This window comes from Chiloscyllium plagiosum, unplaced genomic scaffold, assembly GCF_037043375.1.
Source record: "Chiloscyllium plagiosum isolate Xiang-an unplaced genomic scaffold, Cpla_swu_hap1 HiC_scaffold_14, whole genome shotgun sequence".
Classification (NCBI taxonomy): Eukaryota; Metazoa; Chordata; class Chondrichthyes; order Orectolobiformes; family Hemiscylliidae; genus Chiloscyllium; species Chiloscyllium plagiosum.
The window spans coordinates 119,526,780-119,598,868 of record NW_028270152.1 but is presented as its reverse complement, the minus strand read 5'-3'; the positions used below and the strand labels follow the sequence as shown (position 1 = coordinate 119,598,868).

The window sequence follows — 72,089 nt, the reverse complement described above, 5'->3', positions numbered from 1 at the left end:
TGGGTCTGGAGTCACCTTTACGCCAGACAAGGAACGAACGGGTGATTTCCTCAGTGAAAGTACGTTGGGGAAATAATATGGTGATTACAATCGACGTTGGCTTTAACGTCACTGTTGATTTTAGATCGCAATGTTTTATTAATTGTTTTAAACGTCCATCAGTTGCCAGTGCATTAGCCTGATGTGGCTTAGTCACCCATTGATATTTCCAAAACAACATCGCCTCCACATGGAGACATGTCAGAAATTACCCGGAGCATGTTATTTCTGTGCTGCTTGACAGCTCTGTCAAAAAGAATACCCACAAATTTGACTGTGGTGATGAGACTGAGGGGGTGGTAATTAATCATGTTGTATTCATTCTTATAGCGGATGGGACAGAGTTGAGTCATTTGCCACATTGTCGGAGAGATGTCAGAGTTGGAGCGAGAGTAAATTAGACACGTGAGGACATAACCTGTTGCGCAGACAAGTCGTCATTCTTATTGCAGGAATGGTGTCGGGCCCAATTCCTTTTTCGTATCTATTGTGTTCAGCTGTTTAATTCTTGTCACGTGCAGCGAATCGATTGGTTGAAGCCTGGCATCTGTGATTCTGTGGGCATCATGACGAGGGTGAAGTTGATCATCGACTGAACATTACTGGCTGAGGATGGTGCAGTTGCTACATCCTTGTCTGTTATACTGATGTACAGGGATTTTCCTTTATTGAGCATGGGCGTATTTGTGGGGCATTTCTCCAGTGAGTTTTTTAACCGTCCATTACCATTTATGACTGGATGTGACAGGACTCTTGGTCTGTTAGTGTTGGGATTCTTATGCCCTCAAATTAGATGTTAGTTCTGCTGTTTGGAATGTAACCAGTCAAGTCTGATAGCATTAACGAGTGGTCATCAGGTTGAGGCATACATATTTCTGACCCGGCTATGTTCAGTAACACTATTATTGAATCATAGATCGGCTTGATCATAATTGTAGACCGACGGAATATCCCGAATAAAAAGTGACAGAGTGTGCTTGAGTATAATCCTGCTGCTGTTGTGGTCTTCATTACCAGATCAATGTCAGGAATTCTCTATTTAATAAAGTTCGGAGAGGTAAATCTTTGAAGGCATTTACAGGGGATTTTTGACCTGTAAATGAGGTGAGTGCATTTAAAATTTAGTGATGAAAGAGGAGTTATACAGTCACAGACTCACAGCATCATGCAATATGCAAATACACCCTCCAGCTCAAACCATCCATGCGCACCAGGTTTGCTAAAAAGCACTGCATCTATTTTTTTCTTTTTTTGGCAAGTAACCCTCCTATCCATGTCCCAATCCAACTGTCATTTAAATGTCGTAATTGTAGTCCAAATACTACGTCCTCTGATAGCTCGCTACATATACACACCAACCTCTGTGAGGAACAGCTGCCCCTTACATCTCTTTTAAATTTCTTCCCTCTCACATTAAACCTATCCTCTCTGTGTTTGGACACCCCCCACCCTGGGAAAAAGCCCTTAGCTATTCATCCTACCAATGCCCCTCGTGATTTGATAACGCTTGACAAGGTCATGCTTCAGCATCTGAAGCAATGGGGACAAATTTACAGCCAATCAATATACGTAAAAACCTCCAGTCCACATCACGTGACTGAAGAAGAGCACAAAGTTTTGTTCGACATGGCAATACCAGGAGATATTCAACTATTTGAAAACCAAACCACAGCAAACTTCACAAAACCGTTTATAGTCGCAAACGATGCGAGTGACATAGGAGCAGAAGCTGTACTGCTATAGTAAGATGAGAATGGTGTTGAAATGTCATTGAGTTACGTTTCGAAGAAACTTAACATCCACCAGCGGAAATATCACGAAGAAGTTAAGGTGAATTAGATTGAAGTAATCTGCATGTCATGGCAATATGTTTGAAAAGTAGACAAAAATGTGAAGCCGCATTTTCATTATGATTTCTCCTTTTGTTTTTTTCAGGGTGTGTGTTGTGAAGTTCTAAATGAGTTGAAGGACTTAGCAAATACACCGAGTACTAGAAAATTTACAATGTAACATTTCGCCATGCAGTTGGCAGTGCCTTGGATGCTATGAGACAAAAAAAATTCGAATCCGTAAATCCGTATAAATTATGCCCCAAAAATACAAAACTCCAATCAAGTTTGAATTTAGGATTTAGACAATATTAACAGCACTGAAACGATCAGTTTTGGGTGTGAAATCGAAAAACAATGAACAGTTGAGCGGAGAACTGCCAAGCCACGAGCATGTGCAGACGGCCAGTAAAATTGTTGTCTTGAAGGTCCCTCTTTCTGTCAATGGCCTGTAAACCTGAAGACAGAGGAAGATGTAAAGTGAAGATTCGACAGCTGACTGGTTTTGAAATCTGAAGTTTTTGGTAAATCTGAATTGGGGTTTTGTGAGACCATGAAGACGGGGAAAGGAAGAAAAATGGGTTAGAGAAAGGAACAGTAAATAGTTATTACACAATTACTCTGTTAGTTTTTTAAAAGAATATATCAATTTTTAGTTTAAATAGTGATTTGGGGGAATAGTTCCTTATCTCTCGAGTTTTCCAAGATTACCAAACGGTTAAATCGTTTCAGGGTTGGACTTCCAAATTAGCAACTGGCTGGGGATTAATCCGTGTCATAACAGAGGTTTCCCCAATCAAAACTAACACCACTCCTCTCATTCCTTCCATTCTATCCTTCATGAAGCATTTGTACCTTGGAATAATGAACTGACAGTCCTGTCTCTCCCTCAGTTGTGTTTCTGTAATACCTGTGAAGTCCCAGTCCCATGTTCCCATCCATACTCTGAGTTCATCTGCCTTAGCTGTCAGGCCCCGTGCAGGTAAATGAATTCAGTTTAATTCATCATTTTTCCCTCGTTGTTTGCTTTATATTTGTCTGCATTGTTCATTGAAATTACTCACTTCAACGTCTGCAACAGCTTCAACCTTCTTACTGTCCTTACAACTGTTCAAGTTCCAACATCTCTGCCAGATTAGTTTAAATCCTCTCGGGTAGTTCCAGAATGTCCCCAGCTGGAGATGAAATCCCCTCCCACTTCCAGTTCAGGTGTCTTCCCCACCCTATCTAACGTTGCTGACAACTTCAGGGATCAATGGACTTGTTCATTGAAGTCCGTGTGTTCCTCAACACTCCCTAAGGATCCATCGTTCACCAGGTATGTGTTCTATTTATCATACCTCCCAAAATGTATTAAATCATACTGAGCAGGAATATACTACATTTTCCATTACTCTGCACTGTTTTGCATGGGATCGATATCAGAATGTCTCCAGAAACTATCCGCCTCACTGTGGACAGCACCCTGACATTTCATGTCATCTGCAAACCTGCTACTGATACCTTCTAGTCTGACATCCAAACTATTAATGTAGATAACAAACAGTTGTGGTACCGCCGCATGTCACCGTCGTACACCACTGGGCAAAGTCTGCTCATCACGAAAGGGACCGTCCACCAATTTTGGATCCAAATTGCCAATTTATCTTGAATTCCATAGGCTCTTCCCTTTAGTAGCAGCCTTCATTTGGAGCACTTCACCTGTGTCCAGCAAAGTATTAAATACATCCGCCAGTGCTCCTGCAATCTCCTCCCTTCCCTCCCATAGCATCCTGGAATACATTCTCTTTGAACCGGCATTTCTTCACCTTGATGCCCACGAAACATTTAATACCACAACCTTATTGATCTTAACATGTTCTGGTATCTCAACGTTCGAACTGAAATCTCTGGCTACAATGTCTTTCTCCAGTGTGAATACTGATGAGAAGTATTATTTTAAGACCTCACCTCCTTCATCCGGCTGCATACAGATTATCGCTTTGGTTTCTCAAACGTCTTATTCTTTCCCTGGTAATCATTATTACTCTAACTATCTTATAAAATACCTTTTGTCTTTTCCTTAACAGAACCTGCCAAGGATAGTTCATGGCCATTGTCTGCGCCTCATTTTTAAGAACGCCCCTGTCGTCTCCTTCAGCTGTTTTTATTGTACTGTAATTTATTGAACAAACTCACCAGTAATGATCAGTATTGACTGGAATTCCTGCCTTTGTCATTCACTTTTGATGAACAAACTGTCCCTGAATTCCCACTGTATTACTTTACATTACTACCACTTCCCGATTTTTGACTCAACTGCAAATAGTTCTTCCCAGACTATATTTGTCACATCCTGTCGAAAGGCGGTTAGAATGTCTAGTGATACCTAATGATAATTGGCCTTACCTAAATTTAGACTATTATCTTCTGCACAATCCTTATCTCTCTCCGTAATGACTTCGAAACTGACAAAATGCTGCTCACGATACCCAATAAATTACCAAATCCTTATCTCGGTCATCTTGCCAAGTAGCTCCAGCCCAAGTTACCTCTGTAACATCCTCCAGCCATTAGGAATCTCCCGATCTGAGCACCATCCTCATGACTCTACAGTCCACGATATTCCTGTAAACCTCTCCTTTCCCTGAAGCATTCCCCGATCCTGTCAGATTGCATCTCACTCCCTTTAATCTACTACCATACTTGTAAATCTCCTTAGCTGATTAAATCAATCCAGTTCCTACAGCATTTCAAGTCAATACTCCTTTTATGCGACATTATAAAACCTTTTGAACTTTCCTTGATCTGTAAACTTGCCCAATCTTTGAAATCTTCTCTGTCTCTGTGACAGCCTACCATTACTACTAGCCTTTCTAACGCTGTCACCTCCTGCAGTCACTGAAACATCAGTGAATGGATAACATCCAATTGATTACTGTCACGTCTTGTAGCGCAGACAATTCTCTCTCCCTGTAACCATGGCCAGTCCGAACAGTCCTTTGAAACTCTGCATCCCTCAGTATTTCTAACTTCATCCAGTCTTCACAACCGTCCTTGTCTCTGTAACTGACTACATCATCCACCACTGTCACAATTGCTGTAATCACCTCCAATCCATTGAATACACACTGTAGATGTAACCTCCTCTCGTCCCTATAGCATACCCTGAATGAATCCTCCTCCTGTTCCTATAATCCTTGTGAACGTTGTGAACTGTGCCATTCTTTGCAACTCTCTGTATCATCGCATCTTCCGCAGTCGACCATCCTTTTCTTAAGAATCTTGCCTGGATACCACTGTTCTCCTTAAATCTGTAAAGAGTCTGTTGTACACGTGTCGCCTATGTAAGCTTCTGCAGTCATCACAAAGTTCCATGATTGTCATTTTTTTCCTGTCGTTAGAATTCTTTTTGCTACTGCAAATTCCAAATAAATGAATCAATGAATTAGCTTTATTTCCACATGTACTCAAATGTATTCCACACTTGCTGCACCATCTGATTTGCACTCTTCAGTTACAGTATCAGGTACAATGCAACAATATCATCAACACACAGTTTCATCTGAGATACAGAGTACGTCGGCACAATCCATACAAACGGAATAGAGAAATGAAAAAAAAAAGTTATATTGTATTCCGAATCACTGGTACTGCCTGCAACTCTAAGAACATTTCACATGTCAGTGTAAACTGATCGAGATAGAAAAAACGTTCTTTTTGACTGTCACTTCCTCGGTCACCATCGCTCGCACTATATTACTTTATGTTTCCCCCATCCTGACACTGACCGTCTTCGGAAAGTTTTCCCAACTCTACAGACCTCCCTCTGGTTGTAATCTCCTCCAATTCCTATAATCCTTATTTTGAAATCTCCTCTAATCTATAGAATGCTCGCTATCTTGTCAGATTCTCTGATTCCTAACACTCTCTATGTCAGTGCAAACCTCTTCAGTAACTTCACCCTTCCGACTCCATGTATACTCCCGATAGCAGTCGCTATCACTGGAAGATTCTCTGACCAAAACAAGTGGCCATGTCTGTGTGTTTGCCCCAATTCCCCATGGTTCGCTACCTTTGTAATCTTATGCATAAAACATGAACCAACACCGAGCGTTATAAAAGACTCAGGCTAAGGTCAAAACATATTTGTTGGCCAGGAATGCACAAGGATGTGGTTAACTTAAACCATAAGTGTCATGCATGCCAAATAAGAGATAAGCCACAGGCGGTAATGAAACCAGCAGCTCTATTGCCAATGACCACATTTGAAGAACCTTTCACGTGGGTGAGAATTTATTGTGTAGGTCCACTCCAAATAAGTAAAACTGGGAAATAGTCCTTGTTAACCGTAATGGGTGTGACTACCAGATTTCCGGAAGCAATTCCATTCCAGAGTATTATGTGCAAAAACGGTCGTCGAGGAGTTAGCAGCTTTCATCACACGATATCGGCTGCCCAGGGAGATTCAGACGAACCAAGGGTCCAATTTTAATATGAGGCTGTTTGAGGAGGCCATTGATAGCTCAGGTATACAGCACTTTAAATCCAGTGTTATCATGTCAAGAGGATATGGTCAGGATTACTCGAATAATTGGGATAAAAGCATCCAATTCGTATTGTTTGCCATTCTAGATCTCACAAAAGAATCTACTCAGTTCACTCCGTTTGAGTTAATATTCGATCATAAAGTGAGAGACCCTTTGAAATTAAAGAATAATTGGTCGGACCAAAGTCAGAGATCCCAGAATTCGATTATATATCGGACGGGATGGAGAGATTAAATCGAGTAGTACAGTTCGTTGTACAGCATCGAAAGAGGGCACGGTGTTGATTGAAGCAGGTGGAAGTTTAAACCTTCTGAGACTTGGATGTTTCCTTAGGGGATAAATTGATAGTACTGTTTCTAATGATAGCAGATATCTTCAAAGCCACGTTTAGTGGTCCCTACCAAATTGAGAAAAAGTTGAGTCACGTGAATTATTTGGAAAAGATGCTGTCAATGAAAAGGAGCTATCAAGTATGTCATGTGAAGACGTTGAAAACAGAAAGCAGAGAAACAGAACTGAAGAAACAGGTGTTAGTTACTGCGCGCAAAATGAGGAATCAAATCCAGATGGTATGGATTTTGAAGTACCTCAGAATAGATTCAATATGAGGAAGTCCTTGAGGAGTGGGATAGATTGCTAAGCTACCTGTCTCAGGAGCGTACACGGTGTTAAAAGAGTTGGAACATAAGGAACGAAGTAACAATCAGATGAAGAGAACTAATGCTATTGTACATGAAGTAGATGAAGGGAATACTGTTCTATAAAATAATACCCCTATCGGCTTAAAGTTTTGAAAGCCAGACAGGTCAAAATGAAGGTGGAGGCCATGCTCGATGAGAACACCATTGAAGCAAGCCAGAGCGAGTGGAGTTTGCCGATCGTCTTAGTGCCCAAAACGGACGAGACACAACGATTCTATAGGGATTGTCGGAAGGTCAACGCCATTACAAAATTGGACTCATATCCAATTCCGAGGTTGGAGAACTGTATCGAGAATTTCAGACAAGCCGGTTACACTACCAAAATTGGAATTAATGCGTGGGTACTGGCATATACCTGTAGTAGAGACGGCAAAATAAATTTCTCCCATTGTAACACCAAATTTGCTACATTAGTTTAAAGTGATGCTGTTCGGAATGGAGAACGCTGCTGCCACATTCCAGTCTCATGACAAGCGCTTCGGTTAGTTTAACAAGCTGTGCAGTCTATTTGGACAATGTCGTGATCTTTTATGAGTTCTGGAAAGATCACTTGCTCCATTTGGCAGAGCTCATTGATGATAAAGCAAATAAAATGGAATTTAAGAAAACGGAGGTGATGATCTTGAACATAACATCCGTCATGGAAGGATTAGTTCCTTCACTCAGAACACATAACGATGGCTGTCGATACATTTCCACGACCAACCTCAAAGAAAGAGGTGCTTTGAATATTTCGGACTCAGCGAATTCTGTCGGAAGTTTGTTACAAACTTTAACAGTGTACTGGCAGCGTTAACAGATGTTCTGAAGAAGACCACAACGTTTCGGTGGACAGAACCATGCCAGAAGGCATTCAACCATTTGAAATCGATATTCACGACCAAACAAGTTTTAGCAACACCAAACGTTTCAAAAACATTAAAGTCGCCATCGATGCAATTGATATTGGAGTTGGAGCTGTACTCTTGCAGGAAGGTGAAGATGGAATTGAACTGCCAGCTGGTTATTTTTCGAAAAAAGACAAACATCTTGCAGTGGAAATGTTCCACAATCAAAAATGGACTATTGAATTTGGTACTGACCTGACAACATTTAAATGAGCATTTCATGAACAATATTTCTGAGACGATTTGTACGCGGATCACAATCCGCTCATATTGTTAGAATGGTTGAAAGTTGAGAATATGAGACTATTTCGTTGGAGTCTTATGTTAAAGACGTTTAATTAAAAAAAAAACATGTCCAGATCGGAAGACTGCAATCACAGATGCGTTATCACAAATATAACTGATAGATTTTAGATGACACACACACACAGGTGTTAGGGAAGGAGTTAAGGTGAACTAATACTAAAGTTATTTGTATGTTAGGATAACGAGTTTAAAAAATAGGTAAAGAAAATGTAGCAATCTTTTCATTGTGATAGTTCGTTTTTTTAAGGGGGGAGGTGTTATGAAGATGTGGGTGTACTTTCAGAGAGTTAAAAGCAGCGGAACTTCCAGACAACTGTTCTCAATAAGGCAACAATGTAAGTTACACTTGGCCAACCAAAATGATCAGCTCGTTGCCTGGAGCCAAAAAAAGAAAAGTTCTAATTCGGACAAATAGTTCAGATTATATCCCGAAAAATACCAAACTCCAATCCTGTTTGAATTAAATATATTGACAATCTTAAAAGCTAATGACATAATCTGATGCTTTGCTGATAGAAGACCAGGGAAAATTGAATAGTTGGGAGGAGAACAGCCAAGTCCCGCCATATAACAGACTGCTTGAAATGTTATCTTTCTTAAAAGTACCTTTTCGATCAGGAACCTGTGACGCAGAAATTCCAGACAAGGACACAAGAAGGCACAGGAAGATCCGAAGACAAGCACCTAAAGTTGCCTACTTTTGTGATAAGAAGTGCTAGAACATAGAACATAGAAAAAATACAGCGCAGTACATGCCCTTTGGCCCTCGATGTTGCGCCGATCCAAGCCCACACAACCTACACTAGCCCACTATCCTCCATATGCCTATCAAATGTCCGTTTAAATACCCATAAAGAGGGAGAGTCCACAACTGCTACTGGCAGGGCATTCCATGAACTCACTACTTGCTGAGTAAAGAATCTACACCTCACATCTGTCCTATACCTACCACCCATTAATTTAAAGCTATGTCCCCTTGTAATAGCTGACTCCATACGTGGAACCAGGTTCTCATGGTCAACCTTCTCTGAACCCCTAATCGCCTTGTACACCTCTATCAAGTCACCCCTAAACCTTCTTTTCTCCAATTAAAACAGCCCCAAGTGCCTCAGCCTTTCCTCATGTGATACTCCTACCATACTAGGCAACAATCTGGTAAACCTCCTCTGCACCCGTTCCAGTGCCTCCACATCCTTCCTATAGTACGGCGACCAAAACTGCACACAATACTCCAGATGCGGCCGCACCAGAGTCTTATAAAACTGCAACATGACCTCAGGATTCCGGAACTGAATTCCTCTACCAATAAAAGCCAGTACGCCATATGCCTTCTTCACCGCACTATTTACCTGGGTGGCAACTTTCAGAGATCTGTGTAAATGGACACCAAGATCCCTCTGCTCATCCACACTACCAAGTATCCGACCATTAGCCCAGTACCCCGTCTTTTTGTTACTCTTACCAAAGTGAATCACCTCACACTCACCTACATTGAACTCCATTTGCCATCTTTCTGCCCAGCTGTGCAATTTATCTATATCCTGCTGTAACCTGACACATCCTTCCTCACGGTCAATAACTCTACCGACTTGCGTATCATCCGCAAACTTGCTCACCCAACCTTCTAGCCCCTCCTCCAGGTCATTTATAAAAATGACAAACAGCAATGGTCCCAAAACAGATCCTTGCGGAACACAGCTAGTAACTGCACTCCAAGATGAACCTTTACCATCAACTACTACCCTCTGTCTTCTTCCAGCCAGCAAATTCCTAATCCAAACCTCCAATTCACCCTCAATGCCATACCTCCGTATTTTCTGCAGTAGCCTACCATGGGGAATCTTATCAAACGCCTTACTAAAATCCATATACACCACATCTACCGCTTTACCCTCGTCTAACTCCTTAGTCACCTTCTCAAAGAATTCAATAAGGTTTTTGAGGCACGACCTGCCCTTCACAAAACCATGCTGACTATCCTTGATCACATTATTCCTATCCAGATGTTCATAAATCCTATTCCTTACAATTCTCTCTAAGACTTTGCCCACAACAGAAGTGAGACTCACCGGCCTATAGTTACGAGGGTTATCCCTACTCCCCTTCTTGAACAAGGGAACCACATTTGCTATCCTCCAGTCTTCTGGCACTATTCCTGTAGACAACGAGGTCATTAAAATCAAGGACAATGGCTCTGCAATCTCCTCCCTTGCTTCCCAGAGAATCCTAGGATAAATGCCATCAGGCCCAGGGGACTTATCTATTTTCACCCTTTCCAGAATTTCCAACACCTCTTCCCTACATACCTAAAAGCCGGCATTCTAATAAATTGTGACTCAGTATTCACATCGGCAACAGTGTCCTGTTCCTGAGTGAATATTGACGAAAAGTATTCATTCAGTGTCTCCCCAAACTCTTCAGCCTCCACATGCAACGTCTCACTACTATCCTTGACTGGACCTATTCCTGGGTAAAAACAATGACTACACGTGCTGGAAACCAGATTCTGGATCAATGGTGCTGGAAGAGCACAGCAATTCAGGCAGTATCGAGGAGCTTCAGCGATGCTGCCTGAACTGCTGTGCTCTTCCTGCACCATTGATCCAGATTCTGGACCTATTCCTACCCTAGTCATTCTTTTATTCCTGACATATCTATAGAAAGCCTTCGGGTTTTCCCTAATCTTACCAACTATGGATTTTTCATGTCCCCTCCTTGCTGCTCTTAGCTCTCTCTTCAGGTCCTTCCTGGCTACCTTATAACTCTCAATCGCCCCAATTGAACCTTCACGCCTCATCTTTACATAGGCCGCCGTCTTCCATTTAACAAGGGATTCCAATTCCTTATTAAACCACGGCTCCCTCGCACGACCCTTTCCTCCCTGCCTGACAGTTACATACTTATCAAGGACACTCAATAGTTGCTCCTTGAACAAGCTCCACATATCAATTGTGCCCATGCCTTGAAGCCTACTTTTCCAAGCCACGCATCATAAGTCGTGCCTCACCACATCATAATTTCCCTGCCACCAGCTATAACTCTTGCCCTGTGTGCACACTTATCCCTCTCCATCACTACAGTAAAAGTCACTGAATTGTGGTCACTGTCCCCAAAGTGCTCACCTACCTCCAATTCTAACACCTGGTCTGGTTCGTTACCCAGAACCAATTCCAGTGTGGCCTCTCCTCTTGTTGGCTTGTCTACATATTGTGTCAGGAAACCCTCCTGCACACATTGGACAAACATATTGGATTTTGTTTTGTAAATCTTAATTGGGAGTTGTATCGGACTAGAATTACAGAAGGGAAGGGAAAAGATAGGTTTGAGAAACAAATTGCAAATAGTGGTTAGTTAATTATTCTCTGTTATACTTTATGAAATTATGTTGTTAAGTTTACTCAACACAGTTGTTGTCCACTCGAATATGTACAGCTGACTGCACGGGATAAACTTTTTCTGTGTGACTGGTTTTAAATTAAGCAGGAAATGTTTGCCTATGTCGTAATACTAAGCACAAAATGGCACGGGGACAGGCCCTCCTTCCCAACAAACCTGCACTGGCACATGTTGCCTTTCTAAATTTAAAAAGAACGCTCTTGCGTCAACACATCCTATGCCATTCTATTCCCCACCGACTCATCTCTGTGTTAAGATTCCTCTAAAATGTTGCTAATTTATTTTCTTCTCCTCTGTCAGTGTATTTCAGGCACTTCCACATTCTGTACAGAAAAGAAAAAAAAGCCTATCTCATCTCCGTCAAACTTCCCGCCTTTTTCTGAAACATATGTCCCCGAGCTATTGATACTTCTACTCCAGCTGAAAATAGCCTCCAACTCCCCTCCGCTCTATGCCTTTAACAATTTTGTAAATAACTATCAGGTTGCTCCTCAGCCATTGATGTCCACGTGAAAACAACCCATTTGGTACAATTTCTCTTTCAGAGTAATATCCTCCAAACCAGGCGATATTCTGGAAACGTTTTTCTACTTACTCTCCAGCACCTCGGTTCTGCTGCTGGGAAAACCAATACTGTACACAATATTCCAAATATGGCAACAGTAAAGTTTTATAACTCTGCAACATGATCCACCAATATTTATACTGTATACTCCCACAGATGTACCCAAGTCTTCTTAACCACTATGATTACCCATGTTGTCACTTTCAGGGAATTGTGGAGCTGTACTCTGACAACCGTTCCGATATCGATATGACTAATAGTTTTTTCTTCTCCTGGATACTTCTCTCCTGCAATTGGCCTTGTAAAATGAATCATCGCACAACTGTCCATACTAAATTGCAAGTGTTTTTTTTTCTCTCTTCCAAGTTTCCAGCGTCCTCTCGCAATCATTCCTCACTATCACGTGAGACAATCACCTGATGAAGGAGCGTCGCTACGAAAGCTAGTGTGCTTCCAATTCAACCTGTTGGACTATAACCTGGTGTTGTGTGATTTTTAGCTTTGTACACCCCAGTCCAACACCGGCATCTCCGAATCATAAAAAAAGAATGTGTACAATGCCCCAACATATTCTTCCCTCACCTCCATCAACACTCTGTGATTGATCCAATCATATCTAACAGACTTGTCTCACTGAATGCTTTAGAAAACGACCAGTATATCCTCCAATTTTTCGAAACTGAAGTACCCTGGAATATCACCACATCCTTCTCTCGACTGACCATCCATAATGTCCTTCTCGACTTACCATCCATACTGTCCTTCTCCTTTATGAATACGAATACATAATATTCGTTAAGGACTTAACCCACTTCCTGCACGCATTAATTCCCTCGTTTGTCCTGGCATGGACATACTCTTTCCTTGGCTACTGCCTTACTCCTGATAAACCAGCTTGGGTTTACCTTAATTCCGTACCCCAGGTACATTCCAGGATGTATCTTAACTCTCTGAACTCCGTGTTAACATTTTTATGTGTTTTAATGCAGGTTTCGAGGCCTGTCAGTGTCTTCAGTTTCCATGCACTTAAAAGTTCCTCCTTTTCGTTTTTTGAATGAGCTCGCCAGTCCTCTTGTCACCAAAGCTTCCCAAACCTTGTCATTCTGAGCACTCTGTGTCGATGATCGGATGTCATGTTCCTAAATGCAGGGACATTTAGACAGTTTACGAAAATGTTCGAAGAAATTTCTCATGAAATTCAATGTGAGCAAATGTGAAGACTTGCACATTGGAAAAGCGAACACGGCCATGTACTATTTTATAAATGTTGAAGAAATTCATATTGCTAACGCACAAACGGATCTGGGAGTGCTACTACAGGGTTCTCTAAGGTTGACTTGCAGATTGAATCCGTGATTTAAAAAGAAAATGTAATATTGTCATTTATTTCAAGAGGGTTGGAATGTAAAAGTAATGAAGTGCTACTGAGACTTTATAAAGATCTGGCTGGGCCCTGTTTAAAATACTGAGTCGAGCTTTGGGCCCCATACCTCAGGAAGGACATACGGGCACTGGAGCGTGTCCAGTGGAAATGCACATGAATGATCTCTGGAAGGTAAGCCTAACATGAGATGAACGGCTGAGGATCCTGGGATGGTATCCATTGGAGCTTAGAAGGTTGAGGGAAGATCCAGTAGAAATGTACAAGATATTGCATAGCTTGCAATGGGCGGACGCTGGAAAATAGCTTCCGTCAGGAGAGGATATTAGGACTTGTGGCCACACCCTTAGATGTAGTCGAGGTCAATTTAGAATTTGGGCAGCCACAGAGTGGTGGGCCTGGTTAATTCATTGTCACGGAGCGCATTGGATGCCGGGTTATGAAATATGTTCAAGGCACAGATTGATAAATTCTTAATCTCTCTAGGAAGTAAGGGTTATGGAGAAAGTGCAGTCAAACATCCATCAGTAATGATTGAATGTCGGAGCGGGCTCGATGGGCTGAATGTAGTCTTCTCAACCAATAATCCCAGATTCACCACTTTATCTCACATTGTTGAGATACTTTTACATTTAAATTCAACTTAAGTATCATATACAAACCTTGCACAGCTACAGGTTCTTTCTGTTGTTTGCCTTTTGCGTTCCTTACTTTATTTGTTTTCATTTTCTTTTTTGAAAACATGTCTCCTGAGTATTGCTTGCTCTATCTTGCTCTATCATTTCACAATTTCTTTTTTGGTCACACACCTCGACATTCCATTCTCCTCTGTAATACTGAGATTCGTCTAAATAACATTACGGAAGCCTTTTCTTGACAGTATGCTTGTTAACTTCCAGGGAACTCTGGATTTCGCAGACAGACTCATATCATTTTTGGGAAAACACTTTCTGAAAGCCACTTTTCTCTAACTGATATTGCTCTGATTCTAGGAGAAAATGAGGGCGGTAAATGCTGGAGATCAGAGTCGAGAGTTTGGTGCTGGAAAAGCACAGGCGATCAGACAGCATCCAAGGACCAAGAAAATCGACTTTTAGGATTTGAGGCATTCATCAAGTATGAGGCTGTGAGCCAACGGTTTGGCGAGATAAAGAGGAGGGGGATTGGGCTAAGGGGAGTTAGCTGAGAGTGTGATCGGTAGATGGATGCGGAGGTGATCGTGATAAATCAGAAAGGAGATTGGAGCAGAAAGGTGGGAAGGAATCTGGCCAGGTAGGACAGTTCACGAGTGTGGCACAATTTCCAAAGAAGAGTTCATGCCCGAAAAGTCGATTCTCCTGCTCCTCAGATTCTGCCTGACTGGATGTGCTTTGCCAGCATGACACTCTCGACAATGTTCTGATTCTGATTAATCTACTTGTTCTCGTTTCCTATTCACTTGAATGACATTTTTCCCAAGTTAATAAAATGAGCATCATTCACGCTAAGAAGCCAATTCTTAGTCTAGCTTTGCCATTTGAAATACTTACGTCAAAATCAAATGAATTATGATCACCATTCCTTAAATAAGGCCGCTTTCCTTCCAAATGGCAGTGGTCATGAGTGTGGAAAATGCTGTCTAAGGAATGCCACGGCACTCACACCTGCTGTTGTGCCTCAGTAGAGGAGGGTATGGATAGCATTCATGAGGACTGATTTTATCCATTGTTATTCTGGGACGTATCCATCATAGTCGTTGGGGCAGGCTTTCGGGCATCAGCCATTAAAATGCAGAATTGCTGGCCTCTGACCTGTTCCTGATGGCAGTGTCATTTATATGGCTAATCCATAACATGTCTGGTCAATGATAACAAATTTTATGCACAGAAGCACTATGTTGGGCACTCTGTGGCGGTAATGCTATTGAAAATCAAAGAAGGATGGTTTGATTACTTCTTGCTGTATTTTTCTAGCATTCATGTGGCATGAATATTATTTGCCATTTATGAGACTAAACGTGGGTATTTTCCAGGTCTCATTGCGGATGGACTGTTCAGCATCTGGGGAATGGTATAATCAGTGAATATTTCCACGTCTGAACTTATAATAAACAGAGAGTCATTGCAGCAACTGGAAGTGGCTAAGTCTTGCAAACTCGCCATCCTGAGGTATGGCTGCAGAGCTGTCCTGAAGTTCCAATTGCTGACACTCGCAACAAGCATTTTAGCGCTGGTGATTATTCCAAGCAGGAGTGTATTTTCCCCAGATTCCAGTTAACTATAATTTTATTCGGGTCCCTATCGTCACACACTTTTAAATGGCGCCTCGATGTGAAGAGTAATTGCTCTCACTGCCCTTTTGTAATTCCACTCCTTTAAACTGAGCTTGCAATGGAGACAGCAGCTCATTGAGCCAAACGACACACTAACTGAATGACACTGAGCAGGTTATTGCTGAATGATCGCATTTTTATTGCTGATTGCTTCCTTTATATTTACATGGTAGATCGTGCACCAATGGTTCAGTGACCAACAGCAATGCAAGTCCCTGCTTTTTGTTTACATGGCATACTGTGCAACTTATCACGTTGTGGGTAGATGTTAATGTTCTTGCTCAAATGGAACAGATTTTTTGGAGGTGTGGCAATCTCTGGAGGTAAGCCACAGTTTCTAGTGTCTCCAGCCATATCTTGACATTGTGTGGGGTAAAGCGAGTTGTCTGAACACTGGGGTCTGTGATGCTGTTTCCTCCTAAAGGAACCGAAATGGATCACCTGCTCAGCCCTTCTGGTTGATGGTTGTTACAAACGCAACAGCTTTAATTTCCCTTCTGACATGCTGCGCTCCCCCATAGCTGTGTATTTCATTGTTGGAGAGCAGTCTCCTCCTCTAATGGTCTCTTTCATTATCCACTATCATTTACACCAACATTAGGCAGGACAACAGAGGCAGATTTAAACCATACATTGTGGGACCACTGCGCTCGGTCCTTCACTTGCTGCGTCTGCTGTTGAACATGCAAGTTGGCATCTTTTTGTAGCTGACGGCAATAAAGGCTGCTCCAGGTTATTCTCAAATATCTAGCTCTGGCTGGTGCTGCTTCCGGCATGTCCTTCTGCACTCTTCGCTGAACCAGGCTGGAGCACTGGCTTCATATTTACTGCAGAGATGGAGGTATGCCGGGCCGTGAGGTTCGTGACCGTATGAGTTGTATAGCGCATGTTTCTGCTGCTGCCTGATGGCCTCTTACACGTTCGTTGCTCTATCTGTTTAAAGTCTGTCCTATTCAGCTCACAGATTGCCTCACAATATAATACAGGGTTACAAAATGTGAAAATGACCCTTCCTCCCCACAAGTTCTATGAAGTGGCAACACTTACTGATATATTAAATTCAGAGGTGTCTCTCTGAAGTATGATAAACGGTGATGATGTTGTCATCTGTATGCTTCTCATAACGTGCCTTTGAGCAACCTAGCAGCCACAGGATTCAGCATAAATGCTGAACGCAATGCTGATTATATACTAAGAAGCGATGTACCAACCCCCCTCAGCCCCTCCCCCCACCCCCCCCACCCCCCCCCCCCCCCCCGCTCCACCCCCCGCCTGGTTTGTCCTTTCAGGGCGACAGAACCTACAAAAGAAAATGGTGATGTTGACTGGGACATAGTCCTGTTCCCTGAATCCAGCTTTAAAGACAATGTCTGCCTGTTGCTTGATTAGTCTGTGTGAAATATATGGCAGGTTCCTTTTACATTTTGTGCCATGAAGATGTAATTTCACTTTATTTCTTACTTGTTTTAAAATGAACCGAAATTCATTGTTTTCAGTTGAACACAATTGAAGTGTGCAATAATTAAATTACCAGAGCGCACATATAAATTTTAAACAATCCAGTGACTGTAGTAAGCAGCTGATTCCTGTTCAGATCAGTGAACACACCATTTTGCAGTCAGCAAAGCTGTTGAAAATATCTTTTAAAAAAACTGAATTCAGACGCAGTGTTACTGGGCTTCACCACTACCTCCAAAACACTGGCCAGCTCCAAAATCTATCCAGAGTCCTTTCAAACTAGAGCTGGCCAGTTTTCGCACAATCCCTCACAACAGACCAAGTAGCGACAGATCTGAACAACAGGGAATTGCATGGCTAATTGACGAGCACAGTGCTTGGTGCTGGTCCAAACACAATTCAACATTTGTAAAAAAACATCTGACCACAAGCGTGTTTTATCTATTCTCGTATGCCACTGAAACTCTGTAAGTCTCCACCTTGGACGCGATCCAAAAAGAAATTGCCATAAAAATGATGGACTCCTGACGCACATGGCGTCTTGCAATGAATCCCTCATCAACCATGTTCAGTGTATGTCAGCTCCACAATGTCAGTATGTAAGCAGAATTGATGACCAGCATGTTCCCATACGAACTTCCAAGTTGACTCGAGATAGAAATTACTGTGTCGGTATTATCAGAATTGGTCAAACCATTAACAGCAAAGTCGCCTTATTGACAGTTCGACATCGTTAGGCAATATTGACTTTTCAATTGTCCGATAAGCACAAACCCACCTATTTGTTCTGTTCACTTTTATCATAACTATATGCTGAATGCAGTGCACAAATCACAGTAAGGGGCTTTGGAATGATGCATCTCATGACTACAACCAAAAGCAAATTATTATGAAGTGGAAGGACGCAATTACTTTCCCTTGTAATAACATTGTGAGCTAACATTCACACACAATCATGTTCATGGCAAATTTATCACTGTCTAACGTTCTACAGATAGATATGGGTACATTGTCAATTGCTTCTGTCCTTCTCATAGCGCAGGAATGTGATGTGTCAATATCAGTGTGTACCTGATGTTAGGTATGGAGGCCATGCTTTTGAAAGACTGACAATATGTTTCCAACAGCAAATCCTTTGAGCTGTTCACAGCCATCAAGGTACTGACTGTGCCCAACCAGCGTGCACTCACAAAACCAAAAACTCAGAGCCCAGCTTTGGGCATTGATTGGACAATATGTTTCATTCTAATTTATTCATGGGATGGGATTGAGCCAAAATATATTACCCTCCCATGTTGCCCTTAAGGAGGTGGTGGTAAGCTGCCACAAGAAACCACGACAAACCATGCGCTATAGGTACGTTTACAATACCCTCAGGGAGGGAACTTGAAACAGTGACACTGAGTAACAGCAATACATGTCCCAATCAGGATGGTGGGTGTCTTGGTATTGATCGTTCTGGTGTTCCCATGTATCTGCTGCGCATGTCCTTCTTGATTGTGGTTTTTCAGGTTACTTTGTAAGAGGCTTCGGTAAATTTCTGCAGAGAACTATGTAGAAGGCAGGCATTGTTGCTAGTAACTGTCAGTCGATGAGGAGTGAAGCTGCGCTCATATTGATACATGGGGTATATCTCATCACACGCATTTTTAACATGTGTCAAAATGATGGCGGATAGGCTTTCATAAATCTTGAGGAAATGTATTTTTACTGGATTCATAGCCTCTGACATACTCTTAAAGACAATGAATGTATTTCAGTTGGCAAGTGTGGTTCCGGAATAGCACAGGATGACAGACAACAACTGAGGCACAGAGAGTCAAAATGTTTCAGTTTAAGCCCCTCACTGGAACGGATAATGAATTTATTTGGTCCATCCAGTTCTAGTTAACAGTAATATCCAGTATATTCGTCCTTCGGAATTCTGTTGTGGCGATAGCATTGAATGTGTTGTTAGAGGTGATAGTTGTCTGACATGTATGTAAGGATGAGGTGAATATTATGCAATCATTGGAAAACACTCCCACTTGTGAGTTTACGGTGGAGAGATAGTTTTTCATTATGCAGCTGAAGATTGTTAGATCGAGAACAGACATCACTCTAAGAACTCATTGATAATGACACTCTCTCTGGAGCATGGAAGTTTGCTTCGACTTCCACCTACTCCAGAGGTGTGTAACAACATATCTGAACAGATTAATATTAAAACATCTTCCCTAAGGAGTCGATTGAGGACGTCGTTAGCTCAATCAGTTGGATGGCTAGTTGTAATGCAGATTCATGCCAACAGTGTTGGTTCAATTCCTGCACTGACTGTTTGTACTGTCCTGCACAGTACTGTTTCACTCAGCCACTCCTTTCTGTGTGGCACACTCATTGTCCAGTTAAAGTACTACTTATTGTCTCTGTCTAACAAGAGCGTAACCACATAATCTCTTCAGATTATGGAGCCTTACCTTTCCATTTCTGAACTACAGGCATACCCAGAAACACTTCCCCTAGTTAATCGCTTCAGCGCTGTTGTGGAGCTGAGATAGCTGCTTTCAACCATCTTCCTTTGTACCAGGTATAGCTTGAACCAGTACAGAAGTTTCTCTGATTCACATTTGCTACACTTTAGCAATTAATTCTTGATTCCACACTTGATCAAGAGCAGTTATGTTAACGTTAAGTGCAGCCACTCTTGACTCACCTGAGAATTTAGCTGTGTATTTTCTTGTTGTCCATGTTTAAACCAAGTTTTCAATAAGGCCAAGGGATGAGTGCCCTGGCAGATCTCAAACTGAACTTCACTGAACAAGTTGGTGCTGAGAAAGAGCTGCTTGACACCACTGCTGATGACATTTTTCATCATAATATTCAAGATAGGTGTTAGACCAATAGGGCAGTCAGAGAGTGATGTTTTTCTGCGCATGTACAGGACACACTCGATAGTTTCCCACATTGTCAGGTCGATGCCAGTGCTGTAACCCTGCAGGAACTGGTTGAATGTCATGTTATTATGGTCCACAGCCTTTGCATTATCCAGTCGCTGCAGCCTGTTTAGAGATACCACACGAACTGAATCAAGTTAGTTGAAAACTGTCATCTGGAGGAGACTAAAATAGATCATCCTTTCGGCACTTCTGTCTGAACCATTTTGTGAACGTTTCAGCCTCATTTTTCTATTGTTGTGCTGGCCCCTTCTACCATGTGGATGCCTTTGATGATTGAGTTCCGGTTGGAATGCCAGAAGTTCTCGTGAGTGTGTTTGTTTAGTCTGTCACAGGCTGGAAGTGTTGTCCTCGTCTAACTGATGTCCCTCATCGTTTATGTGCATGATGCCGGTTATAGCTGATCATGACTTTTGGTGGCTAGTTTATGCTCATATATCCTGGTGGCTAGTTTAATGCCCTCTTGTCCAATGTCATATTTGTTGCAGTCGTTGCAGGCATTTTGTACATGACGTTCAATCTACAGTTTGTGGTTACGCAGTCATTTAAAGTCATCAAGAGCTGTTTAAATGTCCTGATAGTTTTGCGGGCTGCCATGATGCCTTGGGCCAGAGTAACCTGGTCGTCATCTCCGAGAGGTCTTTGATGTTCGGAAGGGAGACTCGAGTCTCGGGGGTTCTTCAATTCCCCTGGGAAAAAATACTGAATGTGTTCAAACTCTTCATGCCTCTCATGACCTCTACACTTCCAAAAGATACCCCTCTGTCTCCTACTTTCTCACGATAAATGTTATAGTTGTCCAACGTCTTCCTATATCTGAGAGCATTGAGTCCTAGGTAGATCCTTTTAATTACTATGGCATTATTTTCCCGTTTAATAATATCCTTCCATAGCAAGGTTAACAAAACTGAACACAATGATCGGACTACGGACTCACCGACATCCTGTACAACTGCAACATAACTTCCCAACGTCTGTACTTCATGTCCTGACTGATGAAGGACAGTGTGCCGGAAGCCTCCTTCCTTGTACTGTGTACCTGTGACTCCACTTTCTGAGAACCGTGCACCTGAACGCGAAGGTATGTCTTTTCCAGTGCACTCTTAAGACTCTGCCATTCACCATGGAAATTGTACCTTTACTTGATCTTAAAAAATACAAGCCCTCACACGTATCTATATTAAACCACATTTACCATTACTCAGCCTAAATCCCCACCTGTCATAATTTCTCATAAACTTTCTCACTGCCCACGATACTGCCCTTTTTAGTGTGATCTACAAGCTTCCTCATCATGCTTGAACGTTGTCATTGAAGTCATTGAGAAAAAAAACAGTAATGGCCTCAGCACCATTCCCTGCGGAACCGCACTACTTACAAGCACCCAGTCCAACAAGCATCCTTCGACTATTCCCCTCTGTTTCCTACCATCAAGCAAGTTTGTATACAATTTGTCAGCTCCCTCTGAATTCTATATAATCTATTCTTCCAGAGCAGCCTGCCATATGGAACCTTATCAAAGTTCTTACTGAAATCTACATAGACTATGTATCCCATCCGAGGAGCATTCAATATTCCCTAAACCTGTAACATTTTCCAGTCCATGCCATAATTCCCATTCGTGTAATATTCTCCAGACTCCACAACTGCTGTTAAATCTACCACATTCTCGACTCTACTGAATGTTTCCACACCCGGCTCAATTTGTCTACTGTAACGATCCACAGCCTTACAGCTGTCCCTCCCTCTGAAATCTCATCTAGGCACTCCAAGTCTGCAACTTGCTCCAAACTGTAAAACCCATCCTTGCGCGATTCTCTGACATTCTCTGACAGCTGGTAACTGCCTTTAACCCTGGAAGAAACTCAACCGCCTTCAGACTTCTGTAACTCTATAATCCCAACTAACCCTCAAACACACACTATCACTGAAACACTCCCAGCATTCTCATCGCGGCTTTCAAGGTTACCCTTCTTTCCCGGACGAACCAAAATCTGATAATCACTGCCGGAATTATACTTCATGACCTAGCCTCGACAGCCCTCTGCAGTTACGCAATCCACAGATTCAATACCCACAGAGAGGCTAAATTAATCCTCATCTCCTTATTGATTGAGTAAGATGTTGCTGAGATTTGATTGTCTCTGGTCACAGATTCTCACACAAAGTAAAACAAAATGATGTGGCAAAAATAATTATTCAGCGTAAGGCTGTGGAGATTCTCTACATTAACATTACTAAACCACTTGACGATGGCACGTTGGTCTGCAAAATCAAATCACAATCTATGGAATCCGTGGTGATTGATAAGTTGGATACAAAATTTTCTTTGTCACAGTTGTCACAGGTATCGGACGGTTTATTTCTGTTTACAGGTCTGGGGCCAGGGATGTTGTGCAAGAATCAGTGCTGCAATCTCTTTTTGTCCTTTATATCAGTGATTAAGAGGAAAACGTCAGCGCTCTGATTCAGAATTTGACTGACGATATGTGGAAAGACAGTTAGTTATTGGGCTATCTGGGAGTATTGTGGATAATGAGGAAGGATTTAAAAGAGTGTAGCAGTATGTCGATCAGCTGGAACACTGGTTGGAGAAATTTTAAAAAAATGCATTTCATCGTGACAAGTATGAAGCGAAACATTTTGGAAGTCAAATGGTAGAGTCAAATACACTACAAACAACCGACTGTGCTATACAGATGGGTATTGGTTGAATTTCCATAGCTTCCTGAAAATAACAACACGGCATTATGTGATGGTAAGGAAGGTGTACGGCATGTTTGCCTCCCTCGTTCGCAGCATTAATTGCAGGCGTTTATATGTCATGCTGTAACTGAATAAAGCTTCAATCGGCTCAGTTTGGAATGGTATGTGTCGTTCTAATCGCCACACGATCGGAAGGATGCGGAGGCTTTGAAGAAGATGCAAAAGAGGTTTACCAGAATGTTGCCTGGATGACAATGTGACAAGGAGAAGTCAAAGTTTTGCCTGTATGCAAAAGTGTTGACTGTAAGGAGAGGTTGGACACAGTTGGATTGTTTTTCTAGAGTATGGAATCTCAAAGGCGACCTGCTCCAGATATATGGCATTGGGAGAGGCGTGAATAGTCTGGAAGGTCGGAATCTCTTTTCCAACGTGGAAATATCAAATGCTAGGGTGCCTTAGTCCCAGGTGAAAATGACAATTTTAAATGAGATGAACGACACAAGATTTTTTTTTGCACAGAGAGTGGAAGCTGCCCAGGATAATGTAGAAGAGGAAAAGTTAGCAAAGTATTTAAGTGGGGTTCAGACAGAAATACGAACAGGCAGAGATTAAAGAGATATGAGCCATGTGCGGCAGATGGTATTAGTTGATACAAGCATCATGATCAACACAACCATGGAGTGCCGAAGGGTATTTGCTGTGATGTACTATTCTATTTTCTAACCTCCCACTTTCTACATGGCAAATGCACTCAGAATCTTGGATGTGTATTGAAATTCTCTTTCATTCTTCTAAATTACAGTGTGTTCAAGTTCAACTGACACAACCCCTTATGATTAGAAAATCGGTCCAGCCCCAACATCAACCGATCATCCTCTGCCCTGCCTGCAAAGCCAGAATTTCTTTCCCTGAGACACTAGTACTGTTCATATTATTCTATGCTTCATTTGATTCGATACTTGTATAATTTTAGCAAGTCCTCCCTATGTTTGCAATCCATTCCCATTGTAATAAATTACATCATCTTGTTTACATGTTCTATTACCCGCTGACCTGTAAGCTGCCACTTACACAAGAATTCTCAAATCTCCTTGTGTGAAACCAAACGGTGCTAGCCCCTGACAGTAAGTTGGGAAAAGCTAGACTGTAATAGATAGGCTATGACAATAAATAATAACTGGACACTTAGAAACAATGGGATACACATGATTTTAGGAAAGGGAAATATTTTTAATCCTGTTTGGATTTTACATTTTGGAGTGACCATTAATGACAGAATTGATAGAGATGTGGGAGAGGACTCTCGGTTTGGGGACGTTTGAAGATCCAGACACGTTTGGAACAATTTGAATAAGGGATAAATCTTAGCTAGGGAGAGATTAGGGCCTCTTAAAGTTCAATGAGGTTGTCCATGTGTATCCACTGTTGATGGGGGAGATCTGAAACAAATATCTTGCTGTAGGACCTCCTATTGAGAATGATAGGAAGCTCAGGAATCACGGAGAATAAATTGTGATATCTTGGAAAGTGTTCACGTTATAAAATAAGATGTGCTAGAAGTCTTGAAATTCTAAAAGGTTTACCCAACCTGGGGACATGAGCAGACATATAACAGCACTTCATGAGATGCTCAGGAGGAAATTGAGAGCCGCTCGCAGATATATTTATATCATCGACAGGCACTAAAGACCAATGAGACTGATGAATATGGTGCATCAGTTGTTGGAGTAGATTCTGAGAAAATAGATCATCATGCATTTGGAAAGGCAAGGAATAATGAGCAACAGTAAGCAAGGGTTTTTGCGTGTAAAGTGGTTTCTGACAAACCTGACTGGTTTTTGAGGAGGTCGAGAAGTGTATACCAAGGTAAAGCAGTACACCTTGTCTATATGGACTTTAACAAGGCCTTTGGCAAAGTTCTGCATGGCAGAAGAAAAGAACATAACAACTACAAGCAGAGGTCGGTCCTCTGGCACTTCAAGCCTGCTCCACCATTCAATAAGGTCATTGCTTATCTATTCCTGGACTCAGAACAAACTATCAGCGCCCACATCTTACTCTTTCATTATTTTTTCTTGTCAAGAGTATGTCAACCTTAGCTTTAAAACGTTTACTGAAGTAATGTGAACTGCTTCACTGCAGTAGGAATGCCACAGATTAAAAGCGTTTTTGGTGTAAAGGTTCCTTCTCAACTTAGTCCGAATGCTGCTCCTTCTAATCTTTTGCCTATGCCCTCTTCTTCTAGCTTCACCTGCCAATGGAAATATCCATTCCACGTCTATCATCTCTTCTCCCTTCATAGTTTCATTTTTTTCCGAGATCTCCCCGATTGGTTTGAATTCCAATGAATAAAGTCCCAAAATACTCTTTGCATCTCATGAAAAGCCAATCCGCTCAACTTCGAAATCGAACGTGTGAACGTCCTGTGCACCGCTCCTGTGTCAAGACATCCTTCCTCAAGTAAAGAGACCAAAACAGCAACACTTTGCTCTTAAAGTCAATCCATTCAACCAATGAAGGACAACATTTAATTGCCTTCCTAATTAGTTGTTTCACCTTCGGACCAACGTTCTCTGACTCACGCACAAGTGCACCCATGTCCCTCTGCACAGCAGAGTGCTGCAACATTTTACCATTCAAGTAATAATCGTTTCGACTGTTACTCCTGTCAAATTGTGAGGGTGCTGGTGTTCGACTGGTGTGGACAAAGTTAAAATTCAAAACCGGGTTATATTTCAACAATTTCGTTTGGAAGCAGCAGCTCTCCAAGCAGCGCTCTCCTTACCTACATTCATCTCTTTATCGATCACTGGCATGTTTTGAGTGTCCTCCACTGTGAAGACGGATCACAAATACCTGTTCAATGCCTCAGTCGTTTAATCATGTTCCATAACTAAATGCCTCAGCTGTTTTATCGTGTTCCTTAACTAAATGTTCCTCATCATCATCTAAATAACTAACATTTACTTTCGCCACTCTTTTGTGTTGAAAATAATGATAGAACATTTTGCTGTCTGAACTGGAACTGCATTTTCTTCTGTGGTAGTTTATCTCATGTTCGACCTTACTATTCTTTGTCGCGCTTTTGGCGGCTCTCTGTTGATCTTTGAAGTGTTCCCAATCTTCTCGATCCCTGCTGTTTTTGGAAACTTTTTATCGCTTCTCTTTCAATTGTTAGCCTCCCTTGCTTCCTCGGATAATCATTGCATATTACCCGCTCTTCTTACAGCCGTTTCTTTTCGCTAGAATATGTTTTTGTTTTTGCTGAGCATCTTGAAAAACATGCTCTGAATGTCCTGCGCAGCTCGTCAACATATTCACATTAAAATATTTGCTTTCAGTCTATTTGAGTCAAGTCCTCGCTCATTCTATTGTAGTCTCCCGTTTTTAAGCACAGGGCCTTGACATTTGATTTTGTCTTCACACACTCCACTTGTACTCAAAATGAAAAAAAATTGTATGATCACTCCTCCCAAGAGGATTTCAAACAAACAGATCAATAATTAATCTGCCTCATTACGTAGGACCAGATCTCGGACAGATTGTTCCCTCATTGATTCCATTTCATACTGTACGAGCCAACTATCACGGAAACACTGAACTAACTCTTCCTCAAGTCGAATGTGACCGAGCTGGTTCACCCAATATTCCCCATAACAATTGCCATGCAATTGTAGAGACTATAGTTATTTGTTTGTTGATTGCCCGCCCCTGACGTATTAATAAGTTTAGATCACACAGGGCCACGGAGTGCTCACCATCTGGATTCAATATTTGATTGACAGTTGACGACAAACTGTGTTCATAGTTGGTTGAGGTCCAGGTGCAGGCCGGTGCGAAACAGTGAGCAGTGAGGTTCGGTGCTGGGTCCACTGTTGTGCATCGTTTATAGAAACAACTTGAATGTGATAACAAGAGTTATGTATAGCAATTTTACGAGTGACATTGAAATTGGTGGTAACGTGGACAGTGAAGTGGTTTATCTACGAGTACAATGGGATCAACAATACTGCTGATCCATTGTTGAGGTACAGCAGGTGGAGATTTTAAAGACGTTGCATTTTGCGAATATAAACCATGGCGGGTCTTTTCGAATGAATGCTCGTGGTCTGGGTAGTTTTACCAAACAGAAAGACCTAGGGATGCAACGACACAGTTCTTTGAAGGTTGTGTTGCTAATTTGTTTTACTTTCTGTTGAATATGTTACACAGTTCCTTCGAATGTTTTCCACTGTTCACTTCCAGCAGCACATTTCAGTCTGTTTACACTGTTTAGCTTAGTTAGTTCTCCACTCAAACTCAAGTAATCGACTTTTATATGATTATCAGCTGTGCCTACTGGTCATTTTAAAAAATCATAATCTCTTTGATTTCCAATATATTACAATTTCGCTGAGGATCGCTCAGTGTGAATATCTCTCATTCCCTCACTTTCATCTCCTCATCGATCTGAGAGAGCTATGTTTATAACGACTTGCACTATTTGGTATTCAAAGAAATATGACAAAAAGTATTCCCCACAGTCCAGTTCGAATAACGCTCTTGCGAGTGTGACTGTCCCAGAATGTAGAAAGATTGACGTCTCCCAAAACTATTACAATGCATTTGTTACAAATTCTAATAATTCATGTTTAATGCCGTGATGAGTAATTAAATGTTGCTCGGCAGCCGAGAATCCATTCTCCTGCTGGTGCTTTTGACAAGTTGTACCTGGAGTGCAGTCGGATTCCACTGAATAATCTGAGACCAATTGTTTTTTTTGTAATGCCTTTGTCAGGATTACACAATCTGCATTCCCATTCAGCCTGCGCCTCGGGACTGTTGTATATTATTGAATATTTATGTTCTACAGGTTGTTCACTCTTCTACCACGTCTTTCCATCGAACTTATTTCAGGTAATTTGTCTCTTTCCGGAAAAAATATATAATGTACATGTCATCAGCATTTCCTCTAACAAACCTATTAGGTGATGTACAGTTTTAGTTCAAACTCTGTCCATTCCTGTTCCTTTCACTTTGTCTTTTGCCATATCTCCAATGCTTTTCCGATACTTTCCTTTTCCTCTTTGAATTTCGAAAGGTTCTTTCACCTGAACAATGTCTCTGCGTCTTCTCTGATTGTTTAAATACCTTTTCATAAACATATGGATGGGATTGGCCAGGACACAAGTCCCAGCAGGGTTATGTTTATTTGATGCGTGCGATGTAGATGTTTCTCGCTGTTCAGTGTTTCTTGCCCGAGCTGGCCTTGAAGTGAGTGGCTTGCTAGACAATTTCAGGGATCAGCTGAGACTCAAACACATTGCTTTTGTTCTGGATTATATACATGTCAGACAGCTGCTGATAACAGATTTCCTACCCTGAAAGATATTAATCTATCAAATGGATATCCCTTGCTGAACAGTCTTGTGAATAACACTCGGCCATCGTCTGACCACGAATAGATCACTCACCCCTGAGTACTGATGCAATTCCACCCACGTTCTTCGTGACAATTGTTTGATCCTGATACCTTCCTGAACTCTGGTGCTATCACTCGATATATATTCATGTGTTATCCCTCTCCATGTGTGTCCAATTTCCTCTGCCTTCACCTTTTGCAGCTACTCCAGATCCGGATTGAACAGAATTTTCCGCTCCAGAGAGATGAGGTATCAGAGGCCAAGGCGGAGACTGGGATTTTCGTGGTCTCTATGGGCCTCAGCACCATTCTCCAAGTGTAACACTCAATGAATCACTCTATTTTCCTATTCTCTCTGTTTCTCTGTCTCCAGTAGGTATGCAGGAAATGCCCAACTGAATAGACTTCACAAAAGCTGGGAGTCTCATCCATCACCATGAATTCCAGTATGTTTGTTGAGCCCGCACTAGGATGAATTCATTCTCCCAGTCGAAGTGGCGTCCTTCTGTGCATGTCCGTACATATAGTAGTGATAGTTGTTCATGTCTTTTGGTGGCTATTTGCTGCTCGTGTATCCTGGCAGCTAGTGTCCTGCCTGTGAGACTGATGCAGTTTTTAGTCAGAGGGATGAACGACAACTCCAGGGTTGTGAACAAAAACAACTTCGATTAGCACTGGAATCCAATCCAAAAGACAATGGACTGATGGAAGAATCTGAGCATGCCATTAGACAGACAGCAGCTTCAGCACTAAACAGGACAAAACAAGGGACACGCCTCGAATACCCATGAAAGGAAAGCCCTGGAAGGACTGAGAAAATGTAATGATATTGTAATCCTACCGATTAAAAAGGGCACGTGGCCGTCATTCTTAAAGAACACAGTACATTGGAAAGGCAAACACTGACACCTTACGACAGGTGGAAATGGATCTGACTCCACAGCATGAAAACTGGATCACAGTTCACTGCGGAATCTCCACAAAGCAGGCGAAATGAACAAGACTGACGGCTCAAGAATGAAACCTGGGAGATACAACACATCCCTTTTCTACGAATTACCGAAGGTCCACAAATCGGGGAGGTGGGGGGGAGGGGTACTTCAGACCCATAGTGCCACTCATTGGCACACCGAAATACAGATGACCAGAGAAGCTTCACCAAAAACTGAAACAGTTATTAGAAACCTTACGCTACTGAATCCACTCCACCAAACAATTTTGCAGCATCACCCATGCACCAAGCTAGGGGAAGACGGAGTCATGGTTACCTTTGACGTAGCAAAATCAATTAACATCTGCCTGGCCAGAGAAACACTGACTGCACTACGAGACGGTACCAAGGACGTAAGTAACAGACAGCACTAACTCCATCAGAAAGTATAGCATCTTCAAGGTAGTAGTCCTGTGTCTCATTGCCCACTTCATGTTCAACGATCAGACAGACAAACAAATCAACGGGACACGTATGAGATTATCAATACCAGGATTCTTAGCAGAAGCAGTTATCCGGAAATTTTCGCAAACAGCCCTTCACATGTTCCAAACTAATCTTTGCATCCGGTATTTGCATGACACATTTTTTTTATTGCGAAATGGAACAAATTTGAAGAAACCTGCAAACTCAAGAACTTACTGGTATAATATTCACCAAAGATGAAGAGAGCACAAACGGACTCCCCATCCCAGATGAAGCGTTTTTTATTTGTCCAAAACATCGATTTTCCTGCTCCTTGAATGCTTCCTGACCTGCTGTGCCTTTCCAGCACCACTCTAATCTTGACTCTAATCTCAAGCATCTGCAGTACCCACTTTCCCCTTCCGAGATGTCAAAATGAAAACGTTGAGAGTTGGAGTTGTGATGTCATGCTGTTGCTGTACAGAACATTGCTGAGGTCACCATATTGATCAGCATTGATTATCAAATCTCCTCTCAGCGTGCTCTGCTCCAAACATTCCTCATAACTGCACTTTGACTGTCACAGACTAATGAATTTCCTCTGTTCTCTCTTCAGTTCAATTCTTTCCTTCCATGTGACAAGGTGACCAGAACTGCACTCAATCCACAAATTGCGAGTGAATTCATTATTTCCACATTTGCAGCAGAAGCTTCATGCACTTATATTCTGCGTTTTGGCTGATAGAGGAAATGAAGCCATTCCCTCACTTAAAGATATTATTGAAGTATTCTTTTACCTTCTGCGTGCCCCTCAATTGTTTGCCTTGCACTTCTCTTAGTTGTTTGCTTCATTCACCTGGGTCCAGGCGATTCTGTTTTTAAATTGCACGCCTTGTGTTCCCTTGTCAAATCCAAGTACATGACATCAAGTTGCAAGTTACTGTCTCAAGCCAAAGCAGAAAGATTATTTCTGCCGGATCCTTCTGAAACAAATCCAGCTCGCCTGCCTGGGACTCCCTGGGCAGAAACCCAGCAAACAAAAACATTGCATTAATGCACTAAATCTCAGTCTGGTGAGAGAAAAAAGAATGTAATTAGGAAAGAAATGGTTTTAGAGAAATTATTGGGACTGAAAGCCAAGATAGATTTATGGAATTGGAATCATGTATGAGAAATTGACCGACAGATACATTTTGGTGAAACAATCGATTCAACACATTGGGTTATCAGAAAAAAATCAATAAATACAAGATAGTGGGCAATATTAAATATTATGGAATTGGGCAAAATTCCATGTCAGCTCTCCCATGTTTTAAGAATGGGAGAGCTGACAGAAAGCAATATGTTTTTGGATCGTATGAATTATGTGGTAGTGTGGTTGTGTTCGACGAGCTGGGAATTTATGTTGCAGACGTTTCGTTTGCTGTGCCTTCAGCAATCTTTTTCATCATTTCCTTAAAAACTTCAACGAACTTTGAGACACACTATTTCCCACGCACAAAGCCCTGATGTCTACCCCTGAGCACTCCTTTGTTTTCCAAATACAAGGAATTCAGTCCCTCAGAAAATACTCCAAGAGCTTGCCCACACTGACGTCAGGTTCACCGGTGTGTTATTTCCTGGCATTTCCTTATCACCTTTCCGAAATAATGGTACGACATTAGCCAACCTCCAATCTTCTGGCACCGCGTCTGTGGCTATCCATGATGCAGATATCTCATTAAGATGCCCAAACAATCAAATCCTTAGCATTCCAAGGGGTTTGGTGTTACGACTGATGAGGTTCCCGGGCTGTATCCGCCTTTGTGCATTTTAATACTGTAACTCTTCCTCTTCTCGATTATAGACACTTCCCAAAATATCACTATTTATTTCCACAATTTATCTAGATTCCATAGGCTTCTCCACAACTACATGAAGTATTAATATAGTATCTCATCAAACATCTGTGGTTCCACAGATAGGTGGATTTGTTGTTCTCTCCACAATTACTCCCTCGCCCTGACTGCATTTGTAGAATCCCTTTGGATTCTCCCTGACCCTATTGACTGAAGCTTTCTCTGGTTCACATTTGTCCACTTGATTTCCATCTTGCGTATGAACCTGCTGTCATTATACTCCTCAATGGATTCAAGTGATCACTGTTCTCCAAACCCATCATATGCATTTTTCTGTTTCTTGACCAGACTCTCTGCTTCTAGTCATCCAAAATACTTCACAACTGCCAACATTGCCCTCCTCCTGAACAGTAATATACTGCTGCTAGTCTTTGTAATTTCGTTTCTGAAGATATCCCATTATTCAGCGCGTAATCTCTCCAAATTACTTTCGAAGTGCTTCGCTAAAACGTGCATTATTGGCCTTAATAAATTTAGAACTTGAATATTTATATCAGGACAATTCTTCTGCATATCTCTTTTAGAGCCAACAGCTGCTGCAGAACAAGCTCAAGACTTCCTGCAACATGCACGAAAGGCTGAATGGTCTCCCCCTGTCACTTTGTTTCAGAAAGACGGTGATAGACTATTACCCCCTGTTCCGGAGAAGCCTAAACCAATGATCTAAATGATATCTAAGTGTTACGATACGATTTGGAATCAGGGTACTTCACAATAGGTGTAGCATTACATGATGTCCATAGGCCATAAATATTGCTACCGTGATTTATGATCACTGTTAATTTTCCAATCAGTCACGTTCTGCCGCTGGTCTCGTATAAACAGGGTGGAAAATGCACCACTCTGCAGTGGCATGGCACTATTCCCCAATACAAGCAAGAAGGATTAAAAACATTGAAAGATTTATGGTCCATCCTTCAAAAACTCTCATTCATTCCATCCATACCCTCTCAGTAAATGTTACCTTTTATTAGGGCATTGAAAAGTGATGAAAGGAAGAGGTTAACTGAAACTGTTTGTACAGTGACTGTGATTAATGAGAGCCTCCATGGATTCAAATTATCCCAGTGGAGGGTTTACATCTTTTAATGAAAACTGCTCTCCATTCACAGTGTTATACCAAAAAATGAGTAAGAGCCACTAAAGCACGAGCAGGAATCAGCAGCTCCAGGGAGAGGGGAAGGACAGATCAGAATCTTATAGCATTACACGGGAATGTTCCAACAATGGATCAGAATCTGAGTACATTACACCGGAATATTGCAACAGTGGACAGGGATTTATCGTGGAATATTTGGGCTCTCCCTACATATTACGATTATTTGCCATTGTCAGGGCGAATTACATATGTACTTAACATTATCCAATATATTTATTATCCAATCCTGGCTATCGTTGGTGTCCCTGGTAAGTCTTACTTTTCAGTTATTAATTACATACACCGTTTGTGAACACAATACTGTTATTTTCATTTACTCGACTCTCCTTGCTGCTGCTATTGTACCAGTTGAGAGTCTGAATCCAGATATTCACTCCACAAACTATCTACATCAGTCAAATTGTTAATGCTCTCTCTCTCTCTCTCTCTTTCCTTCTGGCAGAGTCCCTTGTGTGTCTCTATGTTGATCCTTCAGTTTCAGCTGTGAACCACAATTCATTGTATCACTGCCCCTGTTATTTGAATATTGTGAATGTGGAGATTAGTCTCTTCTGTTCTGATTACAAACATCATTTTCTTAATCTCACTCCAATTTCGAGCCAATATCTGAGCCTGAAAGAGACAATGTGCAGCTGTGGTGATCGCTTTGACCATGAACTGATTCCTGCTACCATAACTCACCATTCTAATTGTCATTCATAACAACTCCAGAATATATTTCACTGGCTCAGCCTATCTGGGACATTGACCTATGAAATACAGTCTTACTGATGTCAATAATCTGCTGCTGACAATTCCAGCATCAAACCTGAAGAAGCAAATCTGGGTTGACACTCCATGGCTCGTATCTGAAATCGCACCGAAATTTGATCCATCTTGTGCGCAGTGACTTATATTGCTATTGGGATTCGTAATGCCATTATTTTAATATTAACAAACATGACATCACCCCTTCCAGTTACTCATATTAAAATGGATTTCCTCCATGGGTGTACTTTGTCCCACAATGACTTTCACATCGACCACCGCCTCAGATACAGATGCAAGCACACATATAGAACCTTTCCTTGAGCTGGTACGTACAGATACAGAAATAAATTTGCGGGAACCCCAATTACTGCAAATCTTCACTTGTTCAGCAGATATCTAGTTCACGGCTCACAGCAATATACTGACACAGGTTTGAAATACTTCCAATGTTGGACACAAGCTTGGTTTACTGACCAATGCACGAGCACCGTCTGCACAGCTGTCTGTGCTTGTCTGTTACCTTGTCTCAGTTTCTACTGCCTGGGCTGGTTCTGTGAGGCAGTTTCAGAATGTGATGTGACGTGCCATGTCAGTTGACCTGGCAAAGCCGTTTTTCAATGTTCTCATTCTTTTGAATTAAACCGTCCAAAGCATAACACTTTTGCCTTTCTTTCCGCTATATTTCCACAACATGTTCTCAGTTAATGAATTGTTTGTTTCTATCTTTTCGTGAGTCTCCTGTCCCTCTGTATTTTTCCCTGGTCATAGTATCTGAGTCACATCTTTGAAACTTGTTCTGTGCCAGTCCTCTGAACGCCTTTGTTGGTCCCTCCCAGCTGATCGTGCAGTCAGTAACGGGGATGACCCCAAGTATTATTGTACAGGACAAGGCATCTAACTTGAAGCTGAGGGGCTTCTGGCTGACTTTTGCTATTGAAACGTTAATGGAGGTGCTGGGGATTGTCTGTTCGAGGTTGTGCTATAATTTGCCTCAGACGATCACGGGGAACTGAGCATTTTGTAACTCAATTCTGGACGGCGCATGTGGACCGTACTTACACCATCTGGGTCGGCAATATGAACAAGTGAAGCAGAGGTGCTGCGAGGCGAAGTTCTGAAACAATGGAGTGAGTGCGTGTGGGGAGAGGGCTCTGCTGTATCTGTCTGTGTCTTAAATAGACACACTCTCACTCTCCCTCTTTCACAAGCTCACACTTATACTCTCTCAGACACGCACACAAGCCCATGTATTCAAATATTTGGTGTGAATATATATTTGCTGATTTGTATTTGCAGATAGATTATATTTTGTTTAAGACCATAAAATATATGGACATCAGATAGTGTGACATTTTATGAAGTCCTACTTGGAAATAAAACGGGTATGGCACCAGTTGAAAACACAGACAGACTCAAAACCTCCACACGCCTAAAATACATGACCTGACCAGAAGGGTCCCCTCCTTTACATCGATAATGCCTTAAGTTATCTCCAGGCAGTGATTTGACATAAAGTCTGAAATTTGAATACTGCTGTATCAAGCCCTTCACCTCCATTCTCACTGACTAAAGATGTTAGAGCCATCTTACATGTATTGAATCTATGTGCATAAGTTGCATGACATTTTGATCTTTTCCTCATAAATTATCTCTCTCTGGTCTTCATTTTCACTAACGCCTGACGAAGCTGCAGCGCTCGAAAGGCTAGTGTTTTGAAAAAATTCCCTTTGGACTATAACCTAGTGTAGTGTGATTTTTTTTGACCTTGTCCAAGCCAATCCAACACTGTTACCTCCATAGCACGGCATTCATTGGTTAGCCAATCATCTGTCCAACCAATTTTTTTTTAAGCCGGCAGGTGCTTGTATTGCATGGCCATAATTCGTGGTGCACCTTATGCCAATGCCATCTGGATGTCCAATTACAATATATCTATAAGATGCCTTTTCTCCATTTTGTTTGACACATTTATGTATAAACTTGGCAAACAATTCATACTCGACTTATCCTTCTTAAAATCATATTGACTGTAATGGACTTTACTTGGACTTTGACAATCCCCTATTATTAATCTTTTAATAACAGGTTTCAACAACAGCATCAATTCCAATAGTTTGCTCTCTACTTTATATCCCCTTGTATGGCTGGTTATTCTAAGTGCTTACATTTCTATAACCTCTACGTTCCCAAATAATTTCCCGTGTAACAGACGCAAAACGCTCAAAGATCTGCTCCGATTGCTGGGTACAGGCATGACTGGCTGAATGGATTCATTTTTGTCCTGGTTTACTTCATTTGTTGAATGTACTGCGGGTGTTTCGAAAATTATAGTCTCGATGCTCTGAATGTCCTGCTCCTTTTCCTGACTAAGCCGCTCAAGATCTGAATGCTCTCCTCGTGTTGTTGTGGAGACTTTTGGGGATTTACAGAATCGTCCTGCTATGGTGCAACGTTTCAAGAGGCGCAAGTGACTTCTCAAAAACGTCGAGAACAGGCTCGAGATCCTGAACAGTCTCCTCCGACATCGCTGAAATGAGTTTCAGAAAGTGACTGTTTTGCTCCTGGTCCAATTCAACAGAAATGCGATTGAATTACCTCCTTATGTTTACGTGAAAAAAACTCAACAAGCTTCACGTCTTTCTGCTGTTCTTGTGCAACACACTCAATGGGCGAAATAGCCTTGCTCCAAACTGACAATTTCCCCTCACTTTGTGGCTTCTTCCAATTATAGTTTTTCATCATTGAGAAGGCTGAATAGTCTCATTCTTCTGTTGTGTAACACGATACAGGTGCTGCATGGTCAATTATGGGTCCTATGGTGTTGTATCGATGGACTAATTGTCTTCTATCTGAAACAGTATATGAGGATACAGGAATTGAATAGCATCCTCCTTATCTGCTACAACAGGTTTGAAGACGTTTCTCTTGCTGTTCTATTGTTCCAGGCCCGATATCTGAATTGGACTCCTCAATTTGCCATGTAATTGCTTTCTATTGGTGAGCTTTAAAACAAATCCTGTTATCCTTGTAAATTTTAATAGGTGTTCCATCAACCTGCCCATCTCTCTCTCTCATCCGTTAATATGACGTGTGCCTTAGTTGTTTAAAGTGCCATCTCGTTAAACAAAGATATCCAGGGTTTAAATCTTAGAGGTGCCGACAGGTCACATGAACCAGTTCTTGCTTAAACTTCTCTCAACCCCATCTTGCTGTTCCATTAGGATGTTGATTCCACTTGGTGATGTAGAAGGAGACAGACATTGACTGAACGTGATTCCCGTGTTTAAAGGAAACAGTGTTCCCATTCCTGTTACCTGGGCTTGACAGAGAATTTTGGCTCACTGGATTTATCACTTCCTTGTGCTGCGAGAGATACAGCAAAACCCTCAGGAGCTGGGAGCAAATTTCACTCATGGATTCAGTTCAATTTGGTCATGTGGCTGAGTTGGCTAAGGTGCTGGATTTAGGCTTTGTATCAAAGTAAGTGTGGGTTTGTATCGTATTGCTACCACTTATAAGTGTTAAGGTGTTAAGTTGCATCTTGTTACGGGTGAGTTCTGTTCAAGTTGAACGCAAAAAAAAACCTGTTTTGTGTAAATCGATATATGATGCGTGACAGCACAGAAGCGTCAGAATATGAAATTATCACATTCACTTCATATTGGAAAGTTCCCTTTCCGATACTGGGCAGAAACAAGGCTTTGCTAATGCTTCGATGTGCACGAGAGTTCCTTCGACCACACAGGGTAGCGTGGTGGTTCGCTCTGATGCCTCGCAATGTCAGAGACCTGAGTTCAGTTCCAGTCAGGCATCACTGTCTGTGTGGAGTTTGCATATTCTGGTCTTGTCTGCATGGGTTTCTGCAAGGTTTTCCAGTTTTCTCCCACAGTCCCAAGATGACCAGTCGAGGTGGATTGGCCAAGATCAATTATCTAAAACATCGGGGACGTGCAGACTGGGTACATTACATTACAGTGTGGAAACAGGACCTTCGGCCCCACAAGTCCACACCGACCCGCCGAAGTGCAAACCACCCATACGCCTACATTTACCCCTTACCTAACACTATGGGCAATTTAGCATGGCCAATTCACTAACCTGCACTGTGGGAGGAAACCGGAGCACCCGGAGGAAACCCACGCAGCCACGGGGAGAATGTGCAAACTCCACACAGTCAGTCGCCTGAGGCGGGAATTGAACCCGGGTCTCTGGCGCTGTGAGGCAGCAGTACTAACCACTGTGCCACCGTGCCGCCCACATTAACTATGCAAAATGCAGAATGACAGAGATTGTGTAGGGTGTGAGTGTGCTGTGGAGGATTAGTGTGAAGTAGATGGGTCAAATAGCCTCCTTCCAAACTGTCGTGATTCTATGATGAATATAGTACTTTCAGAATAACCTCTGAGTTAATTCTAATCCCCTGTAATGAGTGAGGCTGTTAAATCTGTACAAACTGATCCAATAGTGACCCATTACGATCATGTACAGTAGCAGTAACACTTTGCCAGCCTGCTGAAAGGTTCTCATAGATTACAGCAATCTCCGCTGTTTGGGGGAACAGACACTGTTGTTGAAAGATCATTGTCCTCCCCCACTCCTCCAGAGTAACAGGCGATCAGGTAAAAAACGTCACAATGACACTTAAGAAGAAGAGATAAGATGTTGCAACATGATATCAATGCTGAGATCAACCTTGCCAAACACCTTGCATGAATCTACTATTAATCTCCCAGAGCCCGCGTCACTCAGATTCCACTGAATCTGCTAAGGTGGAGATTAGGATCAGTATGAAGACGCAAACATGGAGCAAAGTTATGTATTAAAGCAAACACTGCAATGTGAATGTTGGGCATGTTATAAAATAGGAAATTAGATCTAACAGATTCTGGGCACTGCAGAAATCACGAAGCAATTCAATCTGCGTCAAACCTGCATTAAACCAAGGGAATGCTAATGCGCGGAGAAATGGATATCACGAGCATGGGTGAAATGGTTTCCTTTAACATGATGTTGAGCACCAAGTTTCAGATCAGGCTGTTTTGGAATTGGTATTGCATGATCAAAAGAGCGAATTGAAAACCTTGCTGTAAAGGAGATATTGGGAATAGTTAATTTGGCATAACAATAGACAATAGACAATAGTTGCAGGAGTAGGCCATTCTGCCCTTCGACCCTGCACCACCATTCAATATGATCATAGCTGATCATCCTTAATCAGTATCCTGTTCCTGCTTTATCTCCATAACCCTTGATTCTACTATCCTTGAGAGCTCTGTCCAACTCTTTCTTAAATGAATCCAGAGACTAGGCCTCCACTGCCCTCTGAGACAGAGCATTCCACACAACTACCACTCTCTGGGTGAAGACGTTTCTCCTCATCTCTACCCTAACTAGTCTACCCCATAGTTTTAAGCTGTGTCCTCTGGTTCGGCACTCACCCTTCAGCAGAAACATGTTTCCTGCCTCCAGATTGTCCAATCATTCAATAATCTTATATGTCTCAATCAGATCCCCTCTCAGTCTTCTCAACTCAATGGTATGCAAGCCCAGAATCTCCAGTCTTTCAGCGGAAGGTAGTCTCGCCATTCCAGGAATTGACCTTGTGAACCTAGGCTGCACTCCCTCAATAGCCAGAATGTCTTTCCTCAATTTTGGAGACCAGAACCGCACACAATACTCCAGGTGTGGTGTTACCAGGGCCTATACAGCTGCTGACTCACCTCTTTGCTTCTATATTCAATTCATCTTGTTATAAAGGCCAGCATTCTAATCACCTTCTCCATTACCTGCTGTATCTGCATGCTCACCTTCATTGACTGGTGTACAAGAACACCCAGATCTCTTTGTACTGTAATAATCTGCCTTCCTGTTCTTGCCACCAAAGTGGATAACCATACACACTACACTGCATCTGAATACTCACCTAAACTGACCAGGTCACCCTGTAATCTCCTAACATCCTCCTAACATTTCACCCTGCCACCCAGCTTAGTATCATCAGCAAATTTGCTAATGTTATTACTAATACCATCTTCTATATCATTAATATATATTGTAAAAAGCTGTGGTCCCAGCACTGATCCCTGCGGTACCCCACTGGTCACTGCCTGCCATTCCGAAATTGAACCGTTTGTTTCCTGTCAGCCAACCAACTTTCAATCCAAGTTCGTAATTTGCCCCTAATACCATGCGCCCTAAGTTTGCTCACTAACCTACTACGTGGGATTTTACCTAACCCTTTTTGAAAGTCCAGGTACACTACATCTTCTGGATCTCCCTCGACCATCTTCAGAGTTACATCCTCAAAAAATTCCAGAAGATTAATCAAGCATGATTTCCCCTTCATAAATCCATGCTGATTCTGACCTATCCCGCTGCTACTAATCAGCTGTGTCGTAATTTCATCCTTTATAATAGACTCTAGCATCTTTCCCACCACTGAGGTCAGACTAACTGGTCTATAATTTCGTTTTTACTCTCTCCCGCCTTTCTTAAAAAATGGTACGACATTTGCCACCCTCCAATCCGCAAGTACTGATCCCGAATCTATCGAACTCTGGAAAATAATCACCAACGCATCCGCGATTTCTCGCGCCACCTCCTTGAGTCCCTGGGATGTAGACCATCATGCACCGAGGACGTATCAACCTTCAGACCAACAGTCTCTCCAACACCAATTCCTGGCAAATATAAATTCCCTTAACTTCAGGTCCTTCAGCCACTGTTACCTCAGGGAAATGGCTTGTGTGTACTCCAGTGAACACAGTTTTGAAGTACCAATTCAATTCTTCTTTCTTCCCCGTAATATATTCCCCTGTTTCTGTCTTCAAGGGCCCAACGTCTGAACAGAAAACTGATTGTTTTATTTTCAATTGGAAGTGCCTAAGTCACGGAAGCCAGGAAAGAATGAAGAAGGTGATGGCTTCAAATGAACTGAAAATGTACATGAAATAGATTTCAAAAAGCCAGACAATAACTGTTACTTGCAGAATCACTCCAGAGTATGAAGTATGCGTACATCTCCTCAGGGTGCAAATAGCAAAAGAGAAAGGTAACGGAAAGATGGTTAACAATAAAAGCTTAACATTTTATTAGATCAAAGGAAGTGGCTCAGAAAAATTCCATGTATTGTTGAATCAGCGAATTTGGGACACAACAAAGAAGGGTCAATAAACTGAGAAGGAAATCAAAGAAAAGAAAACAATGATGCAGAATAACAAGAAGCATAAAGACTGGCGTAAAGCTTCTAACAATTCTTGAAAGGAAAATAAAAGCAAGATCATATGTGGAACAGTGAATGTGCGGACAGGGTATTGTTTTTAAATGAACAAAAAATGACAGAAAAACTAAACAGTTAATTGTATTTTATTCATGGAGGAAGATTTAGAAAATCTCCCATGAATAACGTATGACCCAGGAACATGTGTAACTAAAACGCAATCATTTATGCCAGTGACGAGGTAGTAATTGGAAACAAAACTTTATTGAGTTTTGATAAGTCTGATGGACAACACACACTTGATACCGGAATATCAGAGCAAGCAGAAATCGACTTATTGAATGCCTGGAAGATCATGCATTCTTCCAAGTTAAAACTATAAGGGTATAATCGCATTCTAATAGATTTAAAAGGGGAGGAAAGGTTGAGTCGAGAACTACAGACTAGTTATCTTGTCATCTACATGAGGGAATGTGTTGGGATCTATTACTTAAAAATGCGATATGGGACACTCAGTGCTCGGAGAACTGTGAGGCACTGGAAAAGTAAGGGAGGTCATGCAGCATCCAAGTAGCAGGAGGGATGACGTTTCGGCCATAATTACTTCATCTGGAATGTGGGCGGTGCGATGTCCAGAGGCTGTGAAAAATAGGGTGTGGGGATGAAGCTGGGCTAAGGTAGCTAGGAAGGTGATGGGTTGATACAGTGGGAAGTGACAGTGACTGGTGGAGAAGGCAGGTGGGACAGAAGATGGACGCGGTGGTAGGTAAAGATGGCCTGTCAGCCTCGTTCTGCTTCCATCCCATATTCCTGATGAAGGCCCTCTGCCCGAAACTTCGACTCGCCTCCTCCTCCGTTACTGCCTGGCCAGCTGTGCTGTTCCAATGTCACACTTTTCGGCTCTGACTCTCAAGCATCTGCAGTCCTCACTTTCACTGAGAAAATGAAAGCAAACTTCAAGGGAATGATTGACTGTTAATGAAAGGGACGTCATAGTTTACATTCTTCTTCTTTGAAGATATCTCTTGTAGACATTAACAAATAAGAACTTGTGGATGTGGTATAGTTGAATGCTCGGGGGACATTTTTAGGGAGTTCACACAGTGAGTTCTTAGAAAAAATTTTAAGCAAATGATATTGAGAGGAACCTATGCAAACAGAGTTTGTAAAATTCAGATTTTCTTCATTTAATGGGCATCACGAGATAGATGATGAAGAGTCATCTCGACTCAACGTCAGCTTGCTGTCTCTCCAATTATGCTGCCTGCCCTGATGAGCTCTCCGGCAATTGTTTTCTTTTCAGTACAGATTCCAGTATCTGCAGTACTTTGTTTCCACAAGAAGTAAAAAGATCCTGCGCCAGTTTCACAGAGTGTTGGTGAGAGGGAAGCTGTAGCATTGTGTGCAGTCATGATTTTCTGATATAAGCAAGTATATACTGATCACATATACTGAATGGGTATTCTCCAGTTTAATGCTGCAGATTCGAAGATTGTCCGATGATTCTCCGTCTGTGTTCAGTGGAGTTTCAACGAATGAGAGGTGATCGCAGTGAAACATTGAAAATTCACGCCAGTGGGGACTGACTAACTCCGGAACATGAAAAAGTGCAAGCACGCAAAGTTCGGCGGCATCCCAGGATTATTCAGAATTGCAGCAACTAGCAAAATATTACCAGGGAACAATTACTGTCCAATAGAAACTAAACAGGCAATCTATGTGTGAAGCTCGTAAACATTGTTACATTGTTACATGAAAGCTTCACCCCTGGTTTGTTATGGAGAAGGATGATGCATGTCAAGAATTCGAGAAGATTGACTGTGAAGCTCTTAAACACATTTACATAAAATGCGAGCAGGAATGATTGCTTTTGCCTCGTCTAAAATTAAACAAATCCTCAGTACTTGGTGAGTTTTATCCCATGCTGCTGTGGGATACAAGAAAGGAAAGGCCATGACACTTACCAGGATGCTGCCTGGACTGGAAGACATGTCTTCAAAAGATATGTTCAGGGAGCGAGGGCTTTACTCAAGGAAAAATCAGAAGGATGAGAGGTGATTTGATAGAGGTACAGCACAGGCATAGATGGAGTGAATAGCCAGAGACTTTTGCCCGTGGTGTAAATGGCTATCATATTGGGACATCATTTTCTTGTTTTTGGAGGAGGGTTTTGGGGAGATGCCTGATGTCGTTTCCTGCACAGTGAGGTTTGTGCTCGTGGAATGCACTGACCACAGTATTAGTAGAGTCAGATACATGAGAATACTTTAAACGAGTACTGGATCGGTACATGGAAGATAGTAAAATGAAGGGTGGCTGGCTCCGTTTAATCTGAGAGAAAGATATAAGGTCATCAAAACATGGAGGGCTGAAATTCCTGTACTGTGCTGTAATGTTCAATGGTCAATGTTCTATGCTCAAACGTTTAAGTAGAATCTGGTCACAGGGGATGTGCCAGAGGAATAGAGAACACCCTTTAGATGAAGGGTGGTGGAGATACAACAGGGAAGTATAGACCAATGAATATCAGATCAGTGTTAGGGAAACTACTGGAGAAACCAGAAAAGGAGAACAATGTTCTCCACTTGGATCGGCAATGCAGAATCAGGAATAATCAGCATGACGTCATTCGAAGGACGTCATGCCTAATAAATGTTATTGTTTTTTTTTTGGAGGTGTTCGTTTATATGTGTTGTCAGCAATACCTTTGATAAAGCCCCATAGAGTTTCAAGACAAGTTACACACAAAATCTTCTCAGTAGCAGGAGACAGGGATAAGTGTTGTGTCGCTTATTATTCACAGTAATCATCAATGATATAAATTGGAGGGTGGATGGGGATGGGTTGAGTGAGACATGTAAGTTTGAGCTTAATATAAAAAATTCCCATGTGGTTGGCAGTGAAGAGGACTGTCTTCTGTTACTGAAAGATATGGATGGATAGGTCAGGGTGGGCAGGTCAATGGAATGTAACCCTATGAATATGAGGAGATGCACTTTGGGAATCGGAACCAGACAGGGGAATCCTCAAAGAAGGGCAGCACCATTGAAAGCCCAGAGTGTGCTTTACCACAGATCCCTGATTGTGACTGAACAGGATAATAATTCATCTGAGAAGGCCCACAGGACTGTGGATCTAGCCTTTATTCATTTCAGCACAGAGAGTAAGAGCTAAATAGAATTTTATTTCCCCACAGGTGGAATGCTGTGTGCTGTTTTGGGCGCCATACAACAAGAAGAATGAAAATGCATGGGAGGGGTGCAGAAGGGATGAACAGGCATGTTCCCTGAGATGCAGCATATCACCTATGAAGAGAGGCTTAGAAGCTCGGATTGTTGGCTTTCGAGCAGAGTAGCCTGAGGGGGACGTGCTTCAGAAAGATAAGATTACAAGGGGCATAGACAGACTGGATATATCCGAGCTGCTTTTTTTTGTGGTTAGATAAAAAAAAAGGAAGCACACATTAGAAGTGAAGCGTTTTCTGTTTTAGACAGGTTTTGATGGTTGTTTTTCCAACAAAGGGTGGAATAGATGTCCTGAGAGAAGCATTACCACGGTAACGTCAGAATCGTTAAAAACGCACTTGGACAGGCACTTGAAGTAAAAAAGCATTCACAGCTACGGGCGACGTGTCGCAAAGTGGGAGTAATGTAGACCATGCTTTATTTCTGATGATACATAGTTTATGGCTCTGTGATTGTCCGATTTTGGGAGGTCAATCGTCGAACATGGAGAATGTATACCATAGAAACGTACAGCACAGAACAGGCCCTTAGGCCCACGATGCTGTGCCGGGATTTAATCCTAATGCAAAATGTAATAATTTAACCTATGCACCCTCAACTCACTGATATCCACGCGCATGTCCAGCAGTCGTTGAAATATCCTTTATGATTCTGCATCCACGACCGCCCTAGGCAATGCATTCACAACTCTCTGCGTAAAGAACCTCCCTCTGTCGTCTCCTCTATACCTTTCTCCAAATATCTTAAACAATGAATCCTTGTACCAGTCAGTCCGGCCCCAGGGAAAGGTATCTGACTATTGACGATCTATTCCTTTCATTATCTTGTCTCCCTCGATCAGGTCTCCTCTCTTCTTCCTTCTCTCCAGGGAGAAAAGTCCGAGCTTATTCACCCTCTCTTCATAAGACAAGTCATCCTGTCCAGGCAGCATGCTGGCAAACATTCTTTGCAACCTCTCCAAAGTCTGTATCTTTCTTTCCTATAGTAGGCTGAACAGAGCTGGACACAATACTCCATGTGTGGTCTCACCAGGGACTTGTAGAGCTGTAGCAAAACTGCGTGGATCGTAAACTTTATTCCCCTTTTAATGAAAGCCAAAACACCATGTGCTTTCTAAACAACCCTATTCACTTTGATGCCGACTTTGAGAGAACCATGTACTCGCACATCTAAATCCCTCTGTTGCTGCACACTGCCAAGAATTCTGTCTTTAATCCAAAATTCAACATTCGAGTTCGAACTTCCAAAATCATCACTTCGTATTTATCCAGGGTGAATCCATCTACCATTTCTCGGCCCAGGTCTGCATCCTGTCAATGTCGGGATCTAGAATGGAAAAGCCCTCAACGCTATCAACGACACCTCCAACCTTTGTGTTATCTGCAAATTTAATAACCCACCACTCAGCCTCATCATCTAAGTCATTTACAAAAACTACAAAGAGCAGAGGCCCAAGAATAGAGCCCTGTCGGACCCCACTCGTCACTGACCTTCAGGCAGAACAATTTCCATCTGCAACCACTCTGCCATCCGTCACCCAATCTATTCTGAATCCAGATAGCCAAATCTCCTTGCATTCCATACATTCTGACTTGAAAAATAAGTCTACCATGAGACTCATTCATTTCAGCAAGGCATTTGATAAGGTTCCTCTGGTAATCCTTGAGAATCTTAAGACAGGAATTGATACGTGGCTAAACAGTGCATTAAGAAGTGTTATAAGAAGGGGCTGCCAATGGGAAAGTCAAGAGAAAACAAGTGCAGCTTCTTTTCAGACTGAAATCAGAGAATGGAGAATGGAGAACGGGGAAATGGCAGAACTATGGAGCAACTGCTTCAGTCCTGTCTTCAAAGAAGATGCAAAACAAAAGAAAACAAAAACGTTCTCTGCAATACTAGGGAAACCAATCCTGGTGAGAGGGAGGGGATAGAATGATACTAATAGGTATAGACAAGTTAAAGCAGTTTTACAAAATGGGAATCATATCTGAGAGACTGACTGGTAGGTACATCACGGAGAAGCAAAGAATGAAATACATTTGGATTTTCAGAATGACATTTGAATAGGCCGAAGCCTATTGTACAATGTAACATCTGTTAATGATATTAATATCATCTGTTAATATTTCGACATAGTTGTAGAATTGTACGGCTGGCAGGAATCAGGAAGGAGGAATAAAATATTGTTTTTTTTGGAGGTGAAGGCACATGTGATATGACAGGGATTGGTGCCTGGGCCCTAGCTATTCCTGAAACATCACCAACATTTGGTTGAGGGAATCAAATGCAATATTCCCAAATCTGCTGATGGCACTATATGAATTTGGATTGTGAGTTGGTGAGAAGAATTTAAAGGAACTTCAAGGTGATTTAACAAGTGGAGTCAATTGGCGAACACGTGGAAGATGAAGTGCAATGTGGATAGCTGTAACTTTGGGCACTTTGGTGGAAAATAGAGAACGGCAGTCTACCAATTTAAAAGGCATTGGCTGACCAGTATACATCGACCAACAAGTGGGCAACCGTAACACTGAAAATGATCTGGAACTCCTGGTACAGAGGTCACTGAAAGCATTATTACCGGAACAGAATGCAAGTCTGAACGTTAATGGTGTGCTCACGTTCATTATAAGGGGAATTTGAGTTCGGGAGTAAGGATGTCTTCCTGCAACTGTACACGGCGGTGGTGAGACCACATGTCAAGCATTGTGCAGCATTGTGCAGCATTGGACTCCTTACCTAATAAAAGGAAAACTTGACATTGTGGGAGGTCAGAGAAAGATGACCAGACTGATCTTTGAGATGACAGGTTTGTTGTGACATCAGGGTTTGAGTCGAATGGAGTTGTATGACATGGGTTTTCGAATAATGTGAGAGGGGATCTCAATGAAACATGTAACATGCTCACAGGGTGAGACAGATTGGAAGCAGGGATAGTAATCTCCCTGGCTGGAATGTCTAAGACAATGAAACAGAGTATACGGTACAGGCAAGCCACTCTGCATTGTGTTGAGAGTAAAGGTCAGTATTCAGACGTTGGTAAACCTGTTAAATTGTCTTCCACATTAGGCTGTGAAACCAAGGCACTGAATTAACTAGGGATTCGAGACCCGAAAGGGATTGCGAAATTGCAGGTGTATGGTGTGGAAATAATTTGTCAGGCTTAGTTAGATTGAACGGGATAGAAGAATCATGTCCTGAAAGGATGCCTGCAGTTCCTACTTTAAATGCTTCGAATGGTCAATAATTGATAACTTCCTTGTGTGAGAAGATCAAGTTAAACGATGCGTACAATGTGTGAGAAAAATGCATTGAAGACAATTTCGGCCATGGACTAGAATGGTATTTGTTCAATGTCTTCAATGGCCTATCCCTTGTCCTCTGTTTCTGTGCAGTCTGTTGGATAGCTCTGTACGTGTTGTCACAAACTCTCAGATGTACGGAAGGAAAGCTCTGCAGGATCAACATGAAGGTGTTTCACGTTCCCTCTTCTGATACAGAAGCTGGTGCTGTGTTTAATCATTTTCGACCTCGGAGCAGTTTGATAGAATTGAGTACCTTGCTCAGCTGTATCAGAGACCATTGAAGAGTTTATCACATGTCTGTGTGTCTGGAGTCACTTTCAGACAAGACCAGGAAAACAATGTAGTACTGCATCCTGACATCACACTGGGGATGGGCTTTGGTGCTTACAATCGACATTGGCTTCAAAGTTACGATTACCGATACCAGATCTCAGATCGCGATGTTTTATTAATTGTTTTGAACTTCTACCAACCTCCAGAGTATTAGCCTTGTGTAGTCCAGTGACATTTCCACAAAAGCAACATCTCCACATGGAAAACTATTTGAAGTTTGGGAGAATATTTGTAGCTCGGGTGCTCGTTGTTGTGGTTCTGTTCGCCGATCTGGGAATTTGTGTTGCAGACGTTTCGTCCCCTGTCTTGGTAACATCCTCAGTGCTTGGGAGCCTCCTGTGAAGCGCTTCTGTGATGTTTTCTCCTGAATATTTAGCACTATAAATGCCTGAGGAAACATCACAGAAGCGCTTCACAGGAGGCTCCCAAGCACTGAGGATGTCACCTAGACAGGGGACGAAACATCTGCAACACAAATTCCCAGTTCGGCGAACAGAACCACAATGGAAGACTATTGAACACCACGCTGAACTGGTACTTTCTGTGCTGCTTGATAGCTTGGTCAAAAGAACTCCCACCAATTTGACTATCGTGATGAGACTGAGGACGTGGCAACTATTCAGATTGTAATTATTCTACTCTGAGTGTCCTGGAAATGGTTGACCTTTTTTCACAATGCCAGGTCCATGTCAAAATTGGAGCTGGAATGAGACAGCTTGTTTTACAGCACAGGTCTTCAGTTCTGTTGCAGGAATGTTGTCAAGGCCCATTGCCTTTGCCATATCTCCTGTACCGCTGTTGCTGACGCCATGTGCAGAGAATCTAATCGAAAACTGCCAACTGTGATTTTGTCGACATCATCCACACAACACTTCTGGTTGTAAACGGTTTCAACACTGCAACATTGTCTTACAAACTGATGTGCTGGGCTTTTCAGTTCTTTTTACGGATAAGCAATTGGCGAGTTGTACGACTGGTAGGTTGTAAATTAAGGCACTGATGTGTGGTCCTGGATACCTGGGTTCATATCTTGGCAGGGAAGGTGTCGGAATTCAAATCCAACAAATATTTGGAATCTTGAGTAAATAATGTAACAAATGCTCACAATATGAAAAATCTATCTGCATCATTAATGCCCATTAGGAATGTAAACTACACTTTCTTACTTGTTCTGGCCGATATGTGACTCCAGACGCATAGCACAGTGTGAGCTCAGTGAACCACTCTGGTTTCTGATGTGGTTATTTTGATTTTCTCATTCTGTTAGGGACTCGCCATGGTGTCACGCCTCCAATGAAATTCATTTCTCAAAAGCCTTTTGCATATTATCTGAATCAGTTACCTTCCAGGAGGCGCATCTTCTGTGTTTAATGTGAATGCATTTATCTCTGTTTCTCTCCTTGTCTGTGATTACGAGCTCTGTGATGTCAGTAATACCAGACTTGTGTCGTTTCAGTATCAATGAATTTGTGCATCTTGCGTTATCGCTCACTTCACATTGTATGACACTCGATGTCGAACAGGGTGTTTCAGGGGCTTTGACGCACGCCTTTCAAACTTGTTCAACAGAAGCAATTGTTGGAGAACGGAAGCAAGTTTGGCCGCATCTGTGGAGTCAAAGCAGACTATGTTTTTAAGTTCCAGAGACGATTCATTTTCGCTTTTATTTTCTCCAGCTATTTTTATTTTCATTTCGAATACCCATCGTAATTTGTTTAATTTAAAAGGTGAGCTGTGCCTCTTGCTGTCTCGAGAAACTCAGCAAGTCTGGCAGCATCTGTGCAGCCAGCGAAACACATTGAATATTTCACATCCAGTGTGACACTTCTTCACAACTGAAAAGGATTGTAAATTTGGCTTTTCAATATCTTCACATAGGTGGGGGGTTAGATGACTGGAAATACAGCACGTGTAGGAGCAATGCCACAACGCAATGGGACTTTAGTTATGGTGAACGAGATAGAGCTGTTAGATTAATGTAAATTAGGATGTGAACGAATGGGGTAAGGACGTGCTGACTTTTGAATGAAATAAGCAAGACTCAACCACAAAATTTCCAAGGGAAACCAAGTGGGAGATTGCTTGACAAATGGACAATAGTCATAATGCGAATCAAGCTGAGATGCTTTGGTTTGAATATTGACTCTGACAGGCTAGAACGTACCAGAATCTAAAGTGAGGTCTTAGAGGAGCTTGGATTGTGCTTCATTGAAAATCAGCAGCAGCTTAGGCCCGAAATGTCAGCATGAGAGCAAGGTAGATTAGTGAAGTGTGAAGCAATGAGAAGGCCAGGCTTATCCTTACAGACAGCTGGTTTTTGGACCTGAAGCAGTCTTATTTTTTGACATCGTAAAAGTAAAGGAGACTGCATTGTGAGCAGAAATTACATTGGACTGGATTGAAAGAGTACAAGTGAAATACTGCTTGATCTAGAAGGTGTATTTGGGGCCTTGGACAATACAGTGAAACGGTGAAAACGAAAACGTTGCATCTTTTGCAATTGCATGAAAAGTGCCATTGGGGTGTAGGAAAGTGTTTGGGGTGGTGAAAGGGGTCAGAAGTGTAGTGCTAGAAATGTCCAGCCGGCCAGGCCGCATTTGAAGAGCAGGGAAATCGGCGTTTTATCTCTCCACCCTTGGGGTACACAGCCTCATTCGTGATGAGGACCTTTTGCCCGACTCTAACCTCCAACATCATGCCGTCCTCTCTTTCGCCACGATGGAGGGTGTTCACAGAGGGAATGGCCCCTGTGAATTCCCGACAGTAGATGGAAGGGGAAGATGTGTTTCATGCTGCTGTCCTGCTGGTGGAGTTGGAAGTGGTGTCGAATGATTCTGTGAATGTTGATTCTGGTGCAGTCGGATGTGAGGACAAGGGGATCTCTCGCATAGTTGTGAGCTGGAGAAGAAGGAGTGAGGACTCAAGCACAGAATATCGGACAGGAACAGCTGATGGCCCTGTCCATGAGAGTTGGGGGAATTTGTCATTGACAGAAAAGGAAGTCATGCGGGAGGCTTCCTACTGAAATATGGAATCATCAAACGGAAATGACAGAGAGCCAGGAACTGGAAGAATTTTGTCAGATGATAAGCATCGGTTTATATTCTCCACTTTTTTTTCTTTAAAGAATTCGTTAATCACATACTCCCGGTGTCCCTTATATACTTTGCTGATTTTCCCGCGTCCAAGTGTCACACATTAATCTTGAACTACATCTCAGATGATTTGTTGTTCAGCCACATGCAAATGATTTAAAATAATCAGACCTCGAAATTACAGCTTTGTATCTTATGTGGGATGCGAAAATATATCCAGGTGAATGTCAGTGGGTGCAGAGCGGCAGACTCTTAAGCAAACATGTCATAGCACTCAACAATAAATGAAAAGAAGGGCTCGATAAGAAGATGAACTACCCATACTTCACAAATGCTTTCAAGTATTCTCCTCGATCACAAATTGGTGAGAACTAGTGTAGGACAGATTTGCGATGTTTATTGTCGTTCAAGATTAACATGTGTCCCTTGGATGCGAGAAATTCAGGAACATATATAAGGGACACCTGGACTATGTGACTCGGTAATTCATTAAAGGGGAAAAAAAGTGGAGAATTTAAACCAGTACGTAACATTGTTATTCACGAGGGAAATTATGTGTGTTTCAATGATATAAGCAAGACGGTAATGGGAGGCAAATGCTCAAACGGTCCCTCACACAGGAACAAGGATTTTGATAAAACGGTGAAACTAAGGGTAGACAAGTTAGCAGTTTTTAAAAGAAGTGTTTACAGACAAACTGAGCATTGCGTGAAATGTTCCATAACTGGCCAGATTGCATGAGTATTCCAACGAAAGTGAAGAATCTTCCATGTCGCAAATGCCTTCTCAAGAGAGTGAGACAGAAAAGAGGTAATTATGTGAGAATCTGTTTTTTTTTTATTAATGAATTCCAGGGCATTTCGACAAGCGTTAAGCAACATCAGCATGGTTTTGAGAAAGGGGGATGATGATAGCCCTGTAGGATCATGCAACATTTTACCCGAAATCCTTGCAGACAGTTCATTAGGGTTTCAAGAGACTATCCACAAGTACCACAAAATAAAGGTCCCTACACAAGCCAGGAGCCCCCAGTATGACGGATTATATTTGAGCATGGAATGAGGATTAATTAACACAAATACGTCTGAGAGTCCGGAGTAAAAGGTCCTTATCAGGATAAAATGATGTATTTCCTGTGTTACCACAAATATCATTGCAATGGCATTAGTTATCAACGTGTGATGATGCTGGGGTCTCTGTGCGATAAATATCTAAGTTTGCTGATGACTCAAATATATAGGGGAAGTGCTGCTGCAATAAGGATGTGAGGAAACTCAAATTGGATGTAGATCAGCTCTGCGACTGGGCAAATAATACACCGATGGAGTTTATTCTAAAAACTAAGCATGAGGTCATGTCCTCTGGCACTGACAGCCAGAAGTCAAGCTATTCTTTAATGTGGAGGAAATCAAAGAAAATTGCAGCACAAAGAGATTGGGGTGTTTCTGTGTATGAAATAGGAAACAGTGTTGCTGAGAAAACGGTGGACTCTGTTCATTTGCACTCCGTTGGTCTTTCCTTGTCCAGGTTGACGTTGACAGATGTGAACAGGGCGGTTAATTCAAAGTAGACAATTTTTCATCCTTTTCTATCTTGTTATCTTTGACAGTCTTCAGGAAGTTTTGGGTGGAATGGATGGAATGGCGAGAGTCTTCTAGACGTTGGTGCAGCTCTTTGGCCAACCTGCAAGTTGGTGTTCCATGTAGCGAGACTATGGGTCTCAGAAGTCTCCTGGTTTGTGTATTTTGTGTAATCCGTAGATGCGTGGTTTGTTGGATCGGTCTGGTTTCATTTTTTTGCAAGTTTTTAAATAGGGCTGTGATTCAGTTCTCGAGTCTATCAGCGCGTGTTGTTAAGTTTTGGGATCGGCAAGTAGTGTGTACGCTTTGTCAATGTAGGACCTTTGATTTAAAATGACCGTCAAGCGTCTTTTTTCTGCAGATAGATTAACAATGAGTTGATCTTTATTGTCATTTTTTCCGTGCGCTCCTTTCTTGTGTATTGAGTGTGTTTCTTTTCTTTTCCTGCTTAATGTTGGAGTGACTGTCTCTCCGATGGTTTGCTGGGTATATTCTGTGATTTGGCTGTTTTTCAATGTGGTTTCTCAAGCTGTTAAGAAATCGTTCTTGTCCACATCTTAATCCTCTCACTAAGACGGCTTTTTAGTGTCTATTCAGGATTGGTAAGATACGTTTATTCTTAAAATCCATGCATCTGTGTTGTCTGTGATGTTACTTTAGAACATAGAACATATTCAATACACTGCATTACAGGGCCATTTGGCCTTCAATGTTTCGCCGCCCTGTCATACTAATCTGAAGCCCATCCCACCTACACTATTCCACGTCCGTCCATATGCCTGTCCAATGACGACTTAAATGCACTTACATTTGGAGAATCTACTGCCGTTGCAGGCAAAGCATTGCATACCCTTACTACTCTCTGAGTAAACAAACGACTTCTGACATCTGTCTTCTACCTATTTCCCCTCACTTTAAAGTTGTGTCCCTTTGTGTTTGCCGTTCCCATACTTGGAAAAAGGCTCTCCCTGTCTACCCTATCTAACCCTCTGATTATCTTGCATGTCTCTATTAAATCACCTCTCAACCTTCTTCCCTCGAACGAGAACAGCCTCAAGACCCTCAGACGTTCCTCGTAAGACATTCCTTCCATACCAGGCAAGCTCCTGATAAACCTCCTCTGCACCCTTTCCAAAGCTTCCACATCCTTCTCATAATGCGGTTACCAGAACTGTGCACAATACTCCAAGTGTGGCCTTTCCAGAGCTTTGTACAGCTGCAGAATAACCTCCTGGTTCCGGAACTCAATCCCACAATTAACAAAGGACAAAACACTGTTTGCCTTCTTAACAACCCTGTCAATGTGATGGCAACTTTCAGCGATCTATGTACATGAACACCGAGATCTCTCTGCTCATCTGCACTCCCAAGAATCTTACCATTAGCCCAGTACATTGCATCCAGATGACTCCGTCCAAAGTGTATCACCTCGCACTTGTCCACATTAAACAATATTTGCCACCTCTCAGCCCAGCTCTGCATCCTATCTATGTCTCTCTTCAACCTACTACATCATTTTTCACTATCCACAACTCCACCGACCTTAGTGTCGTCCGCAAATTTGCTAACCCACTCTTCTAAGCCCTCAACCAGGTCATTTATAAAAGTGACGAACAGCAGTGGACTCATCACTGACCCTTGCCGTATGCCGCTAGTATCTGGACACCAAGATGAACATGTGCCATCATCTACAACCCTCTGTTTTCTTTCAGCAAGCCAATTGCTGATCCAAACTGCTATTTCTCACACAATCCCATTCCTCTGCATTTTGTATAATATCCTACTGTGGGGAACTTTATCGAACGCCTTGCTGAAATCCATACACACCACATCAACCGGTTTACTCTCATCTATCTGTTTCGTCACTTTGTCAAAAAAGTCAATAAGGTTCGTTAGGTACGACCTACCCTTCACAAAACCGCGGTGACTGTCCCTGATCAGATTGTTATTTTCTAGATGGTTATAAATCCTATTTCTTTTAACCTTTTCCAACAATTTACCAACAACCGAAGTGAGACCCACTGGTCTGTAATTACCAGGGTTGTCTCTACTACCCTTTTTGAACAAGGGAACCACATTTGCTATACTACAATCCTCAGGCACTATTCCTGTACACAATGATGATTTGAAGATAAATGCAAAGGATCGGCAAACTCTTCCCTTGCTTCCCAGAGGATCCTCGGATAGATCCCATTCGGCCCAGGTGACTTGTCTATTTTCACATTCTGCAGTATTTCTAATAACTCTTCCCTGTGAATCTCAATCTCTTCTAGTCTAGATGCAAGTATCTCTGTATCTTGCTCGCCAACATTTTCATTTTCTCTCGTGTAAGTTTGTTTTTCTGCAGATCTAGGTTTCTGGGGTTTTTTTGTGTTTGTCGTTTTCTAATGTCGATAGCATGTTCTATTTCGTCTCTCCATTCATGGCCCTTTGCATTAGTGTGTGAAGGTTTTTGGTAGAAAACGTCCCTGTTGAATTTATAGAGTCTGTTGTGGGCCTCATTAATCATTTACTGAAGCATTCTGTGGCAATTTTACTCTGCCATTCGCTTGGTACGAGGGTGTACAAGGATATCTGTATTTTACCCTCTTACTAAGATGGATAATAAGATGCTACTTAAGACATTTAGGTAGCAGCTGCTTCGTTCGTCATTCGTACATGAAGTCCAGCTGCTCGTGGGCGGACCTCTGTTGGAGGGCATTGATTTCTCTTTGACAAAGTCCTTTGACGTAACAGCTCTGTTCACATCGATCAACATCAATGTGGACATTGAAACAGTGACTACACCAAAAGACGAACTAATGACATATACACCAAACTCCACCAACTTCCTCAGCAAGGACAATATCTTCAAGCTATTTAATCCATCCCTTAACACCCACTTCAACTTCAAACAAAGAAAACCTCCAGACAAACCAACAGAATACCCATGGGATCTCCAATGTTCGGTATTCTCTCAGAGGAAGTAATGCAGAGACTCGAACAGACGGTTCTGCCGTCCAACCAACCCAAAATTTGGGTCCACTTCGTGGATTACTCCTTTGTCATCACTAAACGAATCAAATTACAGGAAACTTTCAAGACCATCAATATTATGCTAACCAGCGTAAAATTCACGAAAGGGGAGGAAAACAAAAATAAATTGACGTTTCCAGGTGTCGCAGTAGAGCGAACAGCCAATGTGGAACTTCAACCCAGCATCTACAGGAAAGCAAAACATACGAAACAAATATTGAACTCCTGAAGCAATCATCCCAATGTTCACAAACGAATCTGGATTACAAGATTACTTCAACGAGCCATCACACACTGCAGCGCAGAAAAACTTCAAAGAGCAGAATTTATCAACTATACAGTGTATTAAAAATAATGGGTACCCAATGCTAATGGACCGCTGGTTTTTCAGCAACAAGCCCAAAGCATCAGACCAAACACGTCCAGACAGCTGAGCCACTTTCCACTACATCTAAGATACCTCGGAAATTACTGCCAGTGTGCTCCGACCCTTCGCATCATAAAAGCCCGAACACATACCAACACAATAACAGAGCAGCTAATGAACATGAAAATCCCTATACAAGCATCAAGGAAAACTTACATCACTTTACAAATATGTTGCACGAGGTGTACAAACATTACATTGGACAAATATGAAGAAAAATGGCCACCAGGACATATAAACATCAACTCGTCACAAAAATGCATGAGTCACTCTCACTGGTGTACTTAGATACAGATGAGGAGGGCCAATACTTCGACTGTGACAACACACCCATCCTAGGGTAAGCCAGAGATACGCACGTGTATTCCTCGAAGCATGGCATTCCATCTGGAACTCTATCAACATGCAGGTTCACTTGGATTTCATTTAGCATTCCTGAGGCAAAGAACAAGCAATAACATCACCGTATTAATTAATGACACCACATCAAATGACATAACCAAAAAAGGATTCCCAGACACATAATTAGCAAGCAATCTATAGCAGCAGTGCTTCAATCCTGAGGATCGCTGAAGATGTTACGTAGTATGGTGATGCAGCGCCTGAAAACGACCCTTCCAGCTCAGTGAACAAACCTACATCCAGAGCAGGGAGATCTGGCCATTTGACGACAAAACGTTATCGAAGGTGGAAGACAGAGTGTGGTGGTACAAGACTGCTTTTCAGACTGGAGGTCTGTGAAAAGTGGTGTCCCACAAAGTTCGATACTCTGCCCAATAAGTTATTTGTAATTTATAAATATGATTTGCATGTGAACAAAGGAGGTATACTTAGTCAGATGACAACAAAATTGGAGGCGTCGTGGGCAGCGAAGAAGATTACCTCAGAGTACAACGGGATATTGATCAGATGAGCCAATGGTGTGAAGACTGGAGTTTAATTCACTTGAATGCGATGTGCTTCATTTGGGAAAAAAATCAGACCAGGGTTTATACAATTAAATGTAAGGCCCCCTGACGATTGTTGCTGATCAAAGAGACATTGCAGTGCAGGATCATAGTTTCTCGAAAGTGGAGTCGCACAAAGATATGGTCGTGAAGAAGGCATTTGGTATGCGTTCTTTTATTTATCAGACTGTTGAGTACAGGAGTTGAAGTTCATTTGTGGCTGTGCAGACCATTGTTTAGGCCATTATTCGAACTGTGCGTGTAACTCCATTCTGCTTCCTATCAGACGGATGTTCCTAACCCTGAAATGATTCAGAAAAGACTTAAAAGGAATTTGCCAGGGTTGGACTATTTGAGCCGTGTCAAAAAGAAATCCAACATATTTGATGATCATGATGGGGCAGATGGGGATGGCAGTTGGGCAGAATGTAATTATCCTCTTCTTGGGGACTGGGCAAAGTTAAGTCATTTTCCGAATTGCTGGGGAGACGTCAGAGTTCGAGCTGGAATGAAACAGCTTCCACAGTGACTTCATTTATGATGTAGCACAAGTCTTCATTCCTTTTGGCTGGAATGGTGTCAAGACCTTGATCATATCTTCTGTGTTCAGCTGCTTTTCCACGTTATGTGCAGCGGATCGCATTGATTAACGACTCGCACATTTGAATCTCTGGTCATCTTGATGACGTTGCGGTAGATCATAGACTCAACATGTCGGGCTGAGGTTGACACAGATACGACAACCTTGTCATATGTATAGGAATGCACAGCTGTTCCTTTACTTGGGATGGGGATATTCGTGGAACGTTCTCCTCCAGTGAGCTGTTTAATTTTCTATCACCATTTGTGACTGATTTTTTTTAAAATTAGATTAGATTACATACAGTGTGGAAATATGCCCTTCAGCCCAACAAGTCTACACTGACCCGCTGAAGCACAACCTACCCAGATCCAGTCTCTTACATTTACCCCTTCACCTAACACTATGTGCAATTCAGCATAGCCCATTCACCGAACCTGCACATTTTTGGATTATGGGAGGAAACCAGAGTATCTGGAGGAAACCCACGCAGACACGGGGAGAATGCTCAAACTCCACACAGACAGTCGCCTGAGGCGGGAATTGAACCCAGGTCACTGGCGCTGTGAGGCAGCAGTGCTAACCACTGCTAACCAGTGCTAACCACTGTACCACCGGCCGCCCACAATGTGGTAGGACTGCAAAGCTTAGATCTGATCTGTTATTGTGGGGATCATTTCTTCCTCTCTACCTCATTCTAGTTCTGCTGTTTGGAATGCAAGGAGTCAAGTCCGACCGTTTTCTGGCTGATAATCGTCTGTTTTAGGTACACATGATTCTCACCCCAGCATGTTCACCACACTCGTCACTGACTTGAGTGTAATGAAGAATTAGTGGTGAAAGATGAGTTGCAAGGTCATAGACTCTTAACGTAGTGCAATATATAAACAGACCCTTCAACCTAAATCGTCCATGCTCACCAGTTTTCCTAAACGTAGCTAGTCCTATTTAGCTTCATTTGGCACTTGTCCCTCTGAAACTTTCCCATTTATTTATTTACATCTCACTGTCTTTAAAATGTTGTAATTTTACTTGCCTCTATCACATTGTCTCTTAGCTCGTTACATGTACATACTACTCTCTGTGAGAAAAAGCTTCCACTTAGATCTCGTTTAAATCTCTTCGCTGTCAAAGTAATGCTCTGCCATCCGCTTTTGGAGATCTTGCCCCTGGGGTAAAAACCTTTGCTGTTCTTCCTATCAATGTCTGGTATGATCTTATAAACCTCTAGAAGATTACCCCATATTTTCCAATGCAAACGAGAAAAAGTCCGACGCTGCACACCCTATCACTGTGTCTCAAATCATCCTGTCTCCGTCACATCAATTTAAATATGTCTTACCATTTCCCGTTTATAATGTTCTTTTGTATCGCAGGGCGACAAGAATTGTACTAACCGTTGTACAGTCATTACTTGGCGTCGCAACTCCTATTCTCAGTGCTCTGACCAATGAGTGTAGCATGCCGAATAATTTCATACCATCCTTGTCAATTTGCGATAACATGTCAAGGAACTCTGCAACTGCACCCTGGTTCTGTCTGATTAGCAGCACTCCCAGGGCTCGATTGTTAATTGTGTAAATCCTGCCCTACTTTTTCAAACAAAAATGCAGCAAATGACATTTAAATGTACGATACACCATCTTCCATTGTTCGGCGCACTGGCCCAGTTGAATGAGATGACATTGTCGGCTTAGATAACATTCTTCACACTTCAATATACCGCCAATTTTGAGTCGTCTAAAAACTTAGTATCCCTGCTTCCTATCTTCTCATCCAGCCTATTCAGAAAATTACAAACAACTGTCGATCTTTCAGCGATCCTTGTGGCACGCAGCTGCTCACAGGCCTCTCGTTGAAACAAAGAACCACTGCCATGCTGTTAAGCGAATTGTGTATCTGATTGGCTAGCTTTCGCTGATTCCGTTTGAAATGTCTCCCGTGCAGAACCATGTTTGGCCTCGCTGATGTGCATGTCGACAACGTATGCTGTTGTACCTTCATCTATCTGCTTTGCCACGACGAGGAAAAGTTATGTCAAGTTTATGAGAGACGTTTCCCTCACACACCAAGTTATGCTGACTATCATTAATCAGTTCTTGACTTCCTGAATGCATGTCGGTCCTCTATCTCAGAATTTTCGCCCAACAGTTACCCACCCTGTCAACAGACTCACTGTTCACTAGTTCCCTAGATTTTCCTTTCTGCATGTTTAAAAATAATGTCACAACGTAAGCTGTCGGCCATACTTCCAGCACCTCAACCGTGGCTGTCGATGATACAAATGTAAAACTGAAATAACTGCAGACATTGCAGAAACTAGAACAGAGATTGCTGGTAAATTTCAGCAGGTCTGGCAGTATCTGTGCAGAGAAATGATAGTTAACGTTTTGGATCCCGTGACTCTTCTCCAGAACTCCAGAACGATGCAAATATCTCAACTATGGCGTCCAAAATGTTTCCCTAGCTTCCCACAATGACCCGGGACAAACTTGTACAATCCCTGGATATTTATCTCTGGTTAACATATTAAAAACCTCCAGAATTCCTCTTCCATCATGTGGCCTCATTGCATAACATCACGACGTGTACTTATTTCCCCGAGTTCCAGAGCTTCCATGTTTTTATTCACAGTAAGTACTCGTGTAGGATTTCACCATGGAGCGGGAGCAACCTGTAAGACAGCGGACCCAGGGATTCCGAGTCATTGGGAGTATTGTGAACCTAGCATGACCAGGCACTTGAGAACTCGTAGTTAAATCGTGTTTCTTTATTTTTACACTTTCAACGGAAGGACAGCCGTGCTTTAGACTTAGACATTTCTTCTATTTTGTGAAACGATACTGTTATATGGGGAGGGCAGGTACCTTCATACCTTATGTTGTGTGATGTGTTGCAAAATGTAAACCTTGAGTGAGTACAAGTGACAATTAGTCTTAAAGAGCAGGTTATTCTGCAGTGTTTCCTTACATATATGACTGTTTGATTTTTGTTTTAATGATTGCCTACAGTGTGGAAAAAGGGCTTTCGGCCCAACAAGTTCACACTGACCCTCCTAAGAATTATCCACCCAGACCAATTTCCCTCTGACTCACGCACCTTACACTCTAGGACAATTTCGCATGGCCAGTTCGCCTGACCTGCAAATCTTTGCACTTTGGGAGGAAACCGCAGCACACCTACATGGACATGGAGAGAATGTGCAAACTCAACACAGACAGTCACTCGAGGCTGGAATTGAAACCGGGTTTCTGGTGCTGTTAGAATGCAATGCTGACCACTGAGTCACCGTGACACCCGTTTTTACGAGGCCGAATTCAAAAACAAGTTTTTGTTTGCCATTAATATATTTGTAAACTATCTTCCTATTCTCGTTTAACCAATCCTGATGGAGATTTTATCTTCGCGAAACATTGATTCTCATGCTCCTCGGATGCTGCCTAATTGGCTGTGCGTTTACCGCATCACACTCTTCGACTCTTGTCTCCAACATCTGCCGTCCTTCCTTCCAGAATCAAACATAATTCGGCTAGTACTTCCCATGTTATTTCCACATATCTCCCCATGTGATAGTAATATCACTTTCAGGTCATTTCCATTTACCTCTGGAAGATAACTGAATAATTTAACCCAGTTTTTAAAACTTCCTCACTGTCCAATTTAAATTGAGGTACGTCTGATTTAGAATCTTCTGGACTTGGTTTTCCCTCTGTGTTGAAACCAAGAGCATAGTCTCCTTTTGCTTTCCTTCCCCGTCAAAACACCTCTTGAACATATTCGCATGACACACTTTGTGAAATTCCGTTGTGTCTGGAGTTCACTTCACTACATTTTTGCTTTCGACTCGATAATCTCCACTAAACCTTAATTGTAAAGGTTCACCTAACATTGGGAATACCATGAACACCTTATACACGGTAGCAGAAACTCCAGTTTTTGATTTCCTGTCTGCTTCCTGTTCCATTGTATGCTGCGATACATTCAAATGCTGTCTAGCGATCTCCCCACTCTATTTGGTTGTGACCAAACATTTTATGCATGGTCCAAATAGGTGTTCTGTGAATTCTGACTTACCAATTTCTCCTCAAACATTTTTTTGCGATCTTCTCACTTGATGCCAAAAAGTAATTAAAATGGACTGAATTTCATTGATTCATGTGTTGTTTCGCTGATCACTGTGTTTCGTTATTTCCAGTGGTCTCTGCCCTTCTGCAAATTTCCCACTCTTTGCGCGACATTTTAAGCGAACTTTACTTAATTATTTTTTTTGTCTCACCTTGAATTCTCGTTACCCAGAACTTTTCTGGAAATAGTCCTTCAGAAGTACATATCTCGTTACCTTTCAACATCACAGATTGAGAGCAAACTGCAAATCTTAATATTGTAACCTCTTAAACTGCTGCTCCTGACATATGCGAATAAACTTTTCATTCACAGTAAATGATTTCAGAAGGTGTGTTACCTCCTCTTTAAATACCTTTGTCCAGCTTGTGCATTCTGGTGTACCTTTTTAATCTTTATTGTGATTTTTCGCTGCCACTCCAAACAAATTCATTGGCTTATTCTTAATTTTTATTCCTACCTCTGTCTTCCCGGTATTTTCCTAACCCACCAACATTGTGACTTCACTTGGCCTATCTTTCTGCAGTGAAAACGCTGGAGGTTTTCTTTTAAACTTTACTTTCCACTTCAAGGGATTCCCTTTTATCCTGTGGTCGATTATCCTTTTGATCTTCACTAAGAATTATGTTTCGCTTACCGTTTCCCGAATTTCTGTCGCTGATGGAAAGAAGTTTAGTTTGAAATCCAACCTTTCTTTAATGAATCCATTCATAAATGTCAGCCATTCCAGCTGCTAAGCTTGTCTTTTCAATTCTCTGCACTTCCACGTGAGTTCTCACTGATGTAGAAAGTGAATTTTTGGTCTCCTTTCTTCACGCCACTTTCTGAAGTACAATCCGCCTCGTCCGCCCTTTCTTCTCTCTCTTTCCCTACAATTCTCCTTCTCTCTGTTCCCTATCTCTCTCTCTTTTTTTTATCGTAATTCCATGTCCTTTCCCTCAATCTCAGGGTGCGGCATGTTCAACTGAATGTTAGCTATATCTAAAGATTCTGATGGCGAGTGCTTCACTCAGAAAGCTATAGAAACATATTCTACAACTGCGATCTGCCCAGCTCTTGTTCTGGACAAATATCTCGTCCGGGTTTATAGATCATTGCAATGGTGTAGTCTGCACAGTGTTCCCCTCTGGGCCGGTTGCTTGATTGGACAGAGCAGAACCGAATGGATATCTCCTTTGGATTTATGGTGTTTGAGTTGTTTTCGTGCGGTGAATTGATAATGTGACACAATAAAACTGTTCAGTACGGAAATGTCTTTACATAATTTTCTCATTCTTATGATTGGAACTTCGTCTCACTCCATTGACGTTACAGTGTGACCATGCACAGTACATCATGTTGGTGAATACCCATGTCCCATTGTCTTCGGGTCTCCTCGACGAAATGAAGAATGGCATCTCGGGTAAAGGCTTTGACAAACGGTCCAGTACACACTGCCCCTCACATTTCGCCACCACCAACCAATCAAATAAAATATCCCGTGTGCACTGAGTGCAATTATGCCAGTGGGAACATCACGTAAGTCATCATCAGGCAGATGGAGCAACAGTTTCGATGTCTCAACGGGTCAGAGTGAACCTTCCAGTAGACTCTGTATTGTGAAGTTCTGTAATTCTTCCGTTGATTATCATTTTCAATTTTTTATTTTTTCCTGAAACATTCACAGGTTCTCAATGAACTATGGTATGTGCCAACTGCCAAATCTCTATTGCTTCTCATATTACAGGCTCTCCGCATCCGGTGACAACTTCGTTTCCTGACTATATTAGCAGCACTGATGAATTTAATGAGAATGAATTTCTTCCATTTATTAAACCATTGGGAATGTTTGCAAATAGTTGTGGACTCAGCACTGATTACTGTGTCACTGTAGTTGTTAATGTCTGTTAAACTCAGAGACTAATTTATCAATTTTATTGAGTCTTCCGATTCTGTAACCAGTCCACCTATGTTCAGATTTGAAAGTCTAAACATTTCTTAACACTTCCTATGTGACAGGCATGAGAGATTAAACGCTCTCCTCCAATAGCTGAGTAACAGCTTCGAATGGCTGAATGTCGTCATTCTTTTGCTGTTTGGAACTCTTGATGGGCTGAATGATCTGCTTCAGTGTCGGTGTAGGTGTGAATGGTGCTGAAAGTTTTTGAACCATCAGAGAACAGCCCAGCACTGACTTTACGATGGAGGCAAGGACATTGATTTTGCAGCTGCTGGATGCCCAGTTTCCATTTGCTCGGTCCTTTGGAAGTATATCCAACTTCACAGGAGTTCGTGCCAGACAACAGATTGGGCTGTATCTTCAATTTTAAACTGAGAAATTCACAACACGAGGACTATGTGCTGGCTCCTACTACAGATATTGTTTGGGGCAGATCCATCTGTGACAGGTAGTTTGGCGAGAATGTTTGTTCATCCATCAATTCTCACAGTCTGGCTGCTATGTGTTTGAGTCCTCTCCCTGCTCTGTCAGTGGTTTGCTTATATAGACACTCTTGGTGATCAACATTAAAGTCCTCGACCCAGAGTACGCTCGGTGTCATTGCCACCCTAGCGCTTCTAAATTTATTTTCAGCATTGACAGGGATATACTTGTTGCAAAACAACTGGTGTGGAGGACAGTGGATGTCCACCATCAGGAGATTTCCTAGAACTGTTACCATGAAATGTCTCTAGTTTTGGAATCAATGTTCGGCATTTGCAAAGTAATTCAGACCCTGAATGCATACCACGATGTAGCCAGAGGTGGTCTGTCCTATCGGTTGGACAGGATATACTCAGGGAAGGTGATGGTACTTCATGAAACATTTTCCATCAGTTTTGATTCTGTGAGTATGAGAGCTTCAACCTTTTTCCTGACTGGTCATTTTGAGGAATAAAGGGAACAATGAAGCAAGGAATATTTGGTGAAACAGTTGAACGAATGGTCTTCAATCAAAATGTGTATGTTATCCTTAAAATAGATCAAGGAGTTCACTGCATACTTTGAGGGGAAGTTCATATGATTTAATGGTATTAGAGAGAAATGACTAAAAGATGTCTGACATTGGAAATTGAACATCTGAATCATTTCATATTTTTGAGTGTTATGCAAAAAGTCAAAGGAGGTGGGGGAGATGTCGGAATAAGAGATGGCATCTGTTGGATGGTTAAAAAAAGGATCTTTCATGAAATGATCGAGATATTGTCTTCGCTGTATTAGTATTGCAACAATGTGCCAATTGAGTCAACATCCCGCACGTCCCCCCTCAAACCCCATCCCTCCAACCGTATCAAGGACAGAACGCCACCCGGTGCTCACCTTCCAGCCTACCAACATTCGCAAAAACAACATCATCCAAAGACATTTTGTCACTTCCAAATGGAGCCCAACACCCGTGATATATTTATTTCTACTTTCCACAAAGAGCATTCCCTCCGTAACTAACTGGTCAGGTCCGCACCACCAAAACAACCCACCCTCCCCTTCCTGGCACTCACCCCTGCCGCAGCAGGAATTTCAAAACCTGCACCCACTATCCTCCCTCCCCTCCATCCAAGGTCGCAAAAGAACCTTCCACATCTATCAAGTTTTAAAAACACATCCACCAATATCAATTATTGCACCCGTTGCTCCCAAAGTGGTCTCCTCTACTTTAGAGAGACTGGACGCCTCCTAGCAGAGAGCTGTAGGGAACATCTCCGGGACACGCGCACCAATCAACCCCACCGCCCTCTGGCCCAACATTTCAACTGCCCCATCCACTCTGCTGAGGACATGCAGTTCCTGGGCCTCCTCCACCGACGCTCCCTCACTACCCAAAGCCTGGAGGAAGAACGCATCATCTTCCGACTTGGGCCACTTCAACCCCAGGACATCAATGTTGATTTCACCAGTTTCCTCATTTCCCCTTCTCCCACCTCACCCCCCATTCAACCATCCAGCTCAGCACCGCCCTCATGACCTGTCCTACTTGCCTATCTTTCTTCCCACCTATCCACTCCACCATCCTCTCCGAAGTATCACATTCATCCCCATCCCCATTTTCCCATTGTAAGCTTTGCTACCTTCCGCCACCCTCCTCTTTGACCTAACGCCTCCATCTCCACCCCCACTCACCTACTGTACTCCATGCAACTTTCTCCCCACTCCCATCCCCCCATGTATTTCTCCACTCTGCATGCACCCTGCCTTTATTACTGTTGAAGGGATTTTTGCCAGAAATATCAATTTTACTACTCCTCGGATGCTGCCTGCCCACTGTGTTTTTCCAGCACCACTCTAATCTAGTCTCTCTTCCCCGGACCATTCAACTACTGACATGCACCAGAAAATTGTGGTACCGACATTCTTCAGAACATTCTACACCCGACACTTTCTGAAACAATCCAAAAATAATTTTCCCGGAGCATTCTATAATTGACATTGTCTGGAAAGTTCTATCACTAACATTGTATAAATGATCCTATGACTGACATTGCCAGGAATATTCTTTCACTGACAGTATTTATGAACGGCCGAATGTCAGTGATTTGAACCAAAGATACGATCCCGAGGGGCAATATCCTTTTGCAAGGAGAAGCAGGTCCAGTTCGGACATTTAATGAAGTGAATACATTTTCCCGACGTTTACATTTCTACATGACAGAGCATCCATCACAATTTAGACTGAAAGACAGAAATTTCCAAACTGCGCTTGTCCTTTAGAAACTGGATGAGAAACCTTCAGGACTGCAAAGTTTTCACCCTCTGCACTTGAACTCTCGGGTGAATGAGTGTGTGGGAATGTTCGAGAAAGTATCTGTTATTTTGTCTCCGTGTGCTTGGTGAGGGAGGTTTTCTTGCGTTTTATGTCATACTTTTGTCATTAAGTCAGACCTTGCAATTTATCATTTCAGCTCCAATTATTTGACCAAGTCTATAAAAGCAATGACACATTCAAAAGTGTCACTGGGTCCTCAAAAAAAAACCGGATAATTTGACTCCAGGCTGATATATAATTTGTGTGTTTTCCATTCTCACAGTTAACATAGTGACGATCTACGTCCTTCTTTCTAAAGATTGTGGATTGTCTCCATATGTCAGACATTACCTGGGTGCCATGGCAGTGGCAGATCTACTGGTCATTATCCTCGACTTGATATTAAGACACATTCCTGTTGTTTATTACGAACAGTTTTATTTCATGTATTACATCCCCGTGTGTAATATCCACGCTGTCCTGCTTTATGCAGCCATTGACTGTTCTGTTTGGTTCACCGTCAGTTTCACTTTTGATCGATTTATAGCAATTTGTTGCCAGAAGCTGAAAACTAAATATTGCAGTCAGGAAACGGCGGCTGCGGTCCTTGGAACAGCGACAGTGTTGAGCAGTTTAAAGAACATTTTCTGGTACTTTATGTTCACAGCTAAGTATTGGCTGGAAAACTTCCCCTGGTTTTGTGATGTAAACAAAACTGTTCGTTACTCCAGAGTCTGGATTGCAATCGAGTTCCTACACCACATTCTAACACCGGCTCTCCCATTTCTCCTGATATTGCTGCTCAATGTTTTCACCGTCAGACACATTTTGGTGACCAGCAGAGCCCGCATGAGACTCCGGGCTCACAATAATGTGAAAGCTCAGTGTGACACAGAAATGAGAAATCGACAAAAATCTGTCATTTTACTGTTTGTGATCTCGGCAAATTTCATCCTGTTATGGTCAACGTTAATGGTGTATTCTATATGGTACCGGATGCATCTTATTGGGTTTTATGCTATTTTTCTACATAGATTTGTGACGGAATTGGGCTTCATACTGCAGCTCCTCAGTTGCTGCACAAACACTGTGATTTATGCTGTAACCCAGAAAAAGTTCAGAAATCAGCTGAAGAATGTGTTGAAATATCCCTTTGCCCAAATTCAAAAATCAATTACATTCCCTCAAAACTCAATACCTTAAGGTCTTTCTCGATTCAATTCATTGTTTCAACAACAAAACAACCTGCCACCGTGATAACCGATTGAGGATCGTGCTGTTTTGTCAAATCTTATCCCACAGGGAATTATAGGGACACATTTCAAAGCTTCTCACAATTCAGGGGCCATTAAGCAAAGAAGCATCCCAATATCTGCATGGTTCACTTCAAATTGTAAACGATAAACGTGTTTATTAAGAAGTTCCAAGCAACAGAGTGAGCTATATTGTTATTTCTGTTTATGTTGAAGAAGCTGAGCTGGAGAGAGACTGACTCAGCACCAAGTCCTGGACCTCAGGGAAAGTAAGAGTAACGGAGCTGATCTCAGGTGATTAATTTAAGTCACTCCATCTCTACTTTCACCTCTGGGTCACTCAGATCGATCTGGCCTTCGGCAGAATTCAACTCATTCGCTTTGTCGGTTTCTATCCATATCTCCTTCCAGCGCTCACACTGTCCCTCTATATATATTTCTCTCTGCTATTTCGGTTAACACACTCAGTTTTTTTGCCCATTCGCCATTCTCGTTCACATTCTCTCTCGGTCTTGCACTCTCTATCTCTTAATATCCCTCTTTCCAAACCTAGCTTCTTCGATTCCTCTCTCATCTTCTGTTGTAAGGAAACAGAGACAGGATTTGGTGGTGCTGTGCATTATTGGTCGTTGACAGAGTAACAGAGGGAACGTTGTGGGGTATCAGTCCGTTGCTTCGGTAAAAAGCTAAGGATTGGGTCCAATGCGTTCACAGGTAACACAGTGGGTGTGAGAACATTGAACGTAACTCAGGTGCAAATGTACGAATGGCGCCACACTGTGGCCAGGATGTAACAGTGGGATTGGAACAACAGGGGATTGTGTGCGGATGGGGACGGAGGCCATTTCTAGAGGATTCGCTGAGGAGGGGTTTACAGGCCAGTGCTCAGGTTAGTGAGTGTGGGCGTAAGTGATCTTGACAGAGGGGCAGTGAGTGGGATGGTGTGTGTGACGGTGGAGTAGTAGACGTGGAGGTGAGAGTGACGCTGGAGAAGTGTGAGGCTGAGTATGTATGGCGGAAGGGGAGTGTGCACAAAGTGAAAGAGTTTGTGGAGAAGTGAGCCTGAGGATGGAGTACTGCCCAGGGAGAGAGACTGACGTTGCAGTAGTCTGTGGGACAGTCCGCGTGGTGGTGGGGAAGTGAGAGTGGAGTGTGTGTGATCGAAGGGAAATGAGCAGGGAAGTGAGTGTAACATTGTTGGAGAGTGCAGAGGAGTCAGCATGATGATGGGAGATTGAATGGGTGTATTTGCATAATGGTGTGGATGTGCCGGGGAATGAGAGTGACGGTGTGGGAGAAAGTCCATAAGTGTGCTGAACGTGAGTGAGTATGCAGATCAGTGAGCATAACGGTGGGTAAGTGAGCGGTGGTGTGTGCTTGATTAAGGGGTAGTGAGCGAGGGAGTGAGCGTGGCCCTGTGAGAGTGTGCAGAGCAATGAGCATGATGGTGGAGTATTGGCTGGTGAAGTATGTCTGAATGTGGGAACGTTGAGGGTAGAACTGAGTACGATAGTGGGGGAGAGTGCAGAGCAGCTCGCATGATGCTGAGGGAGTGTGCACTGGAGTTACTGGACAGAGGGTAGTCTGCAACTGAGTGAGAGTGTTGGTGATGTATTGTACAGTGAGTGTTGGTGTGAGGGTAGGTGAATGTGTAGGGGTGTGGGCGTGACAGTGGACGTCGGTGCTGGTTAGTTAGTGTGACAGTGGGGGTGTGGGACCGTGACATTGAGCGAATGTGCAGGGGAGTGAGCATAAAGGTAGGTGTCTGTGTGGGGAAGTGATTATGACGATCTGGGAATGTACATAGGAGTGAAAAATACAGTTCTGACATTAGGATGGTAGAAGTGTCTGCGTGTGAGTGACTGAGATGGTGTTGGATTGTTTGGGCCAGTGAGCGTGATGATGACCGAGTGTGCTGAGATGTGAACGTGACGGTGCAGGAGTGTGCAGAGGAGTGTACCTGACGCTGGTGTAGAGTGTGGGCGAGTGCGAATGACGATGTGAGATTTTACAGGGGAGTGCGTTTGATGGTATGGAAGTGTGTGAGGGAGTGCGCATGTGGTTCAGGTGTGTTCCGTGGAGTGTAAGCGATGGTGGCGTCTTGTGCGAGGGAGTGTGGGCGACGGTGGGGAGTTGTGTGAAGAAGTGAGTGTGACAGTGGAGTAGTGTGAGAGGACTGAGTGTGACAGCGGGTTAGTTTGCAGGGAGAGTGAGTGCGATGATCGTGGAGTCTGCATGTAATGAGAGTGACACTGATGGAGTGAACAACGAGTGGACATGACGGTGTGTAAGTAAGCAGGGGATTAAGCCTGATGGGTGGTTGTGTGCACGGAGGGTGAACGAGATGGGAGCGACGAGTGCAGCAGCATGAGCTTGACAGTGGGGTGAGTGGAGGACAATGAGTTTGATGGTGGGTGTGAGTGCGGTTCTGAGTATCTGGGAGTGGAGTATCCACGGAGAGTGAGTGTGACGGTGCGGGAGTGTGAGAGCAGTGAGCGTGATGGAGGGATAGTGTTATGGTGAGTCAGCATATCGGTGGGGAAATGTGTGGGCAATTGGTAGTGGCGGTAGCGGCCCGTGAAAAAAATGGGATCTGTGCAAAACAGTATGAAAATGTGCAGAGGAGTGAACCTGATGGCGCAGAATTATGTGAGGGAGTCAGGATGATGTTAGGGCCGTGAGCCAGAGACTGAGTGTGATGGAACAGATGTGCAGGGAAGGGGAGTGTGCGTGATAATGGGTGAATGAGTGTGAACGTGGGAGAGTATGAGGAATATTTATATTGACGGTATGGATGTGAATGTGAGAACGAGTGCACTGGGGAGATGGAGCACAGGAGCATGCCTGAAGGTCGGTGAGATTGCCGGGGATTGTGCATGATGGTGGGGAAGTTAGTGGGGGTATGCATGATCAAGTGGAAGTGAGGAGAGCCGTGACCATGACTTTGGGAGAGGGAGCACGGGAATGTTTGTGATAGTCATGGAGAAACCGAGGGAGTGTACATGTTCATGGGGTAGTGAGCGAGGGATTGAGCATTACGGTGGTAGAATATGCTAAGCAGTAAGCATGGTGGTAAGGTAGTCAGTGATGGAGTGAGATTGATGGTGGGTAGTGTGCTGAGACATTGAGTGTGAAGCTCAAGGCGTGGGTGGGGGAATGAAAGTGATGGAGAGACAGCATGCACAGAAGTGAGTGAAACTGTGTGGTAGTTTGCTGGGGAGTGAGTGTGACGATGGGTAAGTGTTCAGTTAAATGATCAAAACAGTGGGAGAGTGTGTGCGTGAGTGAACGTGACGGTGAATGAAAGTGTGGGGAGTAAGAATGATGGTGTGGTAATATTTAGGGGAGTCAGCATTACGTTAAGGGTGTTTGTTGGTGAGTGAGTTTGTTGGTATGCCAGTGTGTGGGGAAGTGAGTGTGATGGTGGGAGAGTGTGCAGGTCAGTTAGCATGAAGTAGGGCGTCCGTGCTGGGGAGTGAGCGAAACCGTGTCGTCCTGTGCACGGCAAAAGTGTGTCGGTGGCTTCGTGTGCAGCGAGAGTGACATTACAATCGGGGAATCTGCGGGGGAATGAGGATGAGGGTGGTGGGGTGTATAACAAGTGTGCATGACCATGTAGAATTGTGCACAAGAGAGACTCTGACGTTAGCAGAGTGTGAAGTGGTGGAGGTGCGACATTCGGATGAACGTGGGTGAGTGAAAGTGATAGTGGGGGATATGCATGAAGAGTGAGTGCGATGGTGGGGTACTGTGTGTGAGTGTGTGTGACAGAGAGGGAGTATGTGAGGGACTGAGCATGAGGGTGTGGATTTCTCTGGGTGAATGAACGTGATACTTGGGCAGTATTCACAGGAGTGAGAGCGACAGTGGCAACGAGGAAGTGTGCAGGAACTTGAGCTTCACAGTGGCTGAGAACCATCACAATGGGTGATTTGAGGGTGCAGGTGGAGCCAAGTGTGGAAGAGTGAGCATGATTGTGGTGTAGTGTGTAGTACGAAAGTGGGGGAGAATGCAGAGAGAGTGAGTGTGATGGTGGCAGAGTGTGCGTTTGAGTGGCAGTGACTGTGGGGGAATGTATGGCGACTGTGCATGATGGTGTTAAAGTTACGCAGGAGAGTGAGCCTGATGTGACGTGAGTGTACTGCGGAGTCAATGTGATGGCAGTGGAATCTGCAGGGGATTGAATGTGGGAGAGAATGTGACAGTGGAGTGTGCACAAGGAAGTGAAAAACACGGATGAGAGTGGTCAGGGGAATGAACATGATGCTGGGAAAGAGTGCAGGGAAGTGAGTGTGGCGGTGTCATAATGTTTGGGCGAAAACGTGGGACAGTGAGGGAGTATGCAGGGGTTTGAGACGTTAGGTTTAGGAGTGTACAGGGGATTACGTTTGATGTGATGTTACTGTGTGGCTGAGTGAGTGTGAGAGACCATAGAACAATACAGGAGAGGACAGAGTATTTGGCACTCGACGTTGCTCGAAATAGGAAACTAATCTGAAATCTATAAAACGACACTACTCCATGTTAATCCATATGTTTATCCAATGAGCATTCAAGTGCCCTTAAATTTGGCGACTCTACTACTGCTGCAGGCAGGCTGTTTCT

General features: G+C 42.6%; 1 protein-coding gene across 1 annotated transcript; it reads left to right on the top strand.

The window, feature by feature from the left end:
• Positions 1–32,962: 32,962 nt before the first annotated feature.
• Positions 32,963–67,434, top strand: LOC148148197 (putative G protein-coupled receptor 139). The gene is made up of 2 exons (XM_087994016.1): positions 32,963–33,143; positions 66,515–67,434. The coding sequence occupies exons 1-2, from the start codon at positions 32,963–32,965 to the stop codon at positions 67,432–67,434; spliced, it is 1,101 nt and encodes a 366-aa protein (XP_087850142.1).
• Positions 67,435–72,089: the final 4,655 nt, after the last annotated feature.

Bases quoted from the DNA above. Each gene is read 5' to 3' on its own strand.
- LOC148148197 (XM_087994016.1), top strand. From the start codon at position 32,963: ATGGATCAGAATCTGAGTACATTACACCGGAATATTGCAACAGTGGAC. The intron at 33,144-66,514 runs GTAAGTCTTACT...CCATTCTCACAG, and splicing joins GGCTATCGTTGGTGTCCCTG to TTAACATAGTGACGATCTAC.